Source organism: Cetorhinus maximus, chromosome 7, assembly GCF_964194155.1.
Source record: "Cetorhinus maximus chromosome 7, sCetMax3.hap1.1, whole genome shotgun sequence".
NCBI lineage: Eukaryota > Metazoa > Chordata > Chondrichthyes > Lamniformes > Cetorhinidae > Cetorhinus > Cetorhinus maximus.
Genome location: NC_135885.1, coordinates 41,573,090 through 41,631,172, shown reverse-complemented (window position 1 = coordinate 41,631,172; position 58,083 = coordinate 41,573,090). Strand labels below are relative to the sequence as shown.

General features: G+C 42.0%; 2 protein-coding genes across 2 annotated transcripts; both read right to left on the bottom strand.

Moving 5' to 3' along the window:
• Window positions 1–20,160: 20,160 nt before the first annotated feature.
• On the bottom strand, window positions 20,161–27,252 carry LOC144682453 (homeobox protein CDX-1-like). The gene is made up of 3 exons (XM_078544855.1): window positions 26,826–27,252; window positions 21,472–21,617; window positions 20,161–20,352 (listed from the first exon to the last, which is right to left on the bottom strand). The coding sequence occupies exons 1-3, from the start codon at window positions 27,250–27,252 to the stop codon at window positions 20,161–20,163; spliced, it is 765 nt and encodes a 254-aa protein (XP_078400981.1).
• A 13,287-nt stretch (window positions 27,253–40,539) lies between these two features.
• On the bottom strand, window positions 40,540–57,675 carry urad (ureidoimidazoline (2-oxo-4-hydroxy-4-carboxy-5-) decarboxylase). Its single transcript, XM_078544854.1, has 2 exons — window positions 57,428–57,675; window positions 40,540–41,064 (listed from the first exon to the last, which is right to left on the bottom strand). The coding sequence occupies exons 1-2, from the start codon at window positions 57,594–57,596 to the stop codon at window positions 40,712–40,714; spliced, it is 522 nt and encodes a 173-aa protein (XP_078400980.1). The 5' UTR covers window positions 57,597–57,675; the 3' UTR covers window positions 40,540–40,711.
• Window positions 57,676–58,083: the final 408 nt, after the last annotated feature.

Below are 58,083 nucleotides of genomic sequence, written 5' to 3'. Positions count from 1 at the left end.
CCCAGGGGACTCCCCACAACCCCTGACAACCCCTCCATGGGGCTCACCCACCCCCAACTGCCCCACCCACAGGACTCCCTGCCCCCCCGACCCTCAGGGGTCTCACCCAGCCCTAACTACCCCACCCACTTGATTCCGTCCAGCCCCATGGGGACACACCTCCCTGCGAAGCCCGACTCTCACCACCAGCACCCCCAGGCCCGACCCAAGGCCCAACACCCCCCCACCCCAAGGCCCGACGCCTTCCCCACCCCCACTCCCTACCAAGGCCCAACCCGACCTGAGGCCTGACCCCTAACCCTGAGGTCTGACACCCTCCCCATCATTGCCCCCAAGGTCCGACCCCCTCCGACCTCTAACCTCGCCAACCTCCGATCCCGCCCCCCTGACTTCTGATTTCCCCCCACCCTCCAAATCCTATCTACTTACATTAGCCTTGCCTTCTCCCTGGTTCGTCAGGGGCCTTTAAATTTCAATGGACCTTTAAGCTTACCCAGTTCACAGCAGCTAGTGCCATTAGAAAGGCGGCAAGGCCTCCTTCCCTTCAACTCAGCTGTACTTCAATGCTAGGCCCCGGGGGCATGTTGCACTGCCTGGATCTCGCCCAGCCTGAGGCAGAAGGTCAAGGAGATGAGATTGAAAAAAAATTAAGGTAAGAAATTGGGCACGGAGTGGTAATCTGACGCTGATTTCCACTCCTAGGAAGTTCAAGTTCACTATTTTTTTCAGCAAAAACTTACTAATGGGAACCTCTCAAGTTGGAGAGTCTCTTGTGGTTATTGGCACAGATGAAATATTAAGAAGGGGAAAATGTTATGAGCCCATTTTAATGAGCAAGGGGGAACCTATTAAAAATGTTGAAAGAACTGTACCAATCAGCACATTTAATATCAACTCACTTAGCTGGTAGCACCCTAGCCTGAGTCAGAAGATCATGGTGTAGAGTTTCTGCTTATTTCTGTTAGTAATATCAATGTAACCCAGGCAGGAGCAGCTGAACCTATGCAAAACATTGGAGAATTTTAAAGGTAAGCAATCTACACCCAAATTCACTCAAGGTGCACTTCAGGAATTCACCAAGGCTCCTTCGACAGCACCCTCCAAACCCACAACCACTACCATCTAGAAGGACAAGGGCAGAAGATAGATGGGAACACCACCACCTAGAAGCTCCCCTCCAAGTCACTCACCATCCTGACTTGGAAATATATCACCGTTCCTTCACTGTCGCTGGGTCAAAACCCTGGAACTCCCTTCCTAACAACACTGTGGGTGTAACTACACCACACGGACTGCAGCGGTTTAAGAAGACAGCTCACCACCACCTTCTCAAGGGCAACTAGGGATGGGCAATAAATGTTAGCCCAGCTAGCGATGCCAACACCCCATCAATGAATTTAAAATAATGCTTGTGTTTTCCGCAATCTTTTGCATTAGCTCAAAACTCAATGGCCCAGGTCTTCAGGTCAGCATCCAGCCCATTTGTTTCAGGCCACATTTCTGATTGTGACCCTCCCCCTGCAATCCCCATCAGGAGCCTCCAGCGTGGCAATGCGGGAAGCCTCCAGCGCAGCATAGTGAGGTGAGGCTACGCTCCCTATAGTGCTGACTGAACTCAGGCAGCAGCTTGCTTTGGAGTTATAACAGTAAGGTGAGTGTCATAAACTTCTTCCACACGTTTTATGTATTACAATTTTTAAATTTTTTGGTAATTTTTAAAATATTTAATGTTATTTAATGATTCTAAGTGCAGCCTACTGAAATGTACTTATGCATTTGCACGTGGAAGATGTCAGCACAGAGTGTCTTAATGTAGAAGAAAAGGAGTCAGAATTTCCAAGATGAAGAGATGAATATTTTCCAAAGTGAGGTGGAAGCGAGGCATCATCGCATCCTGGGAAGTGGAAAAGCGAAACCGCCCAGGAGAGTGATGTCCCTAGCCTGGAAGGAAGTAGAGCAGACAGATGAGTGCGAATGTTACGTAGGGTGAAACAATGTCAGAAAAAACTTAACGATTTGATGCTTTCTGCCAGCATATGTATATAGAAGTTAATTTGTTAACCTTTAAATCCTAGTTGTAGAGTTGAAAATACAGAAAAGTCATGAGATGTTTTTGTTTACTAATTTTACAAGGTGTCATAAAATTATCTTTGGAGATGATTCTGACTTTGTCATTAGTGTTATCTGTAATCACAAACCTCCCCAGTAGTTGAAACATGATTTTTTAATTTTTTAATTTTCATTTCTTTCTTTAGGAAAAGCTGGCCAATAATGCCCAGAGGTACCCGTTGACCGGGGGTGGCTGGAATAATTAAAGGAGCTGCTGAACATGAGAAATTGGCTAGGCAGCTATTTGGCATTTCCAACCCCATGATAAATAGTGGTGGATCAGATGTGGGGTTAAGCAAAGGCGATGTCATCAACTGAACACTTAAACCATCAGGTGTGCAATTTGTGTGACAAAAAATAATTGTGATTTCTTTCCGCTAGTAGATCCAAAGCTGTCCACGGACACATCAGATGGTGATGGAGGTGCAGCACCTGAGATTCTTGAAAGGGGTGATGTGGGAGGGACAGAATCAAATGCTTTACACCAAGGCTATATGGCAGCTGCAGTGGAGGCGAAAGAAAAGTGTCAAACCTGGAGCAGGAGGGTGAGATCTCTGAGTGTGAAGGCAGTCATGGTGTTGCTGAAATTTCTGTCTTAATGTTAAACTTTTTGACTTCTGGTTGTTGAGGAATGGGAGGCCTGTGATATCATGGCTACTGTGAAAGGAAGGCACCCAGAGACAAGGAACCTGCAGCTTTGGAAGCAGAAGTTCCACCATCTCCACTAGCGCACAGGCAACATCAGGCCCATGCTGATGGCATACAAAATGTAGATGATGCAAATGAACTAGCGTTCCTTAAGCAGTTATATCATGACCATAGTGTGGATATGGGAGGCATCTGGCCATTGCTAACTTGCTGCAGCAGGCTTTGATTGGTTTGGTTCAAAGCATGTGTAATTTAGAGACGGGTCTTTGGTAACATCTACAAAGAAGCAACAATGAGATTCTTTGTAAGCTTCTGCAAAGAAGCAATGGAAGTCTGGGTGAAATGTGATACATCCTGGTTCAGATTGTAGTGGCTATACCTCCTGGCCTGCTCAGTGTGCCTCTGACACAGGAGCGGTCACATCACGGGTACAGGGGAGATGCAGAAGGAATTAGGGTCCCTCCCCCCACCACTCCCTCCTCTACCTTATTACTTCCCCCCTCTTTTATCACGAGAGTGATTGTTCTGTTTCTTCATTGGCCTGTTTTAAGTTCTTTATTTATTGTTACATTTACCACTATATTTGACTGCACAGTATACTGTGCATTTTAACTGGTTATTTATTGTGTAGTTGGCTGTGTTGTTTTTGATATATTTATGCCTTTATTTAAATGTGCACTATTTCATGTCAGATTTGTTGTTTATTTGAGTGATATGTTATTTATTAATAGTTCTGAAGCATTCACTGTTTCTGATTTTCGAGTCACACATTGGTAGTAGTCTTTGTAAAGTGTTCCGATTTTTTTTCTGCATGAAACTAATGAAAAGTGTTATAAAATATTAAATATTTGAAAACAATTTTTTGTATAACCTTTCACTTGAATAGTTGAAGTTTACCTTCTTCAGCAGTAACTACCTCAAAAGTCTTTCAAGTGTTCAGTGTTGAAATAAAGTTATTTTGTTAACTTTCAAGTAATAGTTCTGTTGTCTTATTCCTGGAGGGAGGGAGAGAGGGAAGGAGGGAGGGAGAGGAAATTTGCAATTCTCAATGTTGAAAAGCAGTAGCGACCAACTGATCTCTAGCTGCCCTGATGGCGACTTGCAGCTGGGGCCTCCTCACATGCTCCAGGAGACATGGCTGCATCTGGATCCATGTTGCGCTTCTCCGTCTCTCCCATTTCTGGCATTAACTTGTCCTCACAGTGTAGGTCTAGTTCTTCCTGGAGGGCAATGCACAACATGCTAGTACAATCTTTAACACTTTCACAGGAGAATACTTTAATAATGACCTGTCCAGGCAATGGAAACATGACTTCAGCAGCCCTATTGTCATATCCACCACCTGACTTCTTGAGACATGTGCACGGTTGGATCTTTCCTGCGCTTGTTATCAGCGCATTCTCAGCAGGCAACCCTTATCACCCAGGAGCCATCCTGAACTTTCCATTGATGCAGTGACGGTGTGGTACAATCTTATGTTCACCAGGACGACTGAATCATGAACACTTCCTCAGTTATCTGCATTTACAGTGACAATCTTTAGTAGGGCATCACAACCACTCATGACATTCAAAGAATGGAAGCTCTCCCTGTTGATGAACGAAACAGGCTCATCTTTTGCTGCCTTCAGTGGAATATGTGTTCCACTGATAGCCCCAAACACATTTGGGAAACCAGCAACCCTGTGTAATGCTTTGGGCTGCTCCCTCATCTTCCTAGGGGACATGTTAAAGTTAACAACTCAGAAGCCCCATGGTAGATTGCCTCGGTAAACTGGTGAGCATAAGCTCCCGCCGCACCCTGGGAGATGTTGCATATGACACCAGCGCTGACTGAAATGACCCACATGCATAAAAATTCAGTGCACTGGTTACTTTCGTTGCCACTGATAAGGCAGTTTGGCATTTAGAGCTTGGCTTCAGGTCACCCTGCAAGAAATCACAGAGGCAGTCAATCACTTCTCTGCTGAAGTATTGTTGGCTGACGCACAACTCCTGTGGTATCATTTTGTTTGACATCCTCTCTCTATACACTTTCAGGGCTGGGTAATTTGTCTTTCTGGTCAGCAAGCGGGCATGGTGCCTGACTTCTTTCATGGTCCCTGCGCCTGCATCATGCCCTCTCTCTAACGAAAGAAATTGCATGACGAAAAGCAAGATTTCTGATGCACCAAAAGGTAAACGTATGCCTACTCACTGTTTGAATCCACAACAGATGCTGGAATACCTGTTAAAGTCATAGCTTACACCAGCTTACAGATGTCATTTATAATACATTGCATTTTTATAAAACATTCTAAAAAATCAACTTACATAGAGAACTTGTAACAGTGAATTCTAACATGCTGCAGACCTCCTCTATCACATATGCTTTTGAAAAGGATTCTAAAAATCATCATTGCATTAAAGAGACTTAAAACTGAAACATACCAAGCTGCACACCTATATCACATTGCTCTTTTATAAAGCTTGCTAAACAGCCAAATTCTATGAAAAAGTTGGAAAAAAATTCATATGTCTATCTTTTTTAAGCATTCTGGAGAGTTACAGATCATTTGAACATGTTAACCATTAAAATGGCTTCCACGAACCTTCAGTAGTTCTGCGATTCAGCTGCTGCCTACTCCCTTTAACTTTCTAAATCTGTTACCCTGTTCTTAGGCCAGCAAGGAAATTGGCGAGGCAGATCCATGCAATTTCCAGGGCAACCTCTGGGCATCTAGCCCAAGTCTCCACATTTCAATGAGAAGCCTGGAACTGTCAGAGGAAACATTGGAGCAATTCAGGCAGTGTAAAAGACCCTACCGGAACTTAAACTTCCCATGGATCTAATGCACATGTCTGCACAACAGGACTTTCGTAGTGTCCTGATGTGCATCTCCCAACTTGTGTTCTGGTCCCAGTGATGCAGATAGCAGAAGATTTGGGCCAATTAGCCTGGATCAGGCCAAACCCACAAATTTGCCCATACCCAAAACATTTTTATTCATTCACAAGATGTGGGCTTCACTGGCTGGGCCAGCATTTATTGCCCGTCCCTAGTTGCCCTTGAGAAGGTGGTGGAGAGCTGTCTTCCTGAACTACTGCAGTCCCTGTGGCCTAGGTACAACCACAGTGCTGTTAGGGAGGGAGTTCCAGGATTTTGATCCAGCGACACTGAAGGAACGGCGATATATTTCCAAGTCAGGATGGTGAATGATTTGGAGGGGAACTTCCAGCTGGTGGTGTTCCCATGTATCTGCTGCCCTTGACCTTTTAGTGGTCTAGATGGCAGTGGTCGTGGATTTAGAAGGTGCTGTCTATGAAGCCTTGGTGAATTCCTGCAGTGCGCCTTGTAGATGGTACACACTGCTATTACCGTATGTTGGTGGCGGAGAGAGTGAATGTTTGTGGATGTGGTGTCAATAAGGCGTGCTGCTTTGTCCTGCTTTCTGAGTGCTGTTGGAAATGCAGTCATCCAGGCAAGTGGAGAGCGTCCCATCACACTCCTGACTTGTGCCTTGTAGATGGTGGACAGGCTTTGGGGAGTCAAGAGGTGAGTTACTTGCCAGAGGATTCCTAACCTCTGACCTGCTGTCCTAGCCATACTATTTTTATGGCTAGTCCAGTTCAGTTTCTGGTCAATGGTAACCCCTGGACTGTTGATTGTGGGGGATTCAGTGATGGTATTGCCATTGAATGTCAAGGGGCGATGGTTAGATTCTCTTTTGTAGGAGAGGGTCATTGCCTGGCACTTGTGTGGCACAAATGTTACTTGCCACTTGTCAGCCCAAGCCTGGATATTGTCCAGGTCTTGCTGCATTTGGACATGGACTGCTTCAGTCTCTGAGGAGTCGCAAATGGTGCTGAACATTGTGCAATCATCAGTGAACATCCCCACTTCTGATCTTTGAATGGAAGGAAGGTCATTGATGAAGCAGCTAAAGATGATTGGGCTGAGGCCATTACCCTGAGCAACTCCTGCAGTGATGTCCTGGAACTGAGATGGCTGACCTCCAACAACCACAACCATCTTTCTTAGTGCTAGGTATAACTCCAACCAGAGTAGAGTTTACCCCTGACTCCCATTGACTCCAGTTTTGCTAGGGCTCCTTGATACCACACTCAGTCAAATGCAGCCTTGATGTCAAGAGCTCTCATCTCGGGATTCAGCTCTTTTGTCCATGTTTGAACCAAGGCTGTAATGGGATCAGGAACTGAGTGGCCCTGGCGGAACCCAAACTAGGCTTCAGTGAACAGGTTATTGCTAAGCAAGTGCCGCTTGATAGCACTGTTCCTGGCCCCTTCTATTACTTTACTGATGATCAAGAGTAGACTGATGGGGTGGTAATTGGCCGGTTTGGATTTAACCAGCTTTTTATGTACAGGACATACCTGGGCAATTTTCCACATAGCTGGGTAAACATCAGTGTCATAGTTGTACTGGAACAACTTGACTAGGGGCACGACAAGTTCAAAACTGGGTATCCATGAGGTGCTGTAGGCCATCATCAACCGCAGAATTGTATTCAGCCATAATCTGTAACCTCATGGCCCAGCAAATCTCCCACTCTACCATTATCATCAAGCTGGAGATGCCAAGGTTTGGTTCAATGAAGAATGCAGGAGGGTATGCCAGAAGCAGCACCAGGTATATCTAAAAATGAGCTGTCAGCCTGGTGAAGCAACAACACAGGACTACTTGCGTACCAAACAGTGGAAAGACCATGCGATAGATCTCACAACCAACAGATCAGATCTGAGCTCTGTAGTCCTGCCATATCCAGTTGTGAATGATGGTGGACAATGAAATAACTCACTGGAGAGGGAGGCTTCACAAATATCCCCATCCTCAATGATGGGGGAACCCAGCATATTAGTGCAAAAGATAAGGCTGAAGCATTTGCAACCATCTTCAGCCAGAAGTGCTGAGTAGATGATCCATCTCACCGTCCTCCTGAGGCCCCCCGCATCACAGATGCCAGTCTTCAGCCAATTCAATTCACTCCACGTGATATCAAGAAATCAGAGGCTGGAAATTCTGTGGATAGTAACTCATCTCCCCACTCCTCAAAGCTTGTCCATCATCTACAAGGCATAAGTCAGAAGTGTGATGGAATATTTCTACGTGCCTGGATGAGTGCAGTTCCAACAACACTCAAGAAGCTTAACACCAGCCAGGATAAAGCAGCTCGCTTGATTGGGACCCCATCCACCACTTAAACATTCACTCCCTCCACCACCGACGCACAGTAGCAGCAGTGTGTACCATCTACAAGATGCACTGCAGGAACTCACAGAGGCCCCTTAGCTAGCACCTTCCAAACCCATGACCCCCAATACCTAAAAGGGCAAGTGCAACAGTTACATGGGAACACCACCAAGTTCCCCTCCAAGTCACACACCATCCTGACTTGGAACTAAATCACCATTCCTTCACTGTCGCTGGGTCAAAACCCTGGAATTCCCTCCCTAACAGCGCTGTGGGTGTAGCAAGTCCACATTGGTATGACCGGGATGGGAGGAGTACGCAGTTGATCTCACCACACTACTCCACAGGACACACCATTAGTGTAAATGTTTAATTCACTCATCAAAATGGCCAATTATTTATCTTCATTTCTGTTAGACCCAGAATAAAAGAGACTTTAACCAGGCCTCTTTCAGAATGATTGACATATTATAAAACAAAACTTTTTTTCAAAACAAGTTGCAAGAACTGGTTAACACATCATTTCTAATCTGGAAGTGTAACTATCTATCCCTTTTAAAATACCCCAGCACACACAGACATACACACAAACAAACAAAGGACAAAGAGATAGGGTCCCTGCAGAGATGGGTGGTTAAAGAGAAAACTTTATAAAAAGGTTAAATTTCGCAGGGTTTTGAGGTTGTCAGTTTGGTGCTCCCTCGTGTAAATGTTTGGAGAGTCTCACCAATGGAGCTTCAACATGGAGGAGAATATAGCTGGATCAATCCTTCTTGTCTCAGCCTCTTAGGTTTCCGAAGACAGGCAACTTCCACTGAGATGGGGATTCCTAGCTGGATACTGATAATCATTCTATTTCAACAAGGCAAAGAGAGTGCGAACTGGGCAGGTTAATTTCTCAGTTGATTCCCAACTGAGTGCAAAAAATCCAGTTCAAAACTTAAAGCTCCTCTGTCAGGTGATTTCAGTAAAACACCAGACCTTTGCCTTTAAACCACTTTTTTCCCATCAATTACAGTGATTGCAGTTCAGTAAGCAAACAGTTCCCCTACCCTCACGTGCCATGCCAGCTAGGTGATTTTTTGGAAAAGGCATGCTTGTTCACATTCCAAGGTGAACGTATGACTTTTAAAAAAAATGTCAAGCGTCCAAATAATGCACGGTGCTTCCAAATTTTAAAAGAAAATGCAGTTCTGGAAGATATGGGGCAGAATTTTACACCAGCGTGATTTTACAGTCCCGTCAAAGTCAATGGACTTTAGAATGGCTCGCTTCATTTTATGGCCCTGCCCCTGCTGCAACAGGGCTGCAAAATTCCACCCCTTGGTTCTAACAACATGGACTGCAGTGGTTCAAGGAGATGGTTCACCACCACCTTCCCCAGGGCAGTTAGGATGGACAGTAAATGCTGGCTTAGTCAGTGAGGCCCACATCCTGTGAATGAATCAATTAAAAAACCCATGTTGATTTGCGAGATTCTGTCAATTGCATTAGTTTGAGAAGGTTCTTCAAATGTGTTCCTTTTCTTTGATGCACAGGCTCTGGTTGGAACTTTTTAAAAACCTTTTCATGTCAAAAAGTATTTAATTGGTTAAGGAACTGACAGTTATACACCAATGAAACTGTTAAATGGCTCAGCAATGTTTTTAAAAATCGTTTTCAGTGATTTTAAATCAACTTACTCACAGGATGAGGACTGGCCACCCTTATTAAACATTATTTCTTTTTGGTGATAACCCCATTTTCAGTTGCATTAATGAAACTACATCACTCTTAAATTCATCAACAAATACTTTTTAATGTAAAGAAGAAAAAGGAAACAAGTAAGTTTTATTACACTGTCAGATTCATGGAAAATTTTATGTTTGTGATTATGCAATAGATTTTAGCAAAAACTTGAACTGTAACCTAACCAGTGCAATTTCAAATGCATTCTAGGCAGAATTTCCCAATTACACACTAGTGAAAACTCTACAATTCAAGTCCCGCTTTAGGAACTGTATTACTGATTATCCAGTGCAATGTTGCAAATGTGGGGAGGTGGTTGCATAATGGTATTGTCACTGGACTAGTATTCCAGGGTGATGCTCTGGGGGCCAGGGTTTGAATCCCACCATGGCAGATCATGAAATTGGAATTCAATAAAAATCTGGAATTAAAAGTCTGATGATGACCACAAACCCATTTGGTTCACTAATGTCCTTTAGGAAAGGAAATCTGCAATCCATACCTGGTGACTCCAGACTCACAGCAATGTGGTTGACTTGACCCTTAAAAATGCTCTCTGAACAAGGGCAATTAGGGATGGGCAGTAAATGCTGGCCTAGCCAGTGATGCCCATGTCCCAAAAAAAAGCATCTACTGTACAGGAAACTAAGGACCTGTTTAGGTGATGTAACAGATTCCAATGGTACTTTTTAAAGAAATTCTGTTCTGGCCAAGATTCCTTGCACAAATGAACCATCAAAAATGGGCTTTAACTGTTTATTTATCTCGTATGCTGCTCATGCCTTGTTATCATGTGCAAATGACAACAATATTAACTATATTTCAGGAAGTAATTCTGTGGATGTGAGGTGCTTTGAGATGGTCTGGGGATGTAATAATGCAGTTTGTGGAGTAGGACATAGAAACAGGAGTAGGCCATTCAACCCTCTGCTATTCACAGAGATCACAGCTGATATTCATAATGACTCCATTTACTTGTCTTAGCTCCACATCCCTTAAAAACTTGACTAGCAAGTTCTAATGATTTCAGATTTTAAATTATTAATTGATCTCACATCTACTGCTTTTTGTGAGAGAAAGTTCCTCATTTTATCACCCTTTGCATGAAAATGTGTTTCGCAAATTTTTCTGGAATAGCCTGGCTTTGATTTTGAAGTTATGCCACCTTTTCCTAGCCTCCCATAACAATCTGAATGTTTCTCTCCAATTGCTCCTTTTAAAAATCCAAAAAAGCCTCAATCAAATTCCTTAACCTTCTATATTCCAGGGAATACAAGATTAGTTTATGTAATATCTCCTCATAATTTAACATTTGGCTCCCTGGTAACATTCTGGTAAGTCTACATTTCACAACTTCCAAAAGCCAATTTGTCTCTTTTAAGATGTGGTGCCCAAAATTGCAGAAGTTACCCAGACATAGTCTAGGTCTTTATATCATTGCAGCAAAACTGCCTCCCATTATATTCCAGTACTCTAATTTTAAAGTTAACATTATATTAACCAATTAGATTATTTTTTGACCTAACTAGTATATTTTAGTGAACTGTGTAAATGGACCTTCAATCTCTTTAGACCTCCACTGTTTCTAATTTATCACCATTTAAAAAATACTCTGATTTATCCATTTTTAGTCCAAAATGGATAATCTCACATTTACTTGCACTGAAATCCATTTCCTGCCAATTTGCCTTAATTATTTGACTTAATATATGGATGTCTCTGTAATTTTGTGTCCTGCTTACTACACCACCAATCTTTGTGTTATTGGCAAACTTGAGTCCTATGATTCTTGGCGGGGTGGGGGGGAGTTTTAATTTACAAAAGCCATTTGGTGTGGGAGCAGGTTCAGAGAGTTAAAGGCGCTGAAATTGACAACACATCAGGAAACCAACTCCAACTCTCCGACTTCTGCACTTAATAGTACCACGTAAGCTACCCGTCCCCCCGACCAACCCCTTTCAGGGGTGGGTTGCCAATTTAAATACGTCAATAGGGGTTAAGAGTTTTTTAATCAGGGTTTTCAAACTTAATTCAGGTGGGTGCAGTGGCTTCCCAGGTTTGCTAGAACACTCCTGCTGATCACCTCCTCAGCAATTTCCAGCCATACCTTGTTCCTCTCTTTGGCAGGCTTCTTCCTCCCATTGACAGGGTAGAGTATCTCACCGCAGGCCCTTATAGATGACAGGATCAAGGCCATGGAGGCATCTGGGAAGTGAGTGCAGTCGTGTCACATTGGGACCCTATAACACCAGTTGTTTCTTCTGTACACCACCTCCATAACCCAGCAATTGTCATCTTTACAGTGTTCCTTTTAATAGTCAGTTGAAATAAACTCATGTGAATCACCAGCACATCTGCTCATGCTAATTGATTAACGAACATGGAAATCAGATGCAAATGCAATGCCTGGTTTAAAAATCCACTTACAGGTGCACTGCACTTACCCCAGGTTCCCCATGTTCCCTATTCTATTAGCCATTTAGATTATTTTTTGACCTAACTTGTATATTTTAGTGAACTGTGTAAATGGACCTTCAATCTCTTTAGACCTCCACTGTTTCTAACTTATCACCATTTAAAAAATACACTGATTTATCCATGTACTACTGAGCCGCCACCCCCCCCCCTCCCCCACCACCCCCACTCCAGCATGTCACCACATTAAAATTTCCCATATGATTCCACATGATTCTCTATTGTGTTACCTAAGTCATTAATATAGATGGTGCACAGTTGAAGTCTCAGTACAGGTCCTTGTGGCATAAGAATAGTCACTTCCTTCCAATTTGAGTACATGAACATTTACCCTACTCAATGTTTTCTACTACCAAGCCAATCTCCTAACTAGGTAAATAATTCTCCTTCAATGCCATGAGCTTTGATTTTAGCTAATGGTCTCTTATTCCCCTGACAATGACTTTAGTTACTTCCTCAAAAATTCAACTAGTCTCATTAGACATGCCTACATTTTACACGTCCAGGTTGCCTCTCGCTGATCAGCTCAGCTTTCTCTAAGTGCTCAGTCACTCAGTCCTTCATTACAGATTCCAATCATTTCCCCACAACATATATTACACTAGCAGATCTATAATTTCTTGGATTCTCTCTCACACCTTTCTTAAATAATAGGGATACATTTGCAATTTTCCAATCCGAAGGAACAATTCCTGAATCAAGAAAACTTTGGAAGATTATGACTAAAGCATCTGCAATTTCACAATGTTCAGCACCACTTGCAACTCCTTGGACGCTGAAGCAGTCTCTGCCCAAAAGCAGCAAGACCTGGATGATATCGAGGCTTGGGCTGACAAGAGGCAAGTAACATTCATGCCACACAAGTATCAGGCAATGACCATCTCCAACAAGAGAGAATCTAACCATCGCCCCTTGATGTTCAACGGCATTACCATCACTGCATCCCCAACTATCAACATCCTGGGGGTTACCATTGACCAGAAATTGAACTGGACTAGACATATAAATACTGTGGCTACAAGAGCAGGTCAGAAACTAGGAATCCTGTGACGTGTAACTCACCCCCTGACTCCTCAAAGCCTGTCCACCGCTTACAAGGCACAAGTCAGGAGTGTGATGGAATACTCCCCATTTGCCTGGATGAGTGCAGCTCCCACAACACTCAAAAAGCTTGATACCATCCAGGATAAAGCAGCCCACTTAATTGACACCAGTTGCACTAACATTCACTCCCTCCACCACCGACGCACAGTAGCAGCAGTGTGTACCATTTACAAGATGCACTGCAGGAATTCACCAAGGCTCCTTAGACAGCACTTACCAAACCCACGATCACTACCATCTAGAAGGACAAGAGCAGCAGATAGATGGGAACACCACCACCTGGAAGTTCCCCTCCAAGTCACTCACCATCCTGACTTGGAAATATATCGCTGTTCCTTCACTGTCGCTGGGTCAAAATCCTGGTACTCCCTCCCTAACAGCACTGTGGGTGTACCTACACCACATGAACTGCAGCGGTTCAAGAAGGCGGCTCACCACCACCTTCTAAAGGGCATCTAGGGATGGGCAACAAAATGCTGGCCCAGCCCGCAAAGCCCACATCCTGTTAATGAATAAAAAAAATATATTTTCAAAATGTTGCATGAGCCATTTCCTAGATGGACATGTTATACAAAAAGTAGGTAACTTGGACAACCTACAGCAGGCACTGGAGGAGTACCACCACTGGTGCTTCCAAATCCTGTAGCATGAAATGTGGTCCAACTCCTTTCCCAAGTCCCCTTCCAAGCCAATATGCCAAGCACTGAGGCACTAATCACTCAAAACCAGTTCCACTGGCTCAGACATGTCATTTGTATGCCTGACAGCAGACTCCCTAAGCAACTGTTCTATTTGGAACTCGGTCATGGCAGGAGACTCCCAAGAGGACAACGGAAATGCTTTAGGGATGTCCTCAAAGCATCTCTGAAGAGATCAAACATCCCCGACAACGCAGAAGGAGTCCCTGGCTTGTGACAGACCAAAATGGAGAAGGTTCATTCAGGAAGGGACTCAACATATAGAGGCTTCATCGGGAACATGTAGAGGTGAAGTTGAAACATCAGAGAGAGTGCACAAACATTCAACTCCTCATCTGCCCAATCCTTCAAGCACCAGCTGCCCCACATATGGAAAAGTGTGCAGATGGTGTGTTGGATTTATCAGCCATCTCAGAACCCATCGATCCAGAGTGGAAGCAAGCCATCCTCAACCCCAAGGGACTGCCTTTTAAGAAGTAATAGGAAATGTAGCACACAGCAAGCTATGTGATAATGACCAGATAACTCTGTTTTTAGTGATATTGATTGAGGTTAGATTAGTGATACTAATATTGATAAATATTGGCTCTGGACAGTGGGTTTAACTCCACTGCCCTCCTTCAAAACATTGCTATTGAATCTTTTACATCCAACTGACAGGACCGGACCTCGGGTTAATGTTTAAACAAACGACCTTAGTACTGCCCTAGGATGTTAGCTGAGATTTTTGTGCTTAAGACCCTGGACTGGCACTCGAACCCTCAATTTTTGATTGACAAGATAGAGTGGCACCAACTGAGCCACGACTGACACCAAATTTCCAAATTGGTGAGTCGCCTAACATATTCACGGTCTGGCAATGGACAAAACCGGATATTTAGGTGAACGGATGTTAATAATTATATATGAATTACAGATAAGCAAAGCTCTACTTACCCTTCGAAGCACACCAGGAATAAAGACGATGCCATACTGCCCCCTGTTGGGTAGAACTGATCTAGACAGCTGGGGGGCGGAGAGATTCCCACCTTGGTTGATAAAATAACCAAAGCGTTAGGAAGAATTTACCACAGATATGGAAGGGCTTCGCCAAAGAGATTGACTAAATAATCTTTTCAAACATTCCAAATGCAATATTAACCAATATTTATGCGCCTGATATTATAATAGATACTTGAAAATTGGTTACGACGCCTGTACCTGAAATCTTCCATGGTCCGTTAAAGTTGCATTGTAAATAATGTTTATTCCCAGTAAAGTGCACAGAGAACTTTGCGGTACTGACTGTAATGCAATATTAATGAGTGTAACAGGAAGAGCAATAACCTATCGGGCTGCTGCCTTTTAAATCCTTAATGAGCCAGCTCATGCTCAGTGCCACCATATTAGCGAGCGAAACTAGATGACATTCCTGGTACATTGAAATGCACTCTGGAAAAAAATGGGAAATGTTTAAGATCTTAGCGGTCCTGTAATAAGCAACTGAATTAATAGTTTCTAAAAGGAATTTGGTCCAGCAAAAAGGTCAGCAGTTTAATGTCAGAGTAAGCAAATGTTGACATCTTTCGTCCAAATAATGCCGCCAGAAAGGTTCACTTCCAAAACAGTTGCAAGCAGCAGCAAATACTGGGACCGTGTCATGAGAAAGGAGGGCATTTATTAGGAAGGAATCCTAGGCGATTTGTTTCCAAAATTGCGTACCTAACCTCGTGTTTACTGTTCTGAACAAGTGGCCCATTACCGGAAGCAAGTTGATACGAATGGAAGTAGCCCAAAAGGGAAGATAGCCGGCGAGCTGCTGTGAAACCTACAGAACATGAACTTAGATATAATAGGGCCCTTACGGGAGTTTGAGAGCTCTGGTCAATGTTCCTAACCTGTCAGAAGAGCCTTCTGTGACCTGAAGTTTTTTTTCTGAAGAAGCGATTATATGTGATTTTACACTACTCCTGGAGTGATTTAAAAGTGATTGTAGCAAGAACCAAATTGAATGGATAATGAACAGTCTCTCCTGTGCCAAATTGGATGAGAATACATTTTCAGAAGTCTTTATTATTCTAATTCATGTCCATGGAATCTAATTGTGTTTACAAATCTCAATTGTACTGATTTGCACACCAATCACTTCCTCTTCAATTGCCTGAGTGCTAATTAATCATTTATATATTATGGTCTAGAAAAATTAAACGTAAAAGTCTAAAATGCCCCTAACCTCTGTCATAAAATGACTTTATGTAAACGAATCATGTTTCAGACTATAATTAAATTACCAAAAATTAAAAATTACAGAGCATTGCAATTATTAATAAACAATTCAAGATTTTATAATATATATATGATCGTGACAAATGGGCATCGCTGACACGGCCAGCATTTATTGACCACCCCTCATTTGTCCTTGAGAAAGTAGTGATGAGCTGCCTTCTTGAGCCACTGTAGTCCATGTGGTTTGGGAACACTCACAATGATGTTAGGGAGAGAGTTCCAGGACCCAGTGATGGTAAAGGAGGAACTATGATTGAGTTCTGAGTCAGGATGTGTGTGACTTGGAGGGGAACTTACTAGTGGTATTCCCATGTACATGCTGCCCTTATCCTTCTAGGCGGTAGAGGTCACGGGTTTAGAAGCTGCTGTCCAAGAATCAATGGCAAGTTGCTTCATCTTGTAAATGATACATACTGAGGCCATTCTATGCTGGGGGTGGAGGGAGTAAGTGTTTAAGGTAGTGGATCGGATACCAATCAATCAAACGAACTGTTTTGCCCTGGATGACGATGAGCTGCACTCATCCAGGCAAGTGGGAAGTGTTCCATCACACTCCCGACTTGTGCCTTGTAGATGGTGGACAGGCTTTGGGAAGTCAGGAGGAGAGTTACTCTCCACAGAATACCCAGCCTCTGACCCACACTTCTCGCCCGGGTATTTAGGAGGCTCATTTAGGTTTCTGGCCAATGGTGACCTCCAGGATGAAGACAGTGCGCAATTCAGCGAAGGTCGGGGAGAGGCGGTTAGATCATCTCTCCTTGGAGATGATGATTGCCTGGCATTTGCGGGCACGGATCTATTATCACTTATCAGTCTAGGCATGAATGTTCTGCTCTTGCTGAGTGTGGAAATGAATTGGAGAAGCTGCTAGAAATGGGTAGGTGATGTCTGTGCGAACTATGTCAATATTCAGGGCGTTTTTCATTAAATCAATTCTATTTCAAACCTCAATATTTTGCCGCCAATACTTTATTTTACAAATTATTCCAAGCAAGTGAATTATTGAGTAGTCATATCTTTTTAGTATCTTCTAAATGTCTTCTTTATTCATCTCCCATTTATCTTCCCTGTTCCAGTATTCTTAAATTCCCCTTAACTATGTTCTGACTGTAAAAGTCGAATTTTTCTTTTTTTCCGTCCCGCCATTTTTTAAATTTAGGATCATTGTTTTATTGTTCTGTCCTATACCACTTCTGATATGAGTCCATTCGAGTTTGTAGTGTGCTGCCCAAAACTGAGCATAGGAGCTTAAAGCTGCTACAGCTGCCAGTCTGTGACAGCAGAGTCCGGGACCAGCCAGGCAGGTAACCAACTGACATGGCTTCGCTTTCATCGAGCTGGAACTTTCGTAACTGCTCTTGGCGAGGAGAGGGTTCTGTGCATATGTGAATATTTGCAGGTGCAAAGTGCCATCCCAAGAATTAAAATACAAACATTTGGAAAGCGGCGAGGTCCTGCTTTTACGTTTAACTTGTCAGCACTTTATAATGTCTCGCGGTGTTCAACCGTTTAAGACAGGGCCTGAGACATAAGGCAGCAAGCACATTGTTAAACCAGATTTCAGCACCACAAAGATGTCAAAACATTCTGGTCGGTAAAATACCCAAAGGCTGCGAAACTCCTCCTACAAAAGGTTCACAAACCGCGTGGCCCAAGATCCAGGGTACAAACGCCAACACTAAACTTACATTGCAAACTGATCCAGCTCTTCTCATAACCCGTGGGGCTGTATTTATGCTACTGTTCTGACTGTATATCGCAACATGCTATTACATTTTCTCGGTTATTTGACCACGTTGGCTGGCCATTGAGAGTAGCATGCCTATTTATTATTCATTAGCTTGATGTCTGGATGTGCAAATTCATTGATTTCATCTCAACATATTAATCTTTTTAAAAAATCCATGTAAAGTTAAATTAGTGAAGCGTTGCGGATGTGTAGGGACCTTAAAGCTGATGTTTCATTTGAATGGAAGACAAGTTTAAAGGTGCTGAAGGGTCTGTTTAACCACATTCCTGGTGTAGATCACATAAACATTAAACCATAAGAGGTTATTAAAGAGGCAAATAAAATGCAGTTTTCTCCTACAGAAACGTGTTTTTTTTTAAATTCCTGAATTATTCCAATGTTTCTCAGGCTTATTTAATAAGTGGCAACAATTAGTTGTAGAAAACCGATTTGCTTCGAAATAGGTACTTTTGGATTAAATGTTTAATTCCAAGAGTTTCTCAGATATTTTTCAAATGTGCTGACTGGCCTTGTATGTTCGTATATATGTTCCTATATACCGCAGTCGCACTGCATAACTTTCATTGGTTTTAATATGCTACCATTGAATATTGGTATTTTTTGTCTGAATTGATAAGTTAGCGTCTCATTACTCAATATTGTGAACGGCCTTACTGAAGAACTAATGTGTCGCTCTATATTTCACGCTGCTTTTCTTCCAAGTAGAAAGGCACTAGTTCCATTGGCGCATATTACTGCACTCTTTTGCAAACTTTTAATCTCCACCAGCAGAACAATGCTGACTTTTGCCCTGTAACCATTGTACAAACAACCCTTCTGCTCAGGGTTTGCCACCAAACACAGTTTATGGTCTGCCGTTTCACAGCAACGCATAGCAACGCCAGTTAACTCATCGGCAATAAGATCAATTATCTACCTCTATTTATTCGATAGCAAGTAGGAAGTATCAAAGTACGTTTTCCAGTACAATGAACAAAGTGATAATGTGACCTAGTCTACCCCTGAAAACAATCAGCGGACTCTCTCGTGCCAATCGGTATAAAGGTTAAAGAGTCTGAGTGTCAGTGTATTAAATTAAATTTCTCTAAATCTGTATTATTAATTTATTATTGAACAAAAATAAAAGAAACACAAGTTAAATGCAGACTTGCATGTTGTTGGGCCAGAGAACTGTTATAGTATTTATAACTGAGGTGTACCGTTCACCTTTCGCATTCAGTGAAAATTAAGATTGAAGTGTAATCCTGCCAAATAATATGGCAATTTGCAAGAAGGCCCCCACATTCAATCCACACGGCTAATTGCCAGGGCATTATAACTGCAATTTTCAGAAAAAGGTTGAACATTGTGGATTTACTTGTGCAGTACAGATGAAGCATTAGCAGATCGTTAAGCAATTGTCGGTGAGCTCACTATTGTAAAACCAATCCATTAACTTCTGTGAAAGTGCTTTTCTCTCTTTCCAAATCCAACCAAAACAGATGATTTACTACTTCAATACCCTACAGCCATCACAGCAACAAGAATGTGAGACGCCCCCGCCCCTCCGCCCCCAAATAAAACAGTACTGCAAAATTACAATTAACTTCCCAACATCTCGTAAAATAAATCAAATTCTGTGATTCGGAATTCAAACTTTGAAATCTACATTGCAATAAACTAATCTGTTTACAACTAGCGTATTAGATTTACAAAAGTGTTTTTGAAGGGGAAAATATGGAATTTATATACATCGAAAGCTGGGGGAAACAAAACAACTGAAATAAGGACAATCCAGTTCGGGAGAATTTCTGGGAAGGAAGGAGATTCACATTTGAAATACACTGATAGTATTTCTGTGATCCAAACCCAACAGCTGACAACTATATTAAACACAACATTTCACTGCTTTATAGCCTGAAGCACACAGGAAAAATATCCAAGTTACAATCTGTTCACATTGTCGGTATACCCGTGGCAAATCTTCAATGTCCTTTAGCGATCACAATCTCATAGCTACTGTTGAAGTCTGGAATAAAATGTCCAAACAATGTCAGATATAAAAAGTCCAATGCTTCCATAATGTATCCCTGGAGTGCTGTAAAACGTCTTTTTGGGCACCGATGAATCTGGAGCTCCTCGCTTTAAGAGGTTTACACTTCCCCCACCCCACCTACTCTGTCTCTTTCTGTATCTGAAAATCTGAAACGGTGTTCATTGAGAGACGGTGCCAGGTAAGACGCCTCCGTTGGCTGCCAGTACTCCGCCGTTAGTAACCGAAAGAGGAGCGGCTGTCCCGGGAGGAACTGGGCTGAGTTGGGCCGACCCCTGCTGAGACTGTTGTTGCAACTTCTTCTTCGTCAGCTTTCGCTCTTTTGCTCTTCTATTCTGAAACCAGATCTTTACCTGAAAATGTCAAATGAAGAATAATTTAGTGCAATACCAGAAATGCAGTTTCTCTTTAAGTTGTGTTAAAAGGATCGTTGTTCCGCGGGTAAGCGCGGGGACTAGGTCATTTAGACTACTTAAATTACAAAGAAACGCCAACTCAATAAATGTTCATAATTTGAACAACATTGTTAAATACATGAGAAGTATAATCCCTGTTACGTTGCTTTTTTATGCCTTAGTTTTTGCTCGAGTAACAACAGACCTGCATTTTAATCGGTCTTTATTTTTACTCGCCCTGCACATATAATTATCTTTATCTGCTTGTGGTAAAAGTATTCAGCGGGTATTTTCTCCTCTCTTAAGAAACCAGCCAATTTGGGGTGGAAATCGAGCGGTGTCAAAAACGAGATGGAGGAGCACTGTTAGAAATGTGAGACATCACAAATATAATGACATGAGTTGAAGTTTCTAACTGGAATTGGATGGACGGTGGGTTTATATTTTGTTATGGACTGCGTTTTACAATGCGAGACGCTGCTATAGCCCAGCTGTTCTCTGGCACCACATACGATTTGGCCAGTGACATTGCGGAATTAATGTTCAATTTACTAAATTAGCATTTCTTTGTTACTGATTTTGAAATCACAGCGGCAAATTTGCTAGTCATGTATTGCACAGGGTTTGTGTTGAGTGGAAGTTTAGAATCTCTTCTGTTCATGAGCTCCCTAACCTTAATTCTGGGCCTCTGGTGTGGAATCACTAACACTGGATGCCCCGATATAGATGAAATGTTTAGGGATTGACTCCCTATATAGTTGTAACTCAAAAATTTGAAAGGACATCTTTGAGTAAACTGCCACCTGTTTAAAAAAATCACATTTCAAGGTTTATACAGAGAAATTACAGCTACTGAATACATTATGAGTTCATCTTCAAAAGTAATCTTCAAACTTTTCTGTGGTTTACGGATTTATCCACTCTCAATCAGAGATGGGAAAAGAAATGGGTTTAGATATTGCTGCCACGATAAAATATGCAAGATGATCTGAATATGCCGTGAATGCGACCAAGTGGCGGCTCCTTGACTTCTTGACTTGTCTATTGAAGGAGCGCGGTTCCAGTTCGGTGACTGACCTGCCTCTCAGAAAGCCCCAGATTAACTGCCAGCTCCGCTTTGCGCCGGATAGTGATGTAGCGGCTATAATGAAACTCTTTCTCTAGCTCCAGTCTCTGGTGATCTGTATACACCACCCGATATTTGTCCTTTGTTCTCGTTTTATCTGCAAGATAAAAGGAGCAGAAACCTATATAATAAAAACGAAATAAATTCTGTATTATTGTGATGTCGATTCTCTAGCATTGATGAAACAATCGAACTTTTATAGAGGTATAAAATGGAATACTTATTGTAGTTAATTAGGTAGTTAAGTATCAGATAAATATTATTGAACGTGCAATGGATTCGTTTCTCCTATTGACTTGTTGTGAGCTGATCTGAAAACAATTTCCGACAAACATTGATAGCTACATGAAGACCTTCCGAAATGCTGTGCCCGTGATACTAGCAGATACAACGGCCTCTTGTAGGTTTATACATTTATTTTCAGAGTTTACGAGAGAAATGTTAGCATTTTCAGCTCCCCCGTGATAACCGAGAATTGCTGCATTTAAAGGCAATTAATTTGAAGTGCTCAAAAAAAACGGAAGAAAAAACACGTCTTTGCAAATTAGATTAAAAGGTTACATGAGGTCAATCGATAGCTGAACCCAAATGCATAAGCAGGGTACAAAATATAGGAGCCTACAGTGTACCATAAAATCACCACCCCCCCCACCCCCCGACCCAGGAGGCAAAACATATTCTAAATATGCCTAAACAAAAACAGAATTACCTGGAAAAACTCAGCAGGTCTGGCAGCAGAGGCCTAACCTCTCTCCTAACTATACTTCAGTTCTGCCGAAGGGTCATGAGGACTCGAAACGTCAACTGTTTCCTTCTCCACCGATGCTACCAGACCTGCTGAGTTTTTCCAGGTAATTCTGTTTTTGTTCTAAATATGCCTGCCTGGTTTTAATTCTATTCCTATCTCCGAATGCTTCTTTGCCCAATTCTATTCTCAACCACCTACTGCTGCCTAGCATCGACTTTCTAACGTTTAAATTTGAAAATTGCCCCGCACTCCTGTATCATATTTTGTCCCTGGCCAAATGATCTTTCGAAAAGTGCACAGATCCATGAAGTTGTTGCATAACAAACGGCACCCGCCTCATTTTCTGGCAGATCAAAAATGTCTTTCATTTTCTCAGAACAAGTTTTTGGTTAGAGGTGGAACTTCGAGCCTTCTATCATCAGGTGCATCTTCCGACCCAGACTTCTCATCTTACTAATTGGGCACCTCTGACATAGTGTGTCCTTGTTTTACAATGAAGGAAATTTTACACTGGCGGAGGAGGCCGGAAAATCGGAGTCAAAATGATTAAAGGTTCTGAGGCAAGATTGGAAAGAGCTTGATCAAAATCCCGAAGGTTTTTCAATTTGTTTCCCTGAGCATTTTAAGTAACTCAGATTGATTTATTTCACAAGTGACTATCCGATTTTGATCGTCACCAACGGCGAAAGTGCATCATCACACAAGGCCAAATTTCAGATTGAGATTTCATAGCCAAAGCCGCTTGTGTTAATCAATAATGAATATGTAGGAAAAATATTAATCCCGGGTATGTATTGTTTAGGTCAAAGCTAGGCCAGTTTGAAGTAACCTCAAGAGCTAATCGAAATCGAAATGACTTGACCCACATCCTACCAAACGAATGCCAAGGCTTGTCAATAATACAGTTCACTGGTTTGATCGTGGTATTTTGGGGAGGCGGGGGAAGGAGGTGACATTAGTTCGTGTGCATTTTGGTAAAATAGACAACAGTCAAAAAGGTTCAAAGAAAGTAAAGGGCCGATAAACTAAACATTAAGATAACTTGCACCACAAAAATCTGCGGCAAATAAGGCATTTGAGCCTCCTGGGAATGTTCACCTTCTCCAAAAAAAAAGCAGGTGAAAATGAAACCCTCCTGAGACCTAAGGCAAGGTTCCTAACATCTAATCTTCCCATTGGCAATACAAGACCAACAGGTGAGTTGCGTGAGGTGCAGCTGGGTTCACGTGTCAGGATGGGAACTGCTTAAAAATACAGCGTAGATGCAACTTGTTGTATGGGTGGATATAAAATCGGATTTAATAATTGCGCTCGTTTATTTATTTTGCTGTGATTAGAATCAGGCATTATTCAAGCTCTTGTCTTTTTTTTTTGCTTGTGGTTCGATGCTCAATGCCGGCAGGCTGACTTTGTTCAGGTAATTCGCTGCAAACCACAACAAAAGCACCCCGCGAAGTAACATGTCTGATCCGGGGAATCTGTATACAGCTGTTTAAAGGAGAACACGGCTCAAACAATGCAGTACAAGGCGATCTTATCAAAGAGAATTTTTCAATGAGGGAATAACAAACCCATTCTGTTTGAATTACCACTCTGGAACAAATGGCGGCCAAAAGCTTTCATCACAAGCCTCGGCACATTTACATTTAAAACCCAGTTCCTAAAGAATGCTCAAGAATTTCAATGGGAACCTGCATCAAAGATCAAGACTGGGTATTGGGGCGGGGGCGCGCATACAGGCATTTTTAGAACGCGAAAAAAAAATGGATCTGACAAATGTACTTTTAAAAAGACACATTAATCATCTAAAAACACATGGCTTATCTCGGGGAGCAAGAATTACACAGATAATCCCTGGATGCTGAATGGAAGGGTCAGCGAACCCATTGGGAACCTCATCAGGTTCTCGATTATATTTTTCTTTGCGTTTACACAAAACGTAATTCTGTATAAACTTGATAAAAAGTAAAATAAAAACACACTTTCAAAAAGACATAAATTGGAGCTTGAACAAACTCGAACTTATAAATATTTATTTAGGGTAAAAGGAAACCTTATTTTTAGACTTCGCCTTTGCTTTCTTTTACCCAGAATTACTTAGTAAATTGGAGACTATTTCATTTGCAATTCGAACTGCTTCAGTTTCTAAATTTTAGTAGTGAGTTGTGCCTCTTTTCCTAACTATTATTCTGAATTTAGAACATGAATATACTGGAAAATGAATGGCCGCAGGTTTAACAGGAGATTAATGTATAGATGAGGATATTCACTCAGGATGGGACTCACTGACTGATTATTTTGAGGCATTGGAATAGTTTTTAATACATTTTAAATAAAGTTAGACCTCTGCGATAAGGTAATTTTCTTTTTATTGTTATTATCCATTTATGTGTAATTTTTGAATGAATGACTAATGTATGGGCAATAAAGTGAAACTGAATTGAACTGAATTTGTATCGTGATTTCACAGAAATGCTTTTTTTTAAAAGCTCATTGACATACAATATAAGTATGTCACGGATAACACTTCGTTAGTCGGAATGAGTAACATTTATTGTTCTGTGATGGCCTGGGAACTGAATGGGATCATGCAGAAATGTCAAAATTCTTTATTTGCTGCGAAACTCGCCATCCTTTTCCGGGAGATAGACGGAACAATAGGCTGGGACTGGCAGAAAAAGGTGTATATCAAAGCATTCAACCTTGAAAGGCCCTGACACATAAGAGAGCAGTCATCAGTCTGCAGTTTGAAGAAAGGGAAATAACATAAATAAATTAAAGAGATCTGGGCTCCATGCAAGTCTTCAGTCTAAAATAAATCTACATTACAACTAAGGCCGGCGCCTGGTCGTGCAGCCTCTTTACATTTTAGTTTTCGCATTTGACCTATTCCCCAAGAGCTGAACCGGCATCTTTATCTTCCTCTCGGCCATCGAGGTTGGGGGACATCGCAAGTGAAAGGTGCAATTCTTCTTCGGTGCAACAGGCCTCTGAGGTTTCACTTCTAACCGTCAAAAATAGACCTCAAAAACAGCTGAGAAATATAGATTTTGCAATCATTTCATTTCTCCGAATCTCTATGTCAAATCAATGATGTTAAATGCTAGCCAAGCCTAGATGCCTCCTCCTGCAGAGCTAGATAACCACAAGAACGTGTTATTTTGGAATACTGGTTGAAGAGTTCATAAGGGCGAAACCATTACTTATACGTTGGTCCACAAACCGGGATAAGCGAAACTTGGTTGTTTCTCGGAGTGCCTTGGAAAGATTTTGTGGAATTCTTGGTGAACGGGGCTGGGGTTCAGGGGATGCAGAGTTACAGTACACTATGCAAGTAGTAACCAGTGTTCAAATTGGCTATTCATAAAAGTATACAGTTGCTTAATGCTTGGAAAATAGCGGGTACTAATAAGAGTATTTGCTTAATGACACAGAAACAATTGTCAGGCGACACTGTTCAGTGATTTATATGGGCCGAAATTGGTTATAAAGTCTTCGAATGTCGATAACAGGGTTTGGAATTATTGCAATTAAAGTATGTCTCCACATTTTAAGACTCTTATCAGGATGCTAATGAATAAATTAAGGTGAAAGAAAGCAGGAGGAATAGCAGCCACAAAAATGCGTTACAAATTTACTGCCATTTATTTATACATTAATAATGATGTTATTATGCTGCCCTGTTGCAGCCAGTGTCCATGTGAGAAAGTACCGACGATAACAAATGCTGTTAACCTTGCAGCACAATGCATACATGGAACTGGTCTTTCAGATAGCATTATGGAAAGCATTCTGACAAGATATCGCCTCCTCATTTATTAGTGTTTAAGCGGAATTTCCTGACAGTTTGACAGCGAATGGTACATACTATAAATAGATGATTGGTACATATTGGTACATTGGCTTTCTACATCAGGATCCCCCTTGCAGTTCTGACGAGTCTCTTCTTAAAGGTAAGAAAGGCTGTGTTTTTAAAAATAACACGCTGTTTATTATACAAAGAATTTGAACAGAGGACTGATTCGCTCTTACAGAGTTGTAAAATTAAACTACTTTACTGTATTAGGCTCCTTTCGGGGATGAAACCGGGCTTCAGCAATATTTATTGACATTGGTTCCGGTGCAGGGAATCCGAGTTGATATAGTGCTTGTGAAAAAACAGTGCGATCAGATGCGGTTGGGTTTGCGGCAGTGGAATTGTTCCAAGCACATTTTCTTGCCTAGGATTCCCCCTTATACTATGTAAGTTAGAGGACTTAATCAGACTACTTTTCTTCACATTTTGCATATAAAAAATAAAGCGTAATACGATGACAATTCTGGAGAAAGCACTCCATGGCCTTTACTTTTAAGGATTGGTCTCCTCTCTACAAATAAGCGATTTAGGCAGGCAGCAAACTTTAACAGCAGCTGTAAGGGAATCTTTACAGCAGAAATGCATGCAAGCCACGCTTTTTGCACCGTTATGCTATGGGGGGAGGTGAAAGCACTCCGGTAGCAATATGAAAGGGGAGTACAATCACATTCAGCTGGGAGTTTTAGGACACACAATCTTACCCGTAGCTGATAGCTGTTGGTTTGGTTTCCTCATCCATTGGTAAGGGTTGCGTCTTTGGCTGTTGGGAGAATGCTGTTCCAAAAGGTTATTGTTTAGAGGCTGGATCGCAGCAGATCCCGGGCCCTGAACCGAGCTATAATCTGTCGGGTTGTAAGACAGAGTCCCTGGTGAAGTGTTGATGGCGTGGACCGTGTTTGTAGGTGCCGCGTAAGCACCCCAGTCCTCCCGGGAAGGGCCATAAGGAGAAGGCCAGGGCCCTGAAGATTGAGGGTGGTTGTCCAAGTTTACCCCAGGTACATGATAACCAGCATACTCCGGGTACTGCGGTGGGCTGACGAAATTCTGGGCGCCCAGGTTGATGCCAGAATGCCGGACGGATCCTGAGTACATGCTCATGTCTTTATCCAAAAGATAGCTCACGTACATGTTGGCGATAGGGCGCAATCGGCATGCTGCTTTAGAGAAATCCAGATTCTTACTCTCAGGACCTTCTTTTTCCTGGTTTGCCTTTAACAGTGTCTCTCCAAAGGCGATCAGGGCGATCCGCCCGTGTCCCACATGATTAACGATTGTTTACAAGCTTCTATTAGTAATGGCAAACTAAAGGCAGGTGACGTCAACTAATTCGTATAGCCAAAGATTTGCATTTAAAAAGATAAGGAGACAGGGGTGACTCGATCAAGAGCTGCATATTCAACCAAGTATTGTTTGAGAAGCTTTCTCCTTCTATCCCAACCTTCCGCACTTTAACCTCAATGCTCCTGATACCAAAATCATTAATCACATTCAGAAACTTTAAAAAAAACCTTTGGAAGGTTAACTGGTTCTGCAGGAGTGACTCAGACAGGAATCGTGGAAGGGACTCAGTCACACAAGGTTCAAAAGACGGCAGATTTGTCCAGTTACAGATTACATCACGGATCTATTAAGTATTCATTTTAAGCTATATTAGAGAGAGAGAGCAAATAACTGGTCTCGGGATGAATCGGCCTGAACACATTACACCAGCTTAATAAAAGCTAATTGTAAAGCATAGTCAAATACTTTACTGTTATGTATACTGGACAGTGAGGAACCAAAATAAGACTCAAATACCAATAAAATATATCGGTGTCTTTGGAAGGCGCTGCAATCTCGAAAGCTAACTAAGGCTTATCTGTGTTCTGACATTTCAGAATTTAGGGCGCAGTGACCATAAAATAAAATTCCTCACAGAGAGGCATTTTACGAAAAAATGACTTTGGCAACGAGTGAATTCTCAGTTAGAAATTTGCGAAAAACGAGTGGGAAATGTATTAATTTTGCAGTGCGCTCACTCCCTTTGGTAGGACAGGAAGCGGGGTGAACTTGCATTGCAATAATTATCATTCGACGAATGCTAAATATTTAATTGAGTAATATAAGGTTGCAGGTTCACAAGACAACAGCGGATTAGTGTCTTGTTGATGTATTGCCTAGGGTCCACGATTCTAATAAGGAGACGTTTTACACCTACGACTTACTTGAACTGAAATAGTTTTAAGGGAAATAGACGGAATTTGATCGAATAAATGGTGTGTCGATAATTTTAAACTGGCAAATTATCAAAAAAATCTTCAGAGGCAAAATGATTATTCAGACATGCTGGTAAGAATCTGAATAAACAGAGCAAAATGCATAGACATATTTCATAGGAGAGGGAACATAAACTAGATTGGTCACTAATTTTCTATAAATAGGATTTCGAGATTTTTTTTAGCATTTTTAGTTTGATTTCACTTGCAAAGTTATTATTTCAAATAAATTTCAAGGCATTGAATATGCAATTTTGTATCTAATACTGTTTATTAAACTATTGACTGGGCAAAGAGAGTTTTGTTACTCTTTTTAAAAAAAACACACTAGAACGCACGGAAGCGGTTCCCCAGAAACACCCGAATAGAAACTAATCGTTTTGGTTGATTCGTGTATATTGAAATCTAGAAGTCGAAGAATTTTTGAAAATTAATCGTGCCAGATCGCTGCATATAAGTTTCATACTCGTTATGTTTAAAGTTGATCTTTTCCCTTGACGTTGAGGTACTCAACAGTTGCCCGCAAATGTTTCCCAAATTTCAAAATGCAACCATACAAACTATTTTTATGTTTTTAACCAAAAACGTTTTCACGAGATCGGCATTAGTAAACTGACCCGTTAGGTTAGGATCTCGGTCATTGTTCAAATATACTTTAGAATCTTGCATACATGTGACGGCGTGGAAAGTGTACCTTCTCTCCTTGTGCATTGTGCTTATAGTCTTACCCTGCAATGACTAGAGAATATGGGCATTTTCAAAAAAAGTCCTAATTATCATTCAGTGACGGACTGCAACTTGGTCGCTTCACAATTATTACAACTCAAACAAAAAAAAACACTATTATACCAATGACAATATACTGTATCACATTAGCTGCTACACAATATAATGATGCACAACATTTGATGTTGTGGACTATATTATTAAAGCGATCATGCTTTATGTTAGAAACAACCGCTATACACCATAGTGAACTTGTCAATTCATGTCTGATTTCTGCACTGTTAGTCCCGTGATTTATATTATGTAGTAATATTATACTAACCTTTCAAGCCTTGCGAGAATATCTGCACGGAGCATAAAAAGGCTGTATATAAGCTTAAAGTTCTATATAGGTCTTTGCCATGTGTAACCCTAGTACCATAATTTGAAAGTGTATTTTACAATCTGTTGCACGTTTTGACATGTTACTGCTATTGTCTTTGGGAGTGCAAGTATAATTAATAGTTAGAGACCCTAACAGTTCGATATATCTCTGGCAATGTCTTCGAAATATTTGGAACCATGCTGATATTTTAATTCCCTCATTGAAAACGGGAACCTTTCGGTGATAATGATTTGTATATTTTTTGGAACTACAAAAACGAATTTACTTGATCGAAAAGTCAGTTCCTCGAAGTGCTTTAGCCTTTAACATCTCTCCCAACGTTACTTTGAATGGTTCAACCTTTCTCCAGAACTTCATTGACTTTCATTTCTAGGCCTGAGCAACCGACCAATCTTCTGTACTGTTTTTACGTGAAACTGTAACCAAATCAAAGTTCCTACTTCTTTCTTCTGGCCGTCGAAGCCGATCCCATGTTAATGGCTAATTTTAAATCACCGTATGCGAATTTGATGAAGCATTAAACTCAAAATACAATTTTAAAAGGCGATAAAACTGACAAAAGTTGTTGTCACTTGAATTATATTGCATGAGTGTGCTTCATAAATTTTAGCTCCGAGTTGTCTGTCCTGTCTGTGAACACCATTCAGATCTTGTAATCACAAAGTGATAAATGACCATTAACCTGGCGAGTTATGATCATGCTTATTTGTTAGGCTAACGTGACTCTGGTCTCTGCAGCTTTATCTGCTGCAATTTATTCTGTCAAAACAATGCACTCTTATTTTGCTCAAATATAATTCTAAAAAAAAATTAGAGCCTTGCTTCTGGCATTGGGCCCTCCTGGGTGCCTGATTGATTTTAGCGACCGCTTCAATGGAATTCTGACTATTTCGGCGAATTTTGTCGAGACTTCAGAATTCACGGTGTGACCCAAGTGTAACGATTTTTTTTTGGCGGGAGGTGAGGGGGATGGGACATGATATGTTCAGCAAATAATAACCATCCTCACCAATAAATCGAGTATTCCAACATTTGAGAAATCGCCGGAGATAAAGTACAGATGCGTTTCTTTCCTTTTGAGTGTAAAACCGAATGAAGCTAAACAAACAGAATAAATTCTAGATTCACTGCATTTATTAGCTGCCTAAAGCGATTTATTCAATTTGTGATGTTACATTTGGCATTCTACAAGAGGTTTGCACATTTCATTAACAGAGTGACGTGCTGATACTCCACTTCATTTATTCCCTTGTATTTGATGGTTTGAACTCTCTGGCAGCCCTTCTGATTAAAGCTTGGTGGCCTGGGCCACGTGTCTGGAGATATCCAAAAGGCGCAGGTGGCAGATACTGATCTGTAGCTTCTGCTCCGGGCTGTTGCGGATTCTGCTGCTGAGCTGTTGGAATATAGTTTCCCTGTCATTCATCCTGACACAGATCACGAACGGGAAATTAAATCTGTTCTTGTAAGAAGCATTTAATTCACTGAGCTGGGATCTCTGGCCTGGAGTGAGGCTGGTTAAGCCGGCTTGCCTCTGCTCTCCCTGGGATTCGGATCTCTCCAGCTAGGTTGGGATGACATCGCAGGATTCCCTCAGTTCCCTGACAAAGACAAGAGGAGACGTCAAGTTTTAAACATGACATTTATTTGGAAGTTAGCGTCAAACTTTACTTGTTTCGTAATCATTAGGCCTTTCTCGCACATTGTAGTTAACGAAATGAACAAAGATCATTGGCACCGACAACAAGTGAATGATTAGTTTACTGATATTTCTGAATTTATCAAGTTACACATTTAATTTTAACAATCAACTAAAAGTGAGAATGGAACAAAGATTGATAGAAGCAGCTGGAATTCGTAGCATTTGAAAAGATAGATAAGAGTGTGTTTTATATGGTAAGAAGGTAGGGTGTACGAAGGTGTAAGTAGCAGGGAGACCAGTTGGATGGACAGAGCTTTAACCGAATACTTAACCCTGGGATTTGGTGAGGGAAGAGTGCTATTCCGGTTTTTTACAAGACAAAGAAAGGTCCGAGAGAAGGAGTGGAGAGAACAAGATCTAGGGGCTGAGATCTAGAGGCATTAATTAGTGCGCGGGTGTTGATTGGTTGATGGGTTTTATGGTTTTCTTTCTCTGAACTGGGGCAATAATTTAAACCAGGACTAGGAGATGTAAGCACTGTGTTACATTTATAACTTAACTGGTTAGACTATTTAGTATAACTACAAATAATCATCGAGTGACATTTCAAAACTTGAAACCCATTTTAGGTAAACAAAATATGATAAAGATGCAGGGTAGGTATTGTGTTGCAGCTGTAGCATGTGGGACACGTGGATGTAAGTGTGATCCACAGAAGCCATACCTGCAATAAGTGCCTGTAGTTCGAGGAACTTCAGCCCAGGGATGATGATCTGGAGTCCAAGCTTCAGACTCTGTGATGCATCAGGGAGGGAGAAAGTTGCCTGGGCGTTTCTTTGCAGGAGGCAATCGCACCCCTTAAGTTAAGTACTTCAGATTTTGTGTCTGTGATCAAGGACAGGAGAGTGTGCCTATGAGTGAGGCAGGTATGAGGAGCCAAAAGATAGCACTGGAGGAGCCTCAGCCCTTGCACTTGCCCAAAGCATTGAGGCTCATGCAGCTTGTGTGGATGAGAGCAGGGACTGCAGGGAGAATGTGCCAACTGACCACAACAACCAGCAGCTTGGCACAGGAGGCCATTCAAGTTAGGAGACTAAAAAATAATGTAATAGTAGTATTAGGGGACAGCATAGTTAGGGGATAGATACTGCTCTCTGCAGCTCACAGTATCAGTCCCTAACATCTGGTGCCCAGGTTAAGGACATTTCCTTGGGTCTGGAGAGCAACCTGGAGTTGGAGGAGAAGGATCCAGTTGTCACAACCCATGTCATATCAAAGGCATACCTAAGACTAAGAAAGAACTTCTGCTAAGGGATTTTGAACAGTTAGGGGCTAAATTAAAAAGCAAAACCACAAAGGTAATAATCTCTGGATTACTACCCAAGCCTTGAGCAAATTGCATAGGGTAAATAAGATCGGAGAGTTGAATGTGTGATTCAAATATTAGTGCGGGAGAAATATGTTTCAATTCATGGGGCACTGGCATTAGTACTGGGGAAAGACTGAGCTGTGTTCCATTGGGATCAGCTTTATTTGAACCCTGCTGGAACTAGTTTCCTGGTGAATTGAATAACTAGGGCCATAGAGAGGTCTTTAAACTAAAAAAAATGAGGGAGATGGTTAACATTAATGAGAACAGAGAAGGCAATAGTGCAGGTTAGCAATACAGATGGTAATAATCAGAGTATTACAGGAAGGGCTAGAGCAAACAAACATAAGACTGCATTACCAAAGATGATCAGAGAAGGAAAAAATTGTAAAAAGGCACAACTGAAGGCTCTTTATCTGAATGCATGGATCATTCATAATGAAAAAGATGAATTTATGGCATGAATAGAAATAAGGATCATTCATATTGAAAAAAGATGAATTGATGGCATGAATAGAAATAAGGATCATTCATAATGAAAAAGATGAATTGATGGCATGAATAGAAATAAATGGGTATGATATAATAGCTATTACAGAGACATGGTGACCAAAGCTGGGAACAGAATATTCAAGGGTAATTGACATTTGGAAAGGGTAGGAAGAAAGGAAAAGGAGGTGGGGTAGCTCTGTTAATAAAAATGAGATCATTATAGTAGTGAGAAATGATCTTGACATAGAATTGGTTTGGGTGGGGATAAGAAATAGCAAGGGAAAGAAGTGGGAGTAGTTTATAGGCCCCCAGCAGTATCTACACAGAGTATAAATCAGGAAATAATGGGAGCTTGTAAGGACTGTGGGTGATTTTAATCTTCATAGAGATTGGACAAACCAAATGGGCAAATGTAGCCTTGAGGATAAGTTTACAAAGTGTATCTGGTACTTTTTCTTAGAAGAATACATTGTAGAACCAACCAGGGATGAGGCTACTTTTTTCCCTTTGTTCTTTCATGGAATATGGGCTCACTGGCAAGGCCAGCATTTGTCACCCATCCCTAATTGCCCTTCAGAAGGTGGTTGCGAGCTGCCTTCTTGAACTGCTGCAGTTTATGTGGTGTAGGTACACCCACAGTGCTGTTGGGGAGGGAGTTCCAGGATTTTGATCCAGCGACAGTAAAAGAAAGGTAATATATTTCCAAGTCAGGATGGTGAGTGGCTTGGAGGGGAACTTCCAGGTGGTGGTGCTCCCACCTATCTGCTGTCCTTGTCCTTCTAAATGATAATGGTTGTGGGTTTGGAAGGTGCAGTCTAAGGAGGCTTGGTGAATTCTTGCAGTGCATCATGTAGATGGTACACACTGCTGCCACTATGCGTCAGTGGTGGAGGGAGTGAATGTTTGTGGATGGTGTGTCAATCAAGTGGGCTGCTTTGTCCTGGATGGTGTCAAGCTTCTTGAGCTTTGTTGGAGCTACACTCATCCAGGCAAGTGGAGAGTACCCCATCACACTCCTGACTTGTGCTTTATAAATGGTGGACAGGCTTTGGGGAGTCAGGAGGTGAGTTACTCACCACAGGATTCCTAGTCTCTGACCTGCTCTTGTAGCCACAGTATTTATAAGGCTAGTCCAGTTCAGTTCCTGGTCCATGGTAACCTCCAGGGTGTTGATACTAGGGGATTCAGCAATGGTAATGTCATTGAATGTGAAGGGGCGATGGTTAGATTCTCTCTTGTTGGAGATGATCATCGCCTGCCACTTCTGTGGTGTGGCTGTTACTTGCCACTTGTCAGCCCAAGCCTGGATATTGTCCAGGTCTTGCGGTATTCGGAAATAAACTGCTTCAGTATCTGAGGAGTTGTGAGTGGCACTGAACATTGTGCAATCATCAGCAAACTTCCCCATTTCTGACCTTATGATGGATGGAAGGTCATTGATGAAGCAGCTGAAGATGGTTGGGCCGAGGACACTACCCTGAGGAACTCCTGCAGTGATGTCCTGGAACTGAGATGATTGACCTCCAGCAACCACAACCATCTTCCTTTGTGTTAGATATGACTCCAACCATTGTCAAGTTTTCCCCCCGATTCCCATTGACCCCAGCTTTGCTAGGGCTCCTTGATGTCACACTTGGTCAAATGCTGCCTTGATATCAAGGGCAGTTACTCTCACCTCACCTTTGGAGTTCAGCTCTTTTGTTTATGTTTGAACCAAGGCTGTAATGAGGTCAGGAGCCGAGTGGCCCTGGCGGAACCCAAATTGAGCATCAGCGAGCATGTCATTGCTAAGCAACTGCCGCTTGATAGCACTGTTGATGACCCCTTCTATCACTTTACTGATGATGGAGTAGACTGATGTGGTGGTAATTGGCTGGGTTGGTAAGGGTGATAAACTTGGGTCTGAAACTAATATCTTCAACTTAAATAAAGGCAATTACAAAGATATGAAGACTGTTGGCTGGGGCAGACAGGGAAAATAAGTTAAAAGGTACAATAGTAGAAAAGCAGTGGCAGACATATAAGGAGATGCATCATAATTCTCTATAAAGATATATTCAATTGAGAAAGAAAGCCCCTATGAAAAGTATAAACCATCTGTGGCTAACTAAGGAAATTAAGGATGGTATCAAATTGAAGGAAAAGGCATACAATGCTGTGAAGATTAGTGATTAGCCAGAAGGTTGGAAAAGTTTTAGAAACCAGCAAAGGATGGCAAAAAATAATGAAGAGGGAGAATTTAGAATTTGAGAGTAAACTAGCAAGAAAGAGATAGCAAGATCTTCTACAAAGTATATAGTTAAAGTAAATATTGGTCCCTTAGAGCATGAGACTGGAGAATTACTAATAGGAAGCAAGGAAAAAGCAAAGACTTTGAACAAGTATTTTATATCTGCCTTCACGGTGGAAGACACTAAAAACATCCCAAGAATAGCAGAAAATCAAGAGGCAAAAGGAAGGGAAGAACTTAAAATAATCACTATCACCAGAGAAAAAGAGAAAACGAATGGGACTAAAGGCTGACAAGTACCCTGGACCCGATAGCCTGCACCCTAGGTTGCAGAGACAGTGGATGCATATTTTTTGAAATCTTCTAAAATTCCCTAGATTCTGGAAAGATCCCAGTGGCTCGGAAAACCAGAAATGTAAAACCCCTGTTCAAGAAAAGGGGGAGACAAAAGCAGGAAATTATCAGCCAATTAGCCTAACATCTGTCATTGGGAAAATCCTGGAATCCATTATTAAGGGAATAGCAGCAGGACATTTAGAAAATCATAACACAATCAAGCACAGTTGACATGGTTTTATGAAAGTGAAATTGTGTTTCACAAATCTGCTACATTTCTTTGAGGATGTAGCAAGCAGGTTGTATAAAGGGGAACTAGTAGGTGTAGCTTATTTGGATTTCCAAAAACCATTTGATAAGGTGTCACATAAAAGTTTACTACACAGATAAGAGCTCATGATTTTGGAGGTAATATATTAGTGTGGATAGATGATTGGCTAACTAACAGAAAACAGAGAATTGGGATAAATATGTCATTTTCAGGTTGGCAAACTGTAAAAGTGGGGTGCCACAGTGATCAGTGCTGGGGCCTCAACTATTTGCAGTCCATATTAATAACTTGGATGAAGGGATTGAGTGTATTGTAGCTAAATTTCCTGATATTACGAAAGTAGGTAGAAAATCAATCTATGAGGAGGACAGAAAGGCCTGAATTTTTAGCTCGGTGGGTGGGTGCGATCGGTGGGTCGGGGGTTGGCCGAGAAACGGACCGTCGGCTGCGATCGGCCCCCGACAGCAATTTCACGCTGGTTAGCTAATTAACGGCCAGCCAGTGTGAAACACGCACTGAAAAGCTCAGCGCTATCGGGGTGGGGGCGGGAAGGGGACAGGCGATGATGTCAATGCAGGCGTGAGCAATGCTGAGAGAAAGCTCCCTGAAGGCAGAGGGCTGCCTCAGGGACCTGCAGACCCGAAAACCGTCAAATTAAGTTTCAAAAAGCCAAATAAAAATGTCAAAGCAATCAGGCACCTAAAAATATAGATGATAAAAATGCCGCCCACAGATTCTTATTTTATTTCATAACGGAAACCTCATCCTGCCCTCAGGTGAGGTTTCCTGAAAAATGTAAAGGCCGTCTGGCCAATTTGCCCATCCGCCAACCGTAAGGTTGGATGGACCACGAAGAATCGGAGTCAATTGCTCCGTTAGTGGGCTTAATGACCCTCTTAATTGTTGGCGGACGCACTTCTGACTTTTGCACATGCCTGCCAACTGAAATATCGCATGAGCGCGGAATAACGTCGGGACGCTCATCCAATGTCATCTTGCACGATTTCATGTCCGATCATGTCAGGTGCACACCTGTCCGATCAGCGTAAAATTCTGCCTAAAGGGTGTGCAAAGGAATAGAGTTGGTTAACTGAGTGAGCAAAAAATTTGGCAGATGGAGTATAATGTGGGAAAATGTGGGGTTGTCTACTTTGACAGGAAGAGTAAAAGGATAGTAAGGGACACAATTGGTCCCCTTGAAGATCAGAGTGGCCGTCTATGTGTGGAGCCTCACGAGATGGGGGAGATCTTAAACAGTTTTTTTGCATCAGTATTTACTCAAGAAACTGGCATAGTGTATAAGGAAGGAAAGGAAACAAGCAGTAGTTTCATGGAACATATAGAGATTAAAGAGGAGGAGGTGCTTGCTGCCTTACAGCAAATAAAGGTAGATAAATCCCCCGGGCCTGACATGATATTCCGTCGGACCTTGAGGGAGACTAGTGTAGAAATTGTAGGGGCCCTGGCAGAAATATTTAAAACGTCCTTAGCCACGGGTGAGGTGCCGGAGGATTGGAGGGTAGCTCATGTTGTTCTGTTGTTTAAAAAAGGCTCCAAAAGTAAACCAGGTAATTACAGGCCAGTGAGCCTGACGTCAGTAGTAGGTAAATTATTGGAAGGTGTTCTGAGAGATCGGATATATAATTATTTGGACAGCCAAGGGCTGATTAAGGATAGTCAGCATGGCTTTGTGCGTGGTAGGTCGTGTTTAACGAACCTTGTAGAGTTTTTCGAGGAGGTTACCAAGAAAGTAGATGAAGGAAAGGCTGTGGATGCTGTCTACATGGACTTTAGTAAGGCCTTTGACAAGGTCCCACATGGGAGGTTAGTTCAGAAGGTTCATGCATTTGGTATCCATGGAGAGGTTGTAAACTGGATTCGAAATTGGCTGTGTGGGAGAAGACAGAGAGTGGTAGTGGATGATTGCTTCTCAGACTGGAGCTCTGTGACTAGTGGTGTGCCTCAGGGATCTGTACTGGGACCATTGTTGTTTGTTGTCTATTTCAATGATTTGGATGATAATGTGGTGAATTGGATCTGCAAATTTGCTGATGACACTAAGATTGGAGGCGTTGTGGACAGCAAGGAAGGCTTTCAAAGCTTGCAGAGAGATCTGGACTAACTGGAAAAATGGGCCAGAAAATGGCAGATGGAATTTAATGCGGAAAAGTGTGAGGTGTTACATTTTGGAAGGTCAAACCAAGGTAGGACATACACAGTAAATGGCAGGGCACTGAGGAGTGCAGAGGAACAAAGGGATCTGGGAGTTCAGATACATAATTCCCTGAAAGTGGCGTCAAAGGTAGACAAGGTTGTAAAGAAAGCTTTTGGCATACTGGCCTTCATAAATCAAAGTATTGAGTATAGGAGTTGGGATGTTATGGTGAGGTTGTATAAGACATTGGTGAGGCCAACTTTGGAGTATTGTGTGCAGTTCTGGTCGCCTAACTACAGGAAGGATATCAGTAAGATTGAGAGAGTGCACAGAAGATTTACTAGGATGTTGCCGGGTCTTAAGGAGTTGAGTTACAGGGAAAGATTAAACAGGTTAGGACTTTATTCCTTGGAGCGTAGAAGAATGAGGGGAGCTTTGATAGAAATTTACAAAATTGTGAGGGGTATAGACAGAGTAAATGCGAGTAGGCTCTTTCCACTTAGATTAGGAGAAATAAACACGAGAGGACATGGCTTTAGGGTGAAAGGGGAAAGGTTTAGGGGGAACATTAGGGGGAACTTCTTCACTCAGAGAGTGGTGAAAGTGTGGAACGAGCTACCATCTGACATGGTAAATGCGGGCTCACTCTTAAGTTTTAAGAATAAATTAGATAGATACATGGATGGGAGAGATCTGGAGGGTTATGGACTAGGTGCAGGTCAATGGGACTAGCAGAATAATATTTTGGCACAGACTAGAAGGGCCAAATAGCCTGTTTTCTGTGCTGTAGTGTTCTATGGTTCTAATAGAAAAGTGGAATTTTATTTAAATGGAGTGAGACTAGAATGCAGCAGTGCAGAGGGTATGGGTGTCCTAGTACATGAACCATGAAAAGTCAGGATGCAGGTGCAACTAGTAATTAGGAAGGCAAATGGGACATTGGCCTTTATTGCAAGGAGGATAGAGTGGAAGTCTTGGAAAACTGTACAGGATTTTTCTGAGACTGCACCTGGAGTACCGTGGAGTACCTGGTCTCCTTATTTAAGGAGGGATATACTTGCATTGGAGGCAATTCACAGAAGGTTCACTAGGCTGATTTCTGGAATGAAAGGGTTATGAGGAAAGTTTGAGCAGATTGAGCCTATATTCTTTGGAGTTTAGAAGAATGAGAGGTGATCTTATTGAAACATATAAGATTCTGTGACAGCTTGACAGGGTAGATGCTAAGAGAATATTTTCCCTTATGGGGAATCTAGAACTAGAGGATATGGTTTCAGAATAAGGGGTCTCCCATGAGATGAGAAGGAATTTCTTCTCTCAGAGGGTTGCTAATCTCTGAAATTCTCTAGCCCAGAGATCATTGGATATATTCAAGACTGTGTTAGACAGGTTTTTGATTGACAAAGGACTCAAAGGTTATGGGGGCAGGGAGGAAAGTGGAGTCGAAGCCATGATCAGATCAGCCATGATCATATTGAATGGCAGTGAAGGCTCAAGGGTCAAAATGGCTACTTCTCTTATTTTTATGTTCTCAGATTCTTACAAGCAGACGGATTTAGGAACCCATGTACATAAATCATTAAAGCTCATGGATAGATGCAAAAATATAATGGAGCGTTACATTCTATCACAAGGGGACTGTGATGGAGAAGTTTGGAAGTTATATTACAGTTGTATAAAACTCTAGTTAGTCCATATCTAGAGTGTTCCATTCAGTTTGGGGCACTGTGCCTCAGGAAATATAAATTGACCTTGAAGGGGATACAGCACAGATTCACCATTTTGATACCAGGGTTAAAAGGGTTAACTATGATGACATATTGCATAGGCTAGGCTTGTATTCCCTGGAGTACAGAAGATCTAATCTGAGATCTAACTGAGGAGTTGATAATGATTAAAGCAATTCAGAACTTTAAAATTAGAGATAGGCCATTCAGGGGTCATGTCAAAAAAGCATGCAAATGGGAATATGAGGAAAGAATGAAAGACTTTCAAAACCTCAGGACATCCCAAAGCACTTTGTAGCTAATCAAATCCTTCTTTGAAGTGTCGTTGCTGTTGCAATGTAGGAGACAAAGCAGCCAATTTACACACAGGCTCTCGCATACAATGTGAAAATGTCCAGAATCATTTTTCATGTTGGTTGAGAGACATGTATTGGTTAGGACAGCAGGAGAATTCCTCTGCTCTTCCTCTTCCATACCCAGCTGTAAAGTGGAGAGAGCATCTCACTTGAAAGGCAGCATTTCTAAAACTATTACACTAGAGAGCCAACATAGATTTTCATACTTCAAACTCTGGAGTGGAGCTTGAGATCTTCTGATCTAGAGATGAGAAAGATACCCATCGAGCCACAGACAACTCATTGATGGCTTGGCCTTAGGCATTTTGTAGTCAGACCAAGGGCATCTTCGGGGATCTTACTTTCAATAAATAACCATCCACACCAATAAAATGAGTATTCTAGTATTTAGGAAAGGGGTAGAGATAATGTGTAAATATGTTTCATTTCTTAGGCCTGCAAGACCGAATGAAGCTAAACAAACGGAATAAATTCTAGATTCACTGCATTTATTAGCTGCCTAAAGCGATTTATTCAATTTGTGATGTTACATTTGGCATTCTACAAGAGGTTTGCACATTTCATTAACAGAGTGACGCGCTGATACTCCACTTCATTTATTCCCTGGTATTTGATGGTTTGAACTCTCTGGCAGCCCTTCTGATTAAAGCTTGGTGGCCTGGGCCATGTGGCTGGAGATATCCAAAAGGCGCAGGTGGCAGATTTTTTTAACCTCCTCGATGCTGATCTGTAGCTCCTGCTCCGGGCTGTTGCGGATTCTGCTGCTGAGCTGTTGGAATATAGTTTCCCTGTCATTCATCCTGACACAGATCACGAACGGGAAATTAAATCTGTTCTTGTAAGAAGCATTTAATTCACTGAGCTGGGATCTCTGGCCTGGAGTGAGGCTGGTTAAGCCGGCTTGCCTCTGCTCTCCCTGGGATTCGGGTGACAGCGCCCCTCTGAGTAGGTCTCTCCCAGCCAGATCAGGATGGCATCGCAGAATTCCTTCTTTCCCTTTACAAAGACAAGAGAAAATGGCTGCTTCACAATGCAAGTTTTAAAGTTGACATATTTCTAGAATTAGTGATAGACTTTATTAGTCTCACAACTCTTAACACATTGGTGTTAACGAAATCAAAATACATATCATTGACACTGGTGATTCTTTTACTGCTATTTCTGAATTCTACGTGGTCACACTGAATTTCAATGAATCAAGGTAGAGAAAGGGACAAGATGTTACTGCAGCTCATTTCTGTAATTTAGTGAAATGTAAAAATACAACCTTTTTTTAATCTTGGATTTTTTTTTTATTCTTTCATGGGATGTGGGTGTCATCAAGCCACATAAGTGGGTCAGGGTAGCTGACCAGAAGCCTGTTCAAAGAAGTAGGTTTTAAGAAGCATCTTGAAGGAGATCAGAGAGGTAGAGAGGTGTGGACGTTCAGGAAGAACATTTCAGAAGTTAGGACCTAGGTAGCTGAAGGCATGGTGAAGAAAATTGGGGATATACAAGGGGCCAGAGTTGGAGGAGCACAGAGATTTCAAAGTTGTAAGCAATATTACCACTTAAGTTGTGCTGCACATGGCTGTGCCAAAAAATTAGAGGAATCATGCACTGAAAAATACAAGAAAGGAACAACACCTAAATTTTAAGGAGAACATTGGCTGTAGGGATGGGTGCAGGGTTGGGGTTACAGAGATAGGGAGCAAAAAGGTCATGGAGGGATTTGAAAACAAGAAGAGCATTGGACTAGACCAGGCTAAAGCTAATAAAGAAATGAATGAGGATTTCAACACAGGTGAACTGAGGCAGAGGCAGAGACCTGTGATGTTGCAGAGGTGAAAGTAAAGGGTTTTTGGTGATGGAGAGGATTAAGGGATTGGAAACTCACATCAGAGTCAAATAGGATGCCAATGTTGTGAACAGTCTCGATTAGCCTCAGGCAGCGGCCAGGGAGAGGGATGGAGTCGGTAGCTGGGGAACAAAGTTTGTGGAAGTGCATGGTAAATAGGGCAAAGTCAGAATGGTTTCATCAAGGGGAGGTCATGCCTGACAAATCTGTTAGAATTCTTTGAGGAGGTAACGAGTAGGTTAGACAAAGGAGAGCCAATGGATGTTATCTACTTGGACTTCCAGAAGGCCTTTGACAAGGTGCCGCACAGGAGGCTGCTCAGTAAGATAAGAGCCCATGGTGTTAGAGGCAAGGTACTAGCATGGATAGAAGATTGGTTGTCTGGCAGGAGGCAGAGAGTGGGGATAAGGGGGTCCTTCTCAGGATGGCGGCTGGTGACTAGTGGAGTTCCGCAGGGGTCAGTGTTGGGACCACAACTTTTCACTTTATGCATTAATGATCTAGATGAAGGAACTGAGGGCATCCTGGCTAAGTTTGCATATGATACAAAGATAGGTGGAGGGACAGGTAGTATTGAGGAGGCAGGGAGGCTGCAGAAGGATTTGGACAGGTTAGGAGAATGGGCAAAGAAGTGGCAGATGGAATATAATGTGGGGAAGTGTGAGGTCATGCACTTTGGTAGGAAGAATTGAGGCATAGACTATTTTCTAAATGGGGAGAGAATTCAGAAATCTGGAGTGCAAAGGGACTTGGGAGTCCTAGCCCAGGATTCTCTTAAGGTTAACTTGCAGGTTGAGTCGGTAGTTAGGAAGGCAAATGCAATGTTGGCATTTATTTCAAGAGGACTAGAACATAAAAGCAGGGATGTGCTGCTGAGGCTTTATAAGGCTCTGGTCAGACCACATTTAGAACATTGTGAGCAATTTTGGGCCCCGTATCTCAGGAAGGATGTTCTGGCCCTGGAGAGGGTCCAGAGGAGGTTCACGAGAATGATCCCAGGAATGAAAGGCTTAACATACGAGGAACGTTTGAGGACTCTGAGTCTATACTCGATGGAGTTTAGAAGGATGAAGGGGGATCTGATTGAAACTTACAGAATACCGAAAGGCCTGGATAGAGTGGACGTGGGGAAGATGTTTCCATTAGTAGGAGAGACTAGGACCTGAGGGCACAGCCTCAGAGTAAAGGGAAGACCTTTTAGAATAGAGATGAGGAGAAACTTCTTCAGCCAGAGAGTGGTGAATCTATGGAATTCATTGCCACAGAAGGCTGTGGAGGCCAGGTCATTGAGTGTATTTAAGACCGAGATAGATAGGTTCTTGATTGGTAAGGGGATCAAAGGTTACGGGGAGAAGGCGAGAGAATGGGGTTGAGAAACTTATCAGCCATGATTGAATGGCGGAGCAGACTCGATGGGCCGAATGGCCTAATTTCTGCTCCTATGTCTTATGGTCTTGTGGTCTTATGGTGGTGGGAACCAATTGGTCTCCCAATGCTTAACTGGAGAAAGTTTCTGCTCATTCAATACTGGATGCCCGACACACAGCATGACAAATTAGAGTCAATGGTGGGATTGAGGGGCTATACTACCAGGTACATGGCTGTATTGAGTAATCTACAAAGTTGCCAAAATATATTATACTTAAGTGGGGAATTCGATAAAATGCACAATATTTAACAGTGCACACATCTTGGAGGTGAATGCTAAAAAAAAAATCAGTAAATAACTAGAGTAATTAGGATAACATATAGGGTTGCCTGTAAATAATATAACATTGAACAGCCTTAAATGTTTTCCTACTTCCAGACTGCAATAACAGAAAGTTAAATTGTTTCATTAAAATGTGACATGCATCAACTAAATTACTCAATTAGTGAAATCATTATTGACACCCTATATGATCTAATATCACTCTATCCCAACTGCTCGACCCAAGTTTGAAAACAATGTGATATATCGTTACAGCTTGAAATAAATATATGGTGCTAACCACTTATTGGATCACTAGCTTGGTTAGTGAAATCAAAATATGATGCATTCCCCACGATTAGGCATTGACCGAATAAAAATAAGTAACATTTCTGACTGGAGAATTCTGGAGAATTAAGTTGATTCGTAGAGGTTTCAATTTTCTTTTATTATGGAGCAGATCTTTTTGTCTTGTGTGAACGAAGAACACAAGACAGCTTCCAGGATGCTGCAGCTGAGTCAAGAAATACAATCCTGCACCGCCACCTGGAGCTTGATCAGTGCCACAACCTCAACCCAAGGGAAGGAGGAGGTTTCTCAACCTCTAGATTGCAGTGCCAGTTTGAATGGCGAATTACCAGAGGATCCAGCTCGAAAGCAGCATTCACAGCAGACAGCAGCTCAATTTGCTGCCTGGCTGCCATTTACAACTCTGTGAATGTTTTGAAATTCTGTTCCCAAAGAATCCATTTTAAAGGTCTTAGGGCTTGAGGAGGAGTTGTGGCTCTGTCTACATTTGCAGCTGACGGAGCCACAATTTGTATTTATATAGAACCTTTAAGGAATAAAACTTCCCAAGGCACTTCACAAATACATTATAAAATAAAGTATGACACCAAGCCACAAAAAAAGATATTAGGGCACATGATCAAAAAGTTGGTCAAAGATGTAGGTGTTAAGAAGAATTTTAAAGGAGGAAAGCAAGATACAGAGGTAGAGAGGTTTAGTGAATGCATTCCAGAGCTTAGGGCTTCGGTAGCTGAAGGCACGGCCACCAATGGAGAAGCAATTAAAATTGGGGATGCTCAAAGTCCAGAATTAGAGGAGCACAGATATCTCAGAGGATTGCGGGGCTGGAGGAGTTACAGAGATAGAGAGGGGCCAGTCCATGGAGGGATTTGAGAACAAAGATGAGAAATTTAAAATCAAGACGTTGTTAGATCGTGAGCCAATATAGGTCACTGAGCACAGGGGCGATGCGTGAATGGAATTTGGTGCAGTTTTGCAAGACCTCAAGGTTACAGAAGGTAGAATATGGGAGTGCCTTAGAATAGTCAAGTCTGGAGGTAACAAAGATATGGATGAAGGATTCAGCAGCCCAAGGGCTGAAGCACAGCTGGAGCTGGGCAATATTACAGAGGTGGAAATAAACAGTAATTGGTTGAAAGCGCATCTCGAATATGACACCATGTTGTTGTGTACAGTGTGGTTCAGCCTCAGGCAGTTGCAGGGGAGAGAGATGGAGCCAATGGTGAAGGAGCAGAGTTTGTAGCGGGGAACAAAGACAATGTCTTCAATATTCCCAATATTTAATTGGAGGAAATTTCTGTTCACCCGATACTGGATGTTGAACAAGCAGTCTGACAATTTAGGGACAGTGAATAGGTTGAGAGAGGTGCAGGTGCTCTGTGTATGTGTATAAACGGAGCCCTCCTGGGCAGATGTGCTGTTAATTCTAGACTGGCTGGATTAATAAAGTACAGTTTAGTTGTACGTCATTATACTCCATGTTGTATCAAACCTAAGCAGGGAGAGATCCTTAGGAATTCTCATATTGTTCTGTTAAGTCTGGTCAGGACTAGCTCTGGAATGGCATTGATATCTGGAATGATAGTGGTAGCTGCATGGCAGTTCATAGGTTTGAAAATTCCATTAGCCTCCAGGCGTGGCTTTTTGGTTGAGTTGGATAGCAATAAAGGAGTTGTTTATGTGCAGAAGATGTCTAGAGATAAATATATACAATATTGATCTTGGTCTCAGCTTAGGTAGCTCAGGCATAATTGCAATGGAGGTCAGAATGTAAAGTGAAGAACAGGAAAACATTAGCAATACATTAAAATAGTTAATATGAATATAATTATGGAAGCACACAGGTGAAGCCCATTCAAGAATGAACAGGCAGTGTCAGAATGCAATGGGACGTTGATCCTACACATATTAAAGCTCCTGATTTCTTTTTTTGTCAGCACAAGTATCAAGAGATAGCCAGGGGTTTTCTCAAAGTGAGTGAAGGAAAAGGAGTAGAAATGTCACCCTGGATTAACTTCATGCACTTTCTAATGACTGCCTCCAAATCAGCATTTTCAGATATCTGGTGCAGCTGTTAATTGTTTATTTGCCATTCTTGCAATAAACGCTACAAAAGGAGATCCAATAGCGGGATTGGGAAAACTGGCTCCAAAAAGGTAATATTAGTCACACAGAAGATAAATATTAAAAGTGTCAAAAAGACAACTGAAAAATGGATTGCAACATTTTTATTAGTTGCATTTGAAGTAGGTGAAATGTCTGACAGCACAAATAAGTGATTGTAGGAAAGCTAAAGGTGAAGCCTGGGGACTTAAAATACATCTTGCTGTACAACAGCCTGGAATAGTGAGCATTGAAAATAATTAGTACAATGCGAGAGGGAGATACAAGTGGCAGGCACACTTAATCCACTATTAACTGACCTTACAATACGCTCCCATGTGCCTGGAATATTGGAGATAGTATTGGCACTGGTAGCAACATTTTCCCTCATTTGGTCTGTTTGTGATCCTATAGGACTCATTAACAAAGTGAGCTGTTCTATTCTGCCTGACTTTCTACAGGATAAATTCAATAGCCCAATCAGAGTACTCTTTACTGGTAATTTTGCCCAAATTACTTCTCCATTTTTCCAGAGTGCATAATTAGCATTTCTACTTCTTCAAATTCATTCATGAATGACTGCACTCCCCACCAGAAGTATTTTCCCCAACAGGAGTTTGCCTACTTTCTGATAATGAAGACAACTCCAGAAGTAGATTAAGTCCACTAAAAGTCTTGCAGGTACTCTTCTGTCCAATCAGAAAATCTAAATGCCTGTGCCACTTTCTCCCATGCATCAAGCTGGTGTACCTCAGCAGTTCCTTTGCTGTTTCAGCAACCATTGCTGGTTTATCACTTTTTAAAATACAGTACAAACTGAATTTAGTACTGGTTAATAAGCAAGCACTACAATGCAAAAGGTACATGGTGCCACCTAGTGACTGACTACCATACTTCAGATGAGACATGATTTTTTTTTGGAGCCAAAAGAAACATTTAGTGTTTATTGCAGGAATGGCAAGTAAACAATTAACATCTGCACCAGATATCTGAGAGTGCTCATTTGGAGGCAGTCATCAGAAACATTAATATAATATACAGCAATATACCTATGTATATTTATAATATTAAAATTCTGAGCCCCTCTAATCATCACATTCTGTGATCTGATTAGTCTATTAGATGAGGTCAAAAATGAAGCCCTGTTTTCTCCATTATTCTTAAAATGCAACGATGAGAGTATTGCAGGCTAATTGTTTCTAGAACAATTGCAGCTATTTTCTCTGTAAGATATTGCAATTTTTAATTATTTTGTGTATTTCTAATGTTTTAGGAAATGCTTGAAGAATCAAGTGAGAGGAATCTGAACAGAAATAATTCCCATTAGTTACCATAGTTTTCCCAGAGCTGCGGCACACCTGCGCTCTTGCTTGGAGCCACTATAGTTCTTAACTATGCCTCAGACCACTTCAGGTTTTGCTGTTCAGCTGCAGTCTAGTGCCATTCTAGGCTTCATGCACAACCTTAAACCATTCCAGATTCTACTTTTTAAGTTCCAGGCTCTTGTACCTGGCTTCAAAATGTTCCATGCTCTGTTTCCTGGTCATAGTCAATTCAACATTCACTCCCTGGCCTTAGCCACTCCATTATGCAAGGGTTAATCAGACTGGCTTCAATGAGAGCATGTAGTATCGCTATCAATAGATCTTCACATTTTGGTGTTAGCTTTGTTTGTTAGGTATTACAGCACAGAAACAGGCCATTTGGCTCAACAAGACCATGCCGGTGTTTATGCTCCACACAAGCCTCCTCCCGCCCTATGTTATTTAATTCTATCAATATATCTTTCTGTTCCTTTCTCCCTCATAGCTTTCCCTTGAATTAATTTACACTATTCACCTCAACTACTCCCTGTGTTAGCAAGTTTCACGTTTTAACCGTGCTCAGGCTACAGAAGTTCTCTTGAATTCACTAATGGACTTATTAGTGATTATCTTTTATTTCTGGTCTCTGGTTCTGGTCTCTCCCACAAGTGGAAACATCATCTCTCTGTGGGGAGGCAGTGGCATGGTAGTAACGTTACTGGACTAGCAATCCGGAAACCCAGAATAATGCTCTAGGGCCGGACATGGGTTCAAATTCTGTGGCAGCTGGTGGAATTTAAGTTCAATTAATAAATCTGGAATGAAAAACTAGTATCCATAATGGTGATCATAGAAACCATTGTTTAAATTAATGCCCTGTAGGGAAAGAAATCCGCTGGCCTACATGTGACTCCAGATCCACAGCAATGTGGTTGACTCTGAAATGGCCTAGCAAGGCACTCAGTTGTAACAATCTGTCACAGAGCCAAAAAAGAATGAAACTCGATCTTGGCACCAGAAAAAAACAATGGCACACCCAGCCCTGTCAAACCTGACAAATCCTCCTTACTAACAGCGGGGGAGGACGGCTTGTGCCAAAACTGGGGGAGCTATCCCACAGACCAGCCAAGGAACAGCCAGACGTAGTCATATTAATGCAATTAAACTCTTGAATACCTCTCTAAGGTTACCTGATATCTTGAATACCTCTATCAGTCATCTCTTTTCCAGGGATAGGAAACCCAGCCTGTTCAGTTGTTCCAGATATGTATATTCTCTCATTTCTGGTATTTTGTGCATCTTCTCCATGGCCTTTTTTTTTAAATAATGAGACCAGAACTCTTCACAGTGTGGTTCAGCCAAGGGTCTGTACAAGTTTGACAGAAGTTCTCTGCTTTTCAGTTCTAGCCCTCTAGAAATGAACTCCAGGGTTTTGTTTTTTTTAATGACCTTATTAAACTGTGTTGCTGCCTTTCAGTGATCTGTGGATCTGTACCGCCCCCGCCCCCTCCACCCCCCCCACCCCAAGATCCCTCTGTTCCTCTACCCTATTTCGAGTTTTATTTTCCAGGGAGCATATGGTCTCCTTATTCGTGCTATAAAATGATACTTACTCACTTACTTCATACAGTACAGAAATTCATTTATCAATTGGATGCCAATTCTGCAAGTTTATCAATGCCTTCCTGTATTTTGTTGCAGTCATCCTCTGTATCAACTACTTACTCAATTTGGCAGAAATTGTACTTGCAATTCTCGGGTCCAAATAATTTATGCCAGGAAGTATGACTCTTATATTTAATTTTCCCCTGGTAAACTCAAGGTAACTATGGTCATTAATGATGCTAATGACGCACACCATCTGAGATAGAACAATATTTTTTGCTTTAACTTAAAATGCATTTTGTTTGCTTTATGCAACTAAACAGCAACAAATTTAAATGCGAATAAAACTAATACTGGTGCAAGTAACATTGGATTTCAAAGGTAAGGGCCACTCAGCTCCTGACCTCATTGCACCATTGGTCCAAACAAGGACAAAAGAGCTAAGCTCAAGGGATGGGGTGAGAGTGACTGCCCTAGACATCAAGGCAGCATTTGACTGAATGTGGAATCAAGGAGCCCTTGTAAAACTGAAGTCAATGGGAATCAGGTGGAATACTCTCCACTGGCTGGTGTCATACCCAGCACAAAGGAAGATGGTTGTGGATGTTGAAGGTTAATCATCTCAGTTCCAGAACATCACTGCAGGAGATTCTCAGGGTAGTGTCCTTGGCCCAACCATCTTCAGCTGCTTCATCAAAGACCTTCCATCTGTCATAAGGTCAGACATTTGCGGATGATTGCACAATGTTCAGCACCATTTGAGATTCCTCAGATACTGAAACAGTCTCTGTCCTTATGCAGTAAGATCTGGGCAACATTCAGGCTTGGGCAGATAAGTGATAAGTAATATTCACACCACACAAATGCCAGGCAATGACCATTTCCCCTTGACATTCATTGCCATTACCATCGCTGAATCCCCTAATATCAGTGAGGGTACCATTGACCAGGGGCTAAACTGGAAGAGCCATATAAATACTGTGCCTACAAGAAATCCTGCTGTGAGGAACTCACCTCCTGGCTCCCCAAAGCCTGTCCACCATCTATAAGGCACAATTCAGGAGTGTGATGGAGTACTCCCCACTTGCCTGGATGAGTGCAGCTCCCACAACACTCAAGGAACTTGACATCCTCCAGGACAAAGCAGCCCGCTTGATGGCACCCCATTCACCACCTTAAACATACATTCCCTCCACCACTGACGCATACTGGCAGCAGTGTGTCCAATCTACAAGATACAACGCAGCAACTCATCAAGGTTCCTTTGACAGCACCTTCCAAACCCATGACCTCTACCACCTAGAAGGGCAAGGACAGTAGATGCATGGGAACATCATCACCTGCAAATTCCCCTCCAAACCACACATCTTCCTGACTTGGAACTGTTAGAAAATAGAGACAGTTTAAGCAAGTTATATTTGTATTTATGGGTGTTAGGAATGAGTTATATCTTTGAAGTTTAAGTTTGATTTGTATTTCTGGATCTGTGTGTTAGAAAAGGTCAAATGGAGTTTTCGTTTCACTCTAAAAGGCGGCTTGCATTTCTAATGTGAAGTTTAAGACTCCTATAAAGTAAAAGTAAACACACAAGAGTTGAAAGAATAGTGCTGTTGGCTACCAAGGGTTTGGGGGTGGGGGCGGAGTGCAGATAGGCAGGTTCCTCCCACAGACATACACATAGAACTAAAGAAACAGCAGTTTTAAGTTCAGTTGAAGCCAGGACCCCAGAGAGACTGGACTCTGGGAGAGGGAACTGCAGATTTCTCAAAAAAACAAACAGGTCCCAAGCGAAGAAAATCTCCAAAAATCCAGGAGCGTGGAAGAGGGGAAAGTCCAAAGGAGACCTTGTAGTCAAAGAAAGGGCAGGAACCTGGGAAAATATCCTGTTAAGTGAAGTTAAGAGTGAGGGGCAGAGAGAAAGGCTCCAAGCTTCACATTTAAAGTGAGAACAGCTTGCAAGAAGTAAGGTTCAAAGAGGCAACTGAAGGTCTGTTATTCTTTGCTTTGGGCATGTGAAGCAGTGGTGTACTGTTAAAGCTGAATTGGTGAGAGAGTGTGCATGGAAAACAGCTTGAATGCATGTGGTGACGGGGGGAAGAGGAACATCAGAAGGAGAGTTCAAAACCCTAGTGGTGAACCTTTGCGGAAGGCGTCTGAGAGAAAGTGTCAGTTTGGGAGAAGATTCCATGGCAAGGTCTTGGGGAGTGGAGATTGAAAACCTTCATGTGAAGGACAGAACTCAGTGAGACTAGTTGGCTCATGGCGTGACAAGCGTCTGAGGGGAGTTGAGGAGAAATCCAAAGGATCTGTTTGAGGTAGCATCTGTCACTTGAGGTCAGAGTGTGGTGTGTCTGACCACAGGGTGCCATAGGTTTATATGGACTGTGTATTTACTGTGAACATTAAAGTATATGATAGCTTTTGTAACTTGTGTTATCCTTATGAATCTGTGTACATCTGTAAAGGTACAGTTGTAGGTGAAGGAGTATTGTAATATAGTTCATCTTTTCTTGTTGAATAAATGTTTTATTCTTCTGTTAAAGTTCATCAGCTGACTCCTGTAACTCTGTTCAGTAGCTACTCTCCATGTATCTACACAAACAAATAAAAGTTAGGATCTATCAAGCTGGGTTCCACTCTGGGATCAGGCTTGTCCAGGGGTAACTTCAGCTGGGATTGTAACAAATGGGGGCTCACCCAGGATTTGAAACGCGGACAGTGGGTGATTGGTCACAGAATAATAATTGGCCTGGGACTCGAAATCCTTGACATTTGTGGGATCTGTGAATCCTTTTTAACAAGTACGTGGAGGTAAAGAGCTCCGGAACATAGGAATTGGAGTTGTTGTGAGGTATTATATAGGTTGGAATTAGAAATGGCGTTGGAAGTTGCTAAGGCTTTTTTACAGATGGAAAATGTAACTCTGACTGGTTTACAGAAATTAAACAAGAGTAAACTGATGGAATTGGCAGATAAATTACAATTAGGATTACCCGCAGGGGTGGGGAAATCAGACATAATTGAAGGTATAGCACAGCATTTAGGAAGGAATACCTGAGAGGCCGAGTTCTCCAAGGGGTGGGTCGTTGGAATGGGCTCAAATTCAACTCCAAATGAAAAAGATTGAATTGGAGGAAAAGGAAAGGGAAAGGGAATTCCAAAGGGAACAGGCAGAAAGGCAGGAGAGGGAAAGAAAATATGAAAGGGAGTTAGAAATGTTGAGGATAGAAAAGGAGGAAAAATAAAAAGAGAGAGACAGAGAATTCCAGGTTAAACTGTTGGCAGTTAAAAAAAGAAACACCAGTAAGGGAGGAAAGATTTATTTCCAGATCAGAATCCAGTAGGGAGATGTTTAAATTTGTCCAAACTCTTCCAAAATTTGAGGAAAGGGATGTAGAGGTATTCTTTATTTTGTTTGAAAAGGTAGCTAGGCAAATGAAATGGCAAAAAGAAATCTGGATGTTACTTTTACAGTCTAGGTTGGTAGGTAGAGCTCATGGGGCAGAATTTTACCCCCATTGGGGGGGAAGTTTAAGAACGGGTGCATGGAGGTGTGCCTCCGATTGGCACCCCCAATTGGGGGCGCGCCGCCATTTCATGTGGGCGGGCCAATTAAGGCCCACCCAGCATGACATCCGCACGGAAGCGCTGAGCACTCCCTGTGCAGGCGGGGGGGTGGGGGGTGGTAATTCTCTGAGCCAAGAGTGCGCTTTTTCATGCATGTGCACAAAAGAGCGCACTCATCTCCCTGAGGCTACGTGCTGCCTCAGGGTGATCGGCTATACAATAAAAAATCTGAAAAATAGAGGAAAAAAAAATTCCCTGACATGTCTCCTCATGTGACACTGTCACATGAGTTGGGACATGTTCATAACTTTTAAATACACTTTAATTACATTTTTAAAAACCTACATGAAACCTCATCCCGCCCATGACAGTTAAGGGTCAGGCATGGTGTGTGCTGCCAGATGAGCCCACATTCCCTGTACTCTCATCATTTTCCTTCAAGAAGCAGAGAAAGGATATTCCCATAGGAAATCCCATTGCTGCCTTTGTAGACTGCAAACTCTGCAGGCATAAAATTTGAAACCCCAATGGTATTTGAGGCACAGTATTTGTCAGGGGAAATACAAAAGGGGAACAAAGTCAGTCTAAAAACAACAAAAATAAATCACCTCAAACTCTGATCACTATGATCTTTAAATTAACTCCTGCATGTAAGCTGATACCAAGCAATGATGAATGTTTTTTATATATAAGCCTGCAACAGGACACTAGCCACCAGTCTCAAATATTCACATGTTTTTTACTCTTCTTCCCATCATATTCATTCCTATTGTAATTAACCATAGAAACTAGTGTTTTTCCTGCTTTAGATTGACTTTGAATTCCAAACATGGTTTATCTTGTGTAAAGGAAATTTCATTTTTGTCCCAATATTACTGTGGCATACTGAAGCAGGCTTGTATGGGCTGTGTATGTGTGTTGTGGTTGGGTGACTAATTTAATTCAACTGAAGACAGTTAAACTGCAACATTAAATCATCAAAGCAATAAGGTGAAAAAACAGGCATTTTGAAAAGGAAGTGGACGAGCTAACATTTGCATTTGTAGATAAGTTGAAAGGTTTGAATTTCAAAGAGGCATAACCAGAAGTTTTTCAACTGGCAAAATTATAAATAAACAAGGCAAAGTTATTAAATTTATTTTTCCCAAAAGTACTGGCCATAATGACAACATGAAATATGTTCATATTCTGGGAAAGGTAACTACCAAAGAAAGTTTAAAACAATGTGTTTTAAAGATCAAAAGAGGGAGAAAATATATTTACGGAAAGATTGAAAGCTATATAAGAGTGGCCATGTGAGATCTTGAAAGGTGGGTTGTGCAGAGACAGACTTGTGAAAAAGCAGTTTCTAGCCACCCCAGAGAAGTGCTTGCTTGTTCCAGAGAGCAAGGTTTTGTTAAAAGCCTTGGAGTTCCATTGTCAAGCGAGAGGGAGAGGGAAGCCCTGTGAAATACCTCCCCTATAGCAATAGTGGATTACCTTGAGGTAATATTACTGGATGTTTTATAGATTAAGAATCCATTTGGACCTTTGCCTGGGAAAAGGGTGTTTATTTGGGAGTCTAGTTAAGTAGAAATCTCTTGGGAAATGTAAGACTAAATTTAGCTGTGTAACTGTAATCTTGTGTGTTTAAATTTTCTTTTATCTTGTTAATAGATGTTTTAATTTAATATTCAAAATCCTCAAAAGTGGTAGTGGAATCTTTACTTCTGACTTCAGTGCACATACCTTCTCACAATAAAAGTATAAATTGCAAATTGTTGTGATAGCTTGGCCAAGTTTCCCTTTGGGATTTGGTCAACCCAGCAATTACCACCTGTCATATCATAACACTTGATAAAATAAAAAAGATCTGTGGTTCCCATCATCTTTATTTTGAAATACTCACCTTTGTGTAATTATGCATTCTATATTAAACTGGTCTCTCGGTCTTGCTGCAAACAAACCTTTGGAACTAACATTGAGCTCCTTAAAGTTTATATTTGTAAAAACTTATATAAAAATTTATTTCCACTTTGTTTTAACTAAAGGTTTTCCTTTAGCCATTTTAAAAAATCTATTCACAGGATGTAGCACATCACTGCCAAGACCAGCATTTCTTGCCCATGCCTAACTGCCCTTGAGAAGGTAGTAGTGAGCCACCTTGTTTAACTGCTTTAGTCAATTTGGTGAAGATATTACAGTGGTGCTTGGGCAAGAATTCCAGAATACTGATCCAGGGACAGTGAAGGAATGGCTAGATAGTTCCAAGTCAGGATGTGTGTGACTTGGAGGGACTTGCAGGTGGTGGTCTTCCCAAATGTCCGATGTCCTTGTCCTTCTAGGTGGTAGAGGTTGCAGATTTGCAAGTTACTGTTGAACAAGCTTTTGCAGCTTCCTGCTGTGTGTCTTGTAGATAGTATATAGACTGCAGCCATGTTGCACCGCTTGTGGAGGAAGTGAAAGTTTAAGGTGGTAGATGGGTGCTGATCAAGTAGGCTGCTTGATCCTGGAAAATGTCAACCTTCTTGACTGTTGTTGGAGTTGCACTCATCCAGGTCAGTGGAGAGTATTCCATCACATGCCTGACTTGTGCCTTGTAGATGGAGGAAGACTTTGGAGGCTCAGGAGGTGATTCGCTCATAATAGCTTCCAGCTTCTGATCTGCTATTTTAGTCACAGTGTTTATGTGGGTGGTCCAGTTTAGTTTCTGGTCAATACAAATCCTCAGGATGACAGTGGTGAGGAATTTGATGATGGGGCAATGCCATTGAATATTAAGAGGAAGCACTTAGGTTCTCTTGTGTTGGAGTTACGGCCTGGCACTTGAATGGCATGCATGTAACTGCCCAAACCTGAATATTGTCCAGGTCTTGCTGCATGCAGGCATGGACTGCTTCATTACCTGGCATGCTTTCCTCACTGAACCAGGGAAGGATCCCTAGACTGAAAGCGATAGAAGAGTGAGGAACATGCTGTGCCATGAGGTTAAGGATTATGGTTAAATACATTACTGCTGCTGATGGCCCACAGCATCTCATGGACACCCAGTTTTAAGCTGCTAGATCAGTTCTGAATCTACCCTAATTAGCACAGGGGCTGTGTCATATAACATGTTGCAAGATATCCTCAGTGTGAAGACAGGACTTTGTCTTTACATGCACAGTTCATTGGTCATTCCTACCAATACTGTAATAGACGCATCTGTAACAGGTAAGGATGAGGTCAGGTAGATTTTTCCCTCATGTTGGTTCCCTCACCACCTACCATAGACCCAGTCTAGCAGCTATGTACTTCAGAACCCAGCCAGCTCAGTCAGTAGTAATGCTGCTTAGCCACTGATGTTGATGGACACTGAATGTCCCCCACCCAGAGTACATTCTTCCACATGGTGGTCAACATGGAGAGGCATTGATTCATCAGCTGAGGGAGGGCAGGAGGTTGTAATCAGTAGATTTCCTTCTTCATATGTGACCTGATGCCATGATACTTTCTGGAGTTAATGATGAAGACTCCCAGGACCACTCCCTGCCAAATGTATACCATAAACTGGCACTTCTGGTATGTCAGGACATAACCATGGATGGTGATGAAGGAGTCTAGGACATTGGCCAAAAGGTATAATTTGGTGAGTATGACTATGTCAGATGCTGCTTGACTAGTCTATGGGACAGCTCTCCCAATTTTGGCATGGGCCTCCATATACTAGTGAGGATGACTTTGTGGGGTTGACTGAACTCAGTGTGTTTTTGTCATGTCTGAGGCCAATGCCTAGGTCAATTCCGGGTGGTTTGTCCAACTTTATTCTTATGAAAGCCTTTCATAATGATTTTGTACAGCTGAGTGGCTTGCTTAGCCTTTTCAGAGGGCAGTTAAGTCTCAGCCACCTGTGTCTGGAGTCATATTTAGTGCAGAATGTGTAAGAACAACAGGTTTCTTTCCCTACAATATATTAATGAACCAATCAGGTTCCATCCCAGGAGGAGAATTGTCTCCGCGTTGGGCAGGCGATGTACAAAATTATGAGGGGAATAGATAGAGTGGACACGATAAAATTGTTTCCCTTGATGGAGAATTCTAGAACCAGGGGACATAGATTCAAGATAAGTGGCAGAAGGTGTAGGGGGACATGAGGAAGAATTTTTTTACACAGGGGGTAGTGGGTGTTTGGAATTCGCTGCCCAAGTAGAGGCAGAAACGTTAAACTCTTTTAAAAAGTACCTGGATCTGCACCTTAAGTGCTGTAAGCTGCAGGGCTATGGGCCGGGTGTAGGAAGGTGGGACTAGAAAGGGCACCTGGGTGTTCTCGGGCTGGCATGAACAAGATGGGCCGAATGGCCTCCTTCTGTGCTGTAACTTTTCTATGGTTCTATGGTAATGAATGGCGGGGCAGGCTCGAGGGGCTGAATTGCCTACTCCTGCTCCTAGTTTTAATGTTATGTTCTTAATTGTTTTATTAATGACCTTAACAGGCCTTTGACAGTTCGGCGGGTGCACAGCCGCCTCTGGCACGTGCCCTTTGAACAGAAGGTCAGAATGACACGCGGTGACGTTGGGACGCACGCCCGACATCACTGCACGACATTTTATGTGTCGGTGTGCGGGGCCCATCACCGCACGCTGAACAGAAGATTCTGGCCCAGGTCTTTAGTGATGCCATTACTGATACTAGCTTTAAAATTTATTCTAACTGAATGTAAATCCCCCAGCTGCCCTGGTGGGATTTGAGCCCATAATGGATTTGGAGTGATTTAAAACCGGGACCCCTGTTTCTGAATCATTATCGTCCAATCCACTGGGACTAGGCCAGTAACATTCAGGAGGGAAAAACAAGTGGCTTATCACACTGGTGTCCAGTTGAAGATTCTGCACATTTCGACTGTGTGTATTGAACGCCGTCTAAGTTGACGCTCACTTGCTGAAATTGAGTTTTCACATGCATGTTGAGCGCATTTGTTTTCTTACCTGACCGAGGCAGGGAATCTATGAAATCTCCAATGCTTTTCTCCAAGGCGCTCACACTCGAGAAGGGGCGATCTGCCCAAACTGCAGCTGCGATGAGGGGACATTTCTCAATCACATTCCCAAACACATCGACAAACTCTTCATAACTCATAGAGTTAACGGCTCGCATCTCCGTGACTGTCCCCCGGCTGTCGCAGGGAGCAGAATGTAAAGGTCGAGAGGCGAGTGCTTTGGTGTTTACTCTCAGTGACACTGAACGCGGGGTCAGTGCACCTGGATGTACAATAAGACCAGGCCGGCCCTGAGGCCTCAAATTCCTCCACAACAATTCCTCATAGGTTTTCGGTTTTGGGGTGGGTAAAGGAAGCGCGAGCCATCTGAGTTATTTAATAGGTGGTCTCCTGGAGCAAGGAGGTGTGAGGGGTCTCGCTATCGGTTGCATGTTGGGTGGGTTTGAAAGGCGAGGCAGTGCCTCGTGCCCAATCCGCTGAAATGCGCGCCAACTGATTTCCAAATTTCCTTCCAGAACATCTGTGGAGAATCACCATGAAAAAGAACAGCAACAGCTTGCTTTTACAGAGCACGTCTAACATCGTCAAATGTCACAAGATCCTTCAGGGAAGTGTTACAAGCCAAAATTTGACACCAAACCACAT

Excerpts from the sequence above, each read along its gene's own strand:
- LOC144682453 (XM_078544855.1), bottom strand. The coding sequence starts at position 27,252 with ATGTACGTGAGCTATCTTTTGGATAAAGACATGAGCATGTACTCAGGA. Across the intron at positions 21,618-26,825 it reads CCAACAGCTATCAGCTACGG|ATAAAACGAGAACAAAGGAC; the intron begins GTAAGATTGTGT and ends TTTATCTTGCAG. Across the intron at positions 20,353-21,471 it reads TGGGGCTTTCTGAGAGGCAG|GTAAAGATCTGGTTTCAGAA; the intron begins GTCAGTCACCGA and ends TGACATTTTCAG.
- urad (XM_078544854.1), bottom strand. The coding sequence starts at position 57,596 with ATGCGAGCCGTTAACTCTATGAGTTATGAAGAGTTTGTCGATGTGTTT. Across the intron at positions 41,065-57,427 it reads AGATTCCCTGCCTCGGTCAG|GGAAAGAAGGAATTCTGCGA; the intron begins GTAAGAAAACAA and ends GTCTTTGTAAAG.